The 60,948-nt window shown below is 53.1% G+C and overlaps 5 protein-coding genes and 1 non-coding gene across 11 annotated transcripts; 3 read left to right on the top strand and 3 right to left on the bottom strand.

Annotated features, from left to right (window-relative positions):
- Positions 1 to 7,301: 7,301 nt before the first annotated feature.
- On the top strand, positions 7,302 to 9,041 carry LOC133078350 (optic atrophy 3 protein homolog). The gene is made up of 2 exons (XM_061173365.1): positions 7,302 to 7,356; positions 7,729 to 9,041. Exon 2 carries the CDS (start codon positions 7,746 to 7,748, stop codon positions 8,127 to 8,129), a length of 384 nt encoding a protein of 127 aa, XP_061029348.1. The 5' UTR covers positions 7,302 to 7,356; positions 7,729 to 7,745; the 3' UTR covers positions 8,130 to 9,041.
- Positions 9,042 to 9,561: 520 nt separating this feature from the next.
- On the bottom strand, positions 9,562 to 22,675 carry VASP (vasodilator stimulated phosphoprotein). 4 transcript variants are annotated; one of them, XM_061173311.1, is made up of 13 exons: positions 22,317 to 22,675; positions 15,309 to 15,480; positions 15,071 to 15,236; positions 13,944 to 14,043; positions 13,397 to 13,446; positions 13,036 to 13,277; positions 12,790 to 12,887; positions 12,212 to 12,263; positions 11,625 to 11,658; positions 11,362 to 11,407; positions 11,118 to 11,208; positions 10,528 to 10,585; positions 9,562 to 10,403 (listed from the first exon to the last, which is right to left on the bottom strand). In XM_061173311.1, exons 1-13 carry the CDS (start codon positions 22,319 to 22,321, stop codon positions 10,366 to 10,368), a joined length of 1,152 nt encoding a protein of 383 aa, XP_061029294.1. In that variant the 5' UTR covers positions 22,322 to 22,675; the 3' UTR covers positions 9,562 to 10,365. The 4 variants fall into 4 exon arrangements, with proteins under 4 accessions (XP_061029294.1, XP_061029293.1, XP_061029292.1 ...); XM_061173310.1 differs by having other exon boundaries at positions 12,790 to 12,890; positions 22,317 to 22,674; XM_061173309.1 differs by having other exon boundaries at positions 11,625 to 11,661; positions 22,317 to 22,674.
- Positions 22,676 to 25,647: 2,972 nt separating this feature from the next.
- PPM1N (protein phosphatase, Mg2+/Mn2+ dependent 1N (putative)) lies at positions 25,648 to 28,981 on the bottom strand. Of its 2 annotated transcripts, XM_061172912.1 has the most exons (5): positions 28,028 to 28,981; positions 27,309 to 27,426; positions 27,125 to 27,230; positions 26,980 to 27,040; positions 25,648 to 25,802 (listed from the first exon to the last, which is right to left on the bottom strand). In XM_061172912.1, exons 1-5 carry the CDS (start codon positions 28,940 to 28,942, stop codon positions 25,734 to 25,736), a joined length of 1,269 nt encoding a protein of 422 aa, XP_061028895.1. In that variant the 5' UTR covers positions 28,943 to 28,981; the 3' UTR covers positions 25,648 to 25,733. The 2 variants fall into 2 exon arrangements, with proteins under 2 accessions (XP_061028895.1, XP_061028896.1); XM_061172913.1 differs by lacking the exon at positions 25,648 to 25,802 and having other exon boundaries at positions 27,125 to 27,210.
- Positions 28,982 to 30,199: 1,218 nt separating this feature from the next.
- On the top strand, positions 30,200 to 38,326 carry RTN2 (reticulon 2). The gene is made up of 10 exons (XM_061172806.1): positions 30,200 to 30,396; positions 32,012 to 32,056; positions 32,180 to 32,650; positions 32,756 to 33,016; positions 35,249 to 35,456; positions 35,834 to 35,972; positions 36,119 to 36,188; positions 36,297 to 36,343; positions 37,509 to 37,567; positions 37,839 to 38,326. The coding sequence occupies exons 1-10, from the start codon at positions 30,363 to 30,365 to the stop codon at positions 37,918 to 37,920; spliced, it is 1,416 nt and encodes a 471-aa protein (XP_061028789.1). The 5' UTR covers positions 30,200 to 30,362; the 3' UTR covers positions 37,921 to 38,326.
- Positions 38,327 to 41,314: 2,988 nt separating this feature from the next.
- On the top strand, positions 41,315 to 41,401 carry TRNASTOP-UCA (transfer RNA opal suppressor (anticodon UCA)). The gene has a single exon. It is a non-coding gene; the product is annotated as a tRNA-Sec (tRNA).
- A 3,104-nt stretch (positions 41,402 to 44,505) lies between these two features.
- FOSB (FosB proto-oncogene, AP-1 transcription factor subunit) lies at positions 44,506 to 51,493 on the bottom strand. Of its 2 annotated transcripts, XM_061172595.1 has the most exons (5): positions 50,803 to 51,493; positions 48,544 to 48,873; positions 48,173 to 48,280; positions 46,988 to 47,143; positions 46,758 to 46,847 (listed from the first exon to the last, which is right to left on the bottom strand). In XM_061172595.1, the coding sequence occupies exons 1-5, from the start codon at positions 50,926 to 50,928 to the stop codon at positions 46,845 to 46,847; spliced, it is 723 nt and encodes a 240-aa protein (XP_061028578.1). In that variant the 5' UTR covers positions 50,929 to 51,493; the 3' UTR covers positions 46,758 to 46,844. The 2 variants fall into 2 exon arrangements, with proteins under 2 accessions (XP_061028577.1, XP_061028578.1); XM_061172594.1 differs by having other exon boundaries at positions 44,506 to 47,143.
- Positions 51,494 to 60,948: the final 9,455 nt, after the last annotated feature.

Raw genomic sequence — 60,948 nt, 5'->3', positions numbered from 1 at the left:
GTGAGGGGGCAAGGATCCAAGATAACAGTGCTCAGGTCCCACGAGTATTGTGTCTGTGCGTGTGCACGTGTGTAATTACACTAAATGTTTATTTTTCTTCTCAGTTTAAAGAACAAAACATTCTCTAAGGCTTATCATCAAAAGCAGCAATTCCCAGCCCCATGCTACCCACTCTGTACCCTTTCTCCTGCCACAAACTCTTTCAGTCCTTTTTCTCTGTTTCTAAGTAGGTGCTTATCCTGCCTTATCTCGGATTTTTTTGTCAAAGCAGCTTTAAGTGAGGTATAAGCTTTAAGTGAGAGGTATAAGTGACACACAATACAATGCACGTATATAAAGTGTATAATTTGATGGTTTAAATTTTTTTTTTAAAGAATTTCACATTTATTTATTTATTTATTATTTATTTATTTATTTTTGGCTGTGTTGGGTCTTCGGTTCTGTGCGAGGGCTTTCTCTAGTTGCGGCAAGCGGGGCCCACTCTTCATCGCGGTGCGCGGGCCTCTCACTATCGCGGCCTCTCTTGTTGCGGAGCACAGGCTCCAGACACGCAGGCTCAGTAGCTGTGGCACACGGGCTTAGTTGCTCCGCGGCATGTGGGATCTTCCCGGACCAGGGCTCGAACCCGTGTCCCCTGCATTAGCAGGCAGATTCTCAACCACTGCGCCACCAGGGAAGCCCCTAAATTTTTAAAAAATTTTATTCAAGTGCAGTTGATTTACAATATTTAAATATCTATTTTTTCTATATATAAAATACCTCTTCTATGTACAGTAGTGTGTATTATTTGATGTTTTGACATACGTATGCACCCGTGAAACCACCACCACATTGAACATAGTAGACACATCTCATCGCTCCTCCAAGCCCCTCCCCCTGCCCCCCTCCCCTCTCCCCTCCACCAAGCAACCACTGAGCAGCCTCCTCTGGCTGCAGATCACAAACGTCAGGTTGCACTCATAGAAAACAAACTATGGTTACCAAAGGGGAAAGGGGGGGAGGGATAAATTTGGAGTTTGGGATTAACAGATACACACTACTGTATATAAAATAGATAAACAGCAAAGGTCCTACTGTATAGCACAGGGAACTGTATTCAGTATCCTGTAATAACCTATAATGGAAAAGAATCTGAAAAAGATACATATGTATAACTGAATCACTTTGCTGTACACCTGAAACTATCACAACATTGTAAATCAACTATACTTCAATTAAAAAAATTAAAAATGTCAAGTTACAGGGCCCATGGAGGAAGCAGGATCCTTCCTCCACAGTTGTTTTTCTTTGGCTTCTTGCAGTGAGGGTAGCTCAGGGAGTGGCAGGAGACGAGGCTGTGGCTGAGGGTGCCCCTGTGTGGAGTTCCGCAGTTTTGTTTTTTGTTTTTGTTTTTTAATTGGTGTAAAATTCACATAACATAGAATTAACCATTTTATAGTGAAAAATTAAGTGGCATTTGTACATTCACCACATTGTACAACCATCACCTCTATCTAATTCCAAAACATTTTCATGACCCCCAAAATAAGAGTTGGTACCCATTAAGTGGCTACTCCCCATCCCCTCCCCCTCCAACTCCTGGCCACCAGCAATCTGATTTCTCTCTCTATGGATTTGCCTGTTCTGGACATTTCTTATCAATGGAATCATACAATAGGTGAACTTTTGTGTCTGGCTTCCTTCAACTTAGCATCATGTTTTCGAGGTTCATCCATGTTGCAGCAGGTATTAGTACTCCATTTCTTTTTATGGCTGGATAATATCCATTGTACGGATAGACCACAGTTTGTTTATCTGTACATCTGTCAATGAACATTTGGGTTGTTTCTCCTTTTGGCTGTTGTGAATAGTGCTGTGTGAAAATGGATGTAACTGGCAGTCATTTCTAGGCTTAGAGAATCTGTCTGGAGGGCAGTGGAGCATCGTGGAGGAGGGTGTGGGTTCTGACACTGAAATTCCTGGACTCAAGCCCTAGATTCACCTCATACTATTTGGATGAGCTGGAGTTCACCGTATGTCTTTGTGCTTGACAACAGAACTTCCTTTGTGGGATTATTACGACATCGAAACAGTTAATACATGTAAAACACTTAGGGAGGTGCCTAGCGCAGAGGAAATACTAGCAAAGCATTGAATTTTGTCATCATCAGTGAACACTCTGCAATGCCAGCAACAGAAACCATCCTGGGCCAACGGAAGCAGAAAAAGAATATATTGGAAGGATATATTGGAGACCAAGGCTAGGAAAATCAGCAGGAATCTTGGAGGTCTATAGTTCAGGACACCAATGTTGTCACCAAGAGACCCAAAATGTGTAATGGCACCTAGAACAGGGGTTTATTTCTTGCTTGTATAGCAGTTCTTGCAGGGGAGTCATGTGGCAGGACAGCCCTCTTCCTCTGCTCAGTCATTCAAGGACCCAGGCTGATGCAGTCCCACCATCTTCAGCGTGTGCCTTTCAAGGTCACCCTGGGGGTCATGTCCACTCCAGCCAGAGGTCAGTAAAGAGCATGAAGGAGGAGAGCACAGGTTTTATGGACCAGGACTGGAAGTGGCACTCTATTCAGTTCACCTCAGTTCCCCTTGCCGGGACTTAATGCCCTGGCCACACCTAACCCCAAGGGGCACTGGGAAATGTAGTCCCTGGCTGGGCCAACACTTGGCAGCAAGGCGTCTACCCCAGGTTGCCATGAGCACGAGACACTGGTGGACTCCTGAGGTCAGAGGACTGCTAGCACCGTGGGTACCACCCCACATCCGCCCTTCACCTGCCATCCTCCCTCCTGCATGACTCCTAGGCACTCCTGGCATCCTTGATACCTTGCTCAAGATTTCAGGTCCAGGGACTTCCGTGGTGGCACAGTGGTTAAAAAGCCACCTGCCAATGCAGGGGACACGGGTTTGAGCCCTGGTCCGGGAAGACCCCGCAGGCCATGGAGCAACTAAGCCCTTGCGCCACAGCTACTGAGCCTGCGCTCTAGAGCCCATGTGCCACAACTACTGAAGCCCACGCGCCTAGAGCCTGTGCTCCGCAACAAGAGAAGCCACCACAATGAGAAGCCCGCGCATTTGCACAGCAGCATTTGCCAGTTTCAGCGGGAGAGACTCTACTTTTTGCTTGTTTGTTTGTTTAAACAGCTTTAATGAGGTATAATCTACATGCCATAAAATTCACCTGTCTTGAGTGGACAATTTATTTTAAGTAAATTTACGTAGTCGTGCAATTGTTACCACGGTCATTTTAGAACATTTCCATCACTGAAAAGATGCCTCAGGTCCATTAGCAGTCACTCCCCATTCTTCCCTCCCCCAGCCCCTGGCAAACACTAATCTGCTTTCTGTCTCTATGAATTTACCTATTCTGGACATTTCATATAAAAGAATCATACACTACGTGGCCTTCTGTGTCTGGCTTCCTTCACTGCGCATAATGTTTTCAAGATTCATCCCTGTCGTAACATGTATCAGTACTTTATTCCTTTTTATGTATTAATAATACTCCACTGTATAAATATACCAGATTTTGTTATCCATTCACAAATTGATGGACTTTGGGGTTGTTTCCACTTTTTGGCTGTTGTGAATAACACTGATGTGGACATGTGTGCAACTGGCCGTTGTTTTGAATACAGTTATTCTAGTGGGTGTGAAATGGAATCTCATTGTGGTTTTGATTGGTATTTCTCTGCTGACTTTTTTTTTTTTTGGCTGCGCCATGTGGCTTGTGGGGATCTTAGTTCCCCGACCAAGGATTGAACCGGGGCCCCCTGCAGTGGAAGCACCGAGTCCTAACTACTGGACCGCCAGGGAATTCCCAGCTATTGTTGAGTTTTAAGAGCTCTTTATATGTTCTGGAACAAGTCCTTTATCAGATATACGATTTGCAAATATTTTCTCCTAGTCTGTGGCTTGCCTTCTCACTTTCTTAATCTTATAAAATTCCTTTTTATTTAACAACTTTTTTTGAGGTATGACTTACATGCAATAAACTGTACTTATTTTAAGGGTTCACTTTGATGGGTTTTATCACAGGTATTTGCCATGAAACCACCACCATAGTTAAAAATATTTCCTTCACCCCCCAAATTTCCTTGTGTTCCTTTGCAGTCCATCTCTCCCACCATACCTGACCTCAGGGAAGCACGGACCTGATTTCTATCACTGTGCATTCATCAAAATCCTTTTTTTTCCAAATGGCCAAAAAATATAATTGTTATTCTTTTTGAACTAATTTTTTACTTTTAACTGTGAAATATTGCAGACATAGAGAAAATACTATAACAAACACCCACATACCTACCACTTAGAATTAATAGATATTAACATTTTGCCCTATTTGCTTTGAGTTTTTTTCCCTTTTTTAGGGAGTAAAGCTAAAAAGCCTCACCCCGTTCTCACTCGTTGCTCCTTCATCTGTCCTGAAGTTGCGGAGTATTATTCCATGTGAGACTTTATACTTTTCCTGAATATATATGTGTGTCCATAGTGCACGTTCTTGTTTTTATCACGCTGTTTGTATCTTTTGGACCTTGTATTTCTTCTTGTTATGTTTGGGAGATTTTTCTGTGTTGAAATATATAAAGCTTATTCGTTCTTTTAATTTTTTTCCTTTGCAAATCATGAGATTTATTAGTAGTGAAATATTTCAGAAGTGTTGGTAAGTTGGCAAAAGCATGCCTGGGGATATAAGACACTGCTAGGGAAGCAAACATGAGTAATTTCACCATTTTTGCTTTGTTTTGTTTTAACTACTGTGCTTGGCAAGCATAGCTTCATTTATAGATTGTGACATAAAATCCTCCTCAATTTCAGGCTGAGATTCCCTTTTGAGCCTTTACCTTTAAGAAACTGTCTAGATTTATGAAGGTAATTGACATATGGAATTTGAATATTTTTTTAAATTGTGGTTAAAATCATATAATAAAATTATATTATAAAAGACTCTCTTAACTGCTCATCAAATTTTGTTTTTTAAACAAAAAGGAATGTGGGGAATTCCCTGGCCGTCCATTGGTTTAGACTCTGCGCTTCCACTGCAGGGGGCATGGGTTCGATCCCTGGTTGGGGAACTAAGGTCCCGCAGGCCCTGCATTGCAGCCAAAATATATATATAAATTTTAAAATATTTAAAAATTAAAAAAAAAGAAAGGAATGTTCTGTCTTCATGTCTTTGAGTCCCTTTAACACAGGCCATAGTCGTGCCCGTCCCCCTCCCATTTTGAGTGGGGGCCTGGACTTTCTCAGTCCTGGATTCTGAATCCATTTTGCCTTCTAACAGACCCGCAGGGAGAACAGGGAGTTCAAGGTTCCATCACGACCCTGCTTCCTGCACTCAGGCAGGAGCCTGGGGGACATCATAAGACTGGGGTTCCTTTTGGGAGGGGCCAGTGTAATTTCCCAACAGGAAGAGGGTTAAATAGGCAGTCAAGACACCTTGAAGTTAGATGTCTCAGGCTCATCTGACAGGTGGCCAAGGCCAAGTCTGGCTGCCCATGGGCAACAGGGAGGAAACAGACTGACCAAGGGCATGGCACCGGACAGTGGCATTTCTCTGGGCCTCACCAGATGCTGCAAGTGAAACTCACTTGGAAGAGATCAGGAAGGTGGCTGGACAACTCTCGTTCATTTGGGTCAGGAAAACTTTTTTTTTTTTTTTTGGCTGCGTTGGGTCTTTGTTGCTGCGCGCGGGCTTTCTCTAGTTGCGGCGAGCAGGGGGTATTCTTTGTTGCAGTGCGCGGGCTTCTCGTGGTGGCTTCTTTTGTTGCAGAGCATGGGCTCTAGGGTGCAGGCTCAGTAGTTGTGGCGCTCGGGCTTAGTTCCTGCACGGCATGTGGGATCTTCCTGGACCAGGGCTCGAACCCATGTCCCCTGCGTTGGCAGGCGGATGCTTAACCACTGCGCCACCAGGAAAGCCCTGGGTTATGAAAACTTTTAACTGGATTACAATATACCTAAAGCAAAGTGTACACATCCTAAGTGTATAGTTTGATAAACTCACAGAAAGAACAGGAAACAGAATATAACCAGCCCCCCAGAAACCCTACCATGCCCCCCTTCCAGTCACTGTCCCCCAAGGGTAACCACCATCCTGACTTGTAACCCCGTGGATTGAGTTTGCCTCTTTGGGGACTTTATATAAATGGAATCACACAGCATGTATGCTTGTGTGGCCTCTTTCACTCAACATTGTCTGTGAGATTTATTCAGCTTTTTGTATGTCGTTGTGGTTCATTTGTTCTCATTGCTGTTGAGTGTTTCACTGTGTGCATTCTTTTTTACCAATCCTTCTATGGGTGGGCATTTGGGTGGTCTAGAGTCTTTTATTCATAGCACTGAGGTGAACATGCAGGGACATGTCTTTCAGAGAACATGTGACAGGTTTCTGTGGGTGTCCACCCAGGAGCGGAATTGCTGGCTCATAGAGCATTGAATGCTAAATTTAGGAGTCGCTGCCAACCAGCTGCCAGAGTGGGTGTCCTCAATTACCTCCTCCGAGTCTGAGTGTGATACATCTTTGGCAGCACTTAGGATGTGTGGGTTTTTCATTTCAGCCATTCTGGTGTGTGTGTAGTGCTTTCTCTTTGTGATTTTAATTAATATTTTCCTGACATGTAATGGAGGTCAGCATCTTTTCACATGTCTAGTGGCCATTTAGATTTTATCCTCTTAGGTGATTCAAGTCCTTCTCTATTGGCTGGTCTGCCAATAGAAGTGGTTAACCTCTTAGTGGTTAGGATTCCAGGCTTTTGATGCTGTGGCTGGGGTTCAATCCCTGGTGTGGGAATTGAGATCCCACAAGCCGCGCTGTGCAGCCCCCCAAAAAAATAGTCCTCCTATTCCTTTGAGGAATAGGAGAACTAAAGCTGGAAGTGGAAAGATGGACTTCTGTCTTGCAATTTACCCCCTTCTATGTAGTCTAAATGATCCCCCCCATGTGCATGTTATTCTTCTAACTTAAAGGAAGAAAACCTAATTAGGTCAGCCTGGTTGTTGTGGAGGATGGTTGGAAGGGGTCAAGTATAAATGTTTTCAGAAATTCATCCCTTAATGAGCCCAAGGAACCTTATTTTTCCCATCAATTCTTGTATCAGTGGATGAATATTAATTATTACTGCAGTGAATCAGGTTTCAACATCAACTCTAGGCTTATGTTGCATTTACAAGTGATCACAATGCTGATAATCCTTGTTCACATGAGTAAGTGATTAGATAAGAAAGGAGTTGGCGTTAGAGCAGGCGCTCCAGCCCTGAGCTCCGTCCAAAGCCCCAAACCCCCAAACCCCACAGTGAACACACGTCGGGACAGAGCGCAGCACCGTCGGCTCCACCTTCGCGGGGAGGGAAGGAGCCTGGCAGGTGGGTTGTGGGAGGGGCGGAAGGAGCAAGCTTTACACCCGCCCTGGACTTTTGACTGCTCCCACCCCTTCCTAGAGATTGCGGCCCCCACTCTGTACCTCCCCTCCAGGGCAGCAATTCTCATCCCCAGCCGATCACCAGAATCTTCTGGACGTTTTCAAAAGATGCCCTCAGGGCCACCCCTGGCCAGATAACTAACTGGGCATTCCGCGTGCGAGGCCCGGCGCGGGTCTTGGTTAAGGGGCCCATTCCCCGCTGGCGCCCGCGATTCTGGCTGCCGTGTCGCCATTGCTCCGACCCGGACACCGAGGCGTCGAGGGGCGGGGCTTGCATTCCCCAGCAAAGATCCCTGACCCCTGTCTTCCCCCGCAGTGTACCACTGGGCCGAGATGCGAGCCAAGATGCGCCTCATGGGCTTCAGTGCTGAAGCCGTCAAGCCGCTGAACGAGGAGGCGGCCGCCGAGCTGGGCGCCGAGCTGCTGGGCGAGGCCACCGTCTTCGTCGTGACCTGCAGCTGCCTGGTGCTGGAGTACTGGCGCCACCAGGCGTATCAACGTCGCAAGGAGGGGGAGCAGCGCGCCGCCTGGGTCACGATGCGGGACGAGGTGGACCGCCTGGCGCTGGCGCTGGAGGCCCTGCAGGCGCAGGTGCAGGCGGCGCCGCCGCGGCGCGCCCTGGAGGAGCTGCAGGCGCAGATGCAAGAGGTGCGCGCCCAGCTCTGCGCCCCGGACCCGCCGCCCGCGCCCCAGGCAGAGCCCACGCCCGAGGAGTAGGAGGCCGCAGGGCCCTGGTCTCAGACGTGACTGATGCCTGGGCTGCCATGTCTGTCCCCACTGTCCCTTCCTGAACCGGCCCAGCTAATACCACCAGGTCCCTTTAGGGGCAGAAGGGATCCTGGACTGGGGCTGATCCAACCAGGCTTCTGGTCACCTCCCTACTCACCTGCCCAGTGAGGGGTACCTTCCACTGGGACACCCCCATCCACCGATGGAACGTTCCAGCCCGACCCCCACCCCCACCGCATCCACTGGTTTAGTACTTTGGAATGGAAAAGCAGTGTCTTCCACTGGACCCCGCCCACCCACCAATAGGAGGGCCAGCAGGGCACATGGACCATCTAATTTTGTCACTCACACCTCCAACTTACCTGAGGAGTGGTCCTTTCCCTGGGACCCTCATCCATTACACCAGGACGCCTCTTCCCACTTCTTCACTGGTACCGACCATTGTAGTGAAAATATAGAAACCTCTGATGGACTTCCCCACCCCTTGACCTTCCATCTACCTCACTCTTTCGGGGGGGCAGGGAGTAGGATGGATCTTGGTGTGCATTAGCTCCAGTGTGTCACCCTGTGGCTCCTCTCGTCCACCACTGGTGCCTTGACTGGGGTCCTCCCCTCTTTCAAAGTGGATCATTCCAACAGATCCTCCCTCCACCCTTTCCTCCATCCAGATCTCCTCTTCAGAGTAGTCAGGGATTCCCCCTTCTTGCCTTTGAACTGGACACCCAGTGTCCACCCCAGTCCTTCACGCAAAGCCTTCCTCCAGTGGGACCACCTGCCCCCTCAGCCCTGAAGTTCACCACCTCCAACCAAAGGGAATAATTCCACCAGGTAGTGTTAAGTGTTACCTACCTCACCTACCCCCTGCCAACCCATTGAACCATTAAAGGGGATGTGTTATGAGCTCTGTTATTTCTGAATTCTATTTTTTTTTAGACTGTAAATGTATAATTTAAGGAGCTCTGGGGGAACGTCATCTTGAGAATGTGTCTGAGAACCAGGATGTACATCTGCAAAATGGGTGGCAGGCTCACTAAAATTAGAAGCTGGGAGGGTTCTGGTGGGAAGGGGCCAGTGTCATCCTTTGAGCCCTTTCCCAGATGGGGAAACTGAGGCCCAGGGGAAGCAAAGGGTCTTGTCCAAGGGCACACGGTCAATGAGGGACTGCCCCTGGCTTTCTCTAGGGTGGTGAAGTGGTTGGGGCAGGGTGGGAAGGAGTGAGGAAGCTGCCTGGTGAGGGGCACAGAGAGGAAGGGAGGCAGGAAGGCCGAAAGGGGCCAGAGGCCACCCTAGCTGCAGGAGTCTGAGGGCAGGTTTGGGTGGGAAGAAGGAAGGTGAGGGGAAGGCAGATTACTGGCGGAGGGAGGGACACGCCCCCATCCTCGTGAGAGCAGCCCTTCAAATCACTCCAGAAATCTTAGCATTTCTAAAAACTGGCAGATTTATTCCACAGGGGCCCATTTTCAAGAAGCTAAAGGTGAAGGTGGGAGAGGGGAGGTTTCCTCCCCTTTTCCTTTCCCCCTCATCTTTTTTTCCCCAGGGGGTAAAAATGGCCTGGACCCCAAAACCTACCGAAATAAAAAACCAAAAAACTGAGGTTCCAAAAAGTTACAGCATCTTAATTCCTCATAGAAAAGGGGAAGGAGCCAGAGGGAAGGGAGGTCCCTGCGGTGGGGGGAGGTGCCCCCAGCCTGATGGGACAACCCCCTTAAATAGCTGTCCCAAGTGGGACAAGCCAGGGGCACAGCATTTAAAAACTCCCCACATCCCATTTTATCAAAACCAAAGAGAAAAAACATTTCCTCCCCCCCAAACCTAAATATATATATATACTTTTTTTCTTAAAAAACAAAACTTCAAAGGCATTAAGCGTTAAAGTGAATCTAGAACAAGGGAATGTGAAATTCCCTCCTTCCTTCCCCCTTACTGTGGGGTTAATTGGTACATCCCCAGCAGAGGAACCAGCCCCAAGGGGATGGCGGAGGGGAAGGACCAAAGGGAGCAAAGGGTGGGGGCCTCCCCAGCCAATCAGCAGCCAGTATGGGTGTGGGCATGGTGCCAGGGAAGCCACACCCCCTTGGAATTTTCCAAGTGAGAGAGGGAGTGGGGAAGACGCATTCCTGTGTAGTCTTCAGCCAATTCCAAGTCAAGTCGAGGCAGGGAAAGCAGGGTGACAGGCGGAGGGCATGTGCGGAAAGGAGAAACTGGATCTTCTGGGGCCCTGTGGTCAGGGGGAACCCCGCTTCCTCAGCTCCTGGACAAAGGCTGGAAGGAAACTGGGCAGAGGTCAGGGGCAGAGCTTCTTCCCCTTTCCCTTCCAAAACAGGGCTTTCCAAGGGACATGATGCCTCCAAAATAAATGTATGTTTAAAATAAAAAACAACCTCACCTTCAATTATTTCCTCTTTCACTTTCTGCAGTTCCTTCCTCACCTCTTCCAGAAGCTCCTGAAAATAATGGGGTACCAATCAGGAAGGGTACTTGGACTTGCAAAAGTGAATCCCCCCTTTTTAATGACTGAGGGGCCAGAGGAAGGAGGTTCAAGACCCTTATTACACACACATCATGACATCACTGGCAAGGCCACAAAGTGAGAATTCTAGGGGAGAATTCTGGATCCTTGGAGCCAGAAGGAAAGTACTGGAGAACACGCAGTACCAAGGCTGGCAAATACATTCCAGTCTCTTGCCACCTCCAATTGGTGATAAATGTCTGGGGCCAGTGTACTGAAAAGGATTCTGGGTACTCAACAGGAGTGAGTCCAGTGATAAGATTAGTAAGGTCTGTCATGGGCATTGGATAAGGTGGTTATGGTGTCTGTGTCATCCCTGACATGATCCAATCTCTCCATTTCTCAGACTGGAAAACTGAGGTTCCCAAGGCCTTTTCTAGAATCACATGGCAGGTCAGTGGCAGAGTCTGGACCCAGATCTCCTTTCTATCCCCCGGACCTCACTCCCAGTCCTTTCCCCAAGCTACCTGTTTCACCCTCTCCAGGTCTGACTCATCACTGGAGCTGGGCGCAGAGGGTTGGGCCTCAGAAGTGGTCACTGAAGAAGATGACTTCATCCTGGGAGAGTTGGTGTGGTTTGGGGCGGAAATGAGGTTAGAGAGAGGGTCTGCCTCCCCTGCCTCCCATTCCAGGGGTCACACTGTGTTCCTCCCTACGAATTTGGCAAATTCAACTATTTTGGGGGGTGGGGCCCCAGTAATGATGGCCCACCTTGGCAAGGTTGTGCTGTTCTTCTCCCAGGGTCTCCGCACAGATTCTGGGGGACAGGCAATAAATCAAAAAGATCAGGGACAAGGAATGCCCTGCCTCAATCTTTCTCCCCGAGCCTCATCAGCCCCTGTTCAAAGAACCATCTCAGGAGACTACAATCCCCAGCATTGTTTGTACAGACTCTCCCATCAAGGTGTGTTATATGTGAGAAGCGGGCATCCTGGGACTTGTAGTTCCTGTGACTAGACTGGGCTCTCACTCACCACTGTGGGCTGGGACTCTGGCCTCTGGCTCCTCCTGCTGGTGGGAAATAAAACTGTCATGAGCCAGGGGCTTCCCTGGTGGCACAGTGGTTAAGAATCCACCTGCCAATGCAGGGGTCACGGGGTTTGAGCCCTGGTCTGGGAAGATCCCACGTGCCACGGAGCAACTAAGCCCGTGTGCCACAACTACTGAGCCTGCGCTCTAGAGCCCGCGAGCCACAGCTACTGAGCCCATGAGCCACAACTACTGAAGCCCGTGCGCCTAGAGCCCATGCTCCGCAACAAGAGAAGCCACGGCAATGAGAAGCCCACGCACCGCAACCAAGAGTAGCCCCCGCTCGGCACAACTAGAGAAAGCCCGCGCGCATCAACGAAAACCCAACGCAGCCACAAATAAATAAATTAAAAAAAAAAAAGAAACTGTCATGAGCCAGCCCCACCCCCACCCCACCCCCGACGCCGCACCTCTGCTCATTTTCCTCCTCCACCTTCAAACCTAGCCCATCCCTATCACAGCCCCCTCCCCAATATTCCTACCCAAACGGTACATCCTAAGGGGTATATGGCAGGAAGAGCCCCTGACTCACATTGGCAGATTCATCCTTGGCGGTTTTCTCCCCAACTTGTGTGGCTTTCCTTCTGTAAGAGAGAAAGGCAAAAAAACAGATGGCTTCAGCCCTCCCTCAGCCACTCAACAATTCCCTTCCCCAGAGCTCTCGAAAGGTGGATTCTAGCGTGCAGACTTCTGGAATTTGTCAAGGCTAAGAAAATTTTAGTTTTATAAGTTAAAGAGAGTGCCGCTCCCGAACTGGGGTGGGGCTTTCCGATACCCACGTTTGGGAGTCACAAAATTCCAAGGGCGGAGTTCCCAGGTTCTGAGGCAGGATCTCCTAAGGTCCTAGAATTCTGGGGTTTAGAACATTCCAGAGGCTACCTGGGTGGTTGCAAACCTCAGCCATCTCGGGAGAATGCAATCCCCATCATTATATCCCAAACCTGGCTATCCAAGGGCGAACTTTCACCCAAAGAAATCAACCAACTGGGAATCTGAGCCCTCCCCCCACCCGGCCCTACTGAACAGGAATCTCCAGGTGATAACTGCTGGTCTGAGGGGTGTGCTCCAAGGGCTCTCTGCGGCTGTTGAGGGCTCCAGGCTCAGGCTCACCTCCGGGCCAGCATGGCATTCATCTCTTCCATGAGCCCCCCGCCCGTGCTTCGACTGCTCTCAACTTTGGGGGCCAAGGGCCCCCCAGAGGCCTCCTCCTGCTGGAGAAATTACAAAGAGGTGGGGGCTTTATGGGCGGGCCTCCTGGCCTTCCAGCCCTCCTGTGAGGCTCCCGGGCAACTCTGGCCTCATCCCATTATAATATCAGGCCCCGTCACCCCACACCCGCCATGCCTGCCCCCTCACCTTGCTGACTTTCCTGAGTTTGGCTCCGGCAATGGCTGCGGCCAGGCCGGGGGCCCCGGTGCCTCCACCACTGGGGCCTTGTGCTGTGGGGAGAGGGGGCGCAGGGGGTGGGCCTCCCCCTGCTCCATGCCCTGCAGCCGAGATCCCCGAGGAGGAGAGACCAGGGGGTGGGGGGGGACCCGGAGGAGGGGGAGGTCCTGGAGGCGGGGGTGGTCCCCCAGCTGCGGGAGCAGGTGGGCCTCCTGTAAGAAACACGAAAAAGGAGGGGTGCTGAGAGAGAAGCCTTATTCTCTGTTGTCCGGCTGGCCCACTCCCTCCTCTGGGGTGGTCACCCGACCCCCGAGGCCATTCGAGCAATCACCTGCGTTGGAGACCCTGCGCTCCCGCTCCGTGAGCTCCGACTGCTGCTGCCTGGGGAGGGAAGGCGAGCTGCCATCACTCAGAGCCCCAGGATGGCCAGCAACTTCCCGGATCGCCCCTCAGAGGTCTCCGGCAAGGCTGGCTCCTAAGTCCCACTCATGTCCTCCATTCCCCAGGGGCCAGGAAAGGGTTGCAGGGGGAGGACAGGGACAGAGCGAGAGCGAGAGGCGAGCAATCTAGTCATCAGACTGTCAAGAACACCAGAATTACAAAACACCCAAGATCCTTTAGACAAGCAAATTCTGGACTCTGGGAATCTGGGGGAGCAGGATTTGAAGGGTCAGAAGGTTCTGCAGCTCTGGGTGTCAGGAGTTTTTCAAACTCCAGGAGGTGGGGGGTTTCTGAAAGATGTCAATTTCTAGTCCCCTGGGAGTTGGAACATGCTGAAAGCTGCAAGTTGGAGAGGTCTGAACTCTAGGAGTCAGGGGTTCTGGAACAACCTAGAACTCCGGCAGCAGTAAGGTTCCCCACGCAGGGACTGGCCCCACCTTTTCTGTTGCTCCATCTCCTCTGGGGAGGGGCCGTTCTGGACAGACCAAGTGGGAGGTGCTGTAGGCGGCGGCGGCGGCGGGGGCGGAGGCCCGCCTCCTGGAAGGTGAGAGTAAAGGCTGCTGAGTCACCCCGGAAGCCAGCGCCACCCCTCAGCGCGTTGCCTGGGCTCTCCCGGGCCTCCCAGGGACTCTGCTGCGATGAGGGTCGGCACGAGCTTCCCCTGACTAAGCTGATGTGAGGTGGGTGCTGGGAGGATGCCCAGGTCACAGGCGGGACAGCAAAGGCCCAGAGAGGGGAGCCGCTTGCCCCAAGTCCCGCAGACCCGAATTTGCAGGAACAAGACTTGAATTCAGGCCCACTCCAGCATCCAGGCTCTTAACGCACCTGTCACAGCCGCTCAGACTACCGCATCTGAAGACCCAGGAAAGGCTGAGCGCCGCCTCCTCACCCCCCTCAGGCCTCTGGCTCCCATGTATTTTTCTGTGCCTCGGACAAGCAAGCCCCTCCCCAGTGGCACTGAAGCCGCTCCAGGAAGCAAACACCTCCGCCATTTGGTGATTTGTGACCCCGGATGCATAGCCGTCACCTAAAGCCTTGCTCCTCAAAGTGTACTGTTTATGGACCGGTAGCCTTGGCGTCACCAAGGAGCTTGTTAGAAGTACAGAGGCTCGGGCCCCGGCCAACCCAACTGAATCAGAATCTGCGTTTTTCCTAGATGATTCGTGGGCACATTCCAGTTTAAAAAATACCAACTGAAGGTTTTTTCTTAATATTGTTGCCTGAAAACTAACCGATGATGACATAAGTCAGTATAATGGTTACCTGGGGAAAGGGCACAAGGAACTTTCTGGAGGCTGGAAATATCTATATCTTGATCTGGGAGGTCACACAGGAGTGTGCATGTGTAAAAATTCCTGGAGCAAAATGTACTCTTAGGAACCATGCGTTTTATAAGTGGGTGCACTCGGGGCACACAGGAACCCACAAAATCCTCATAATAATTCTCCACAGTAGTAGTGAATTGGCCCCATTTTCAGATGAGTAAACTGAGGCCAAGTGGTAAAGTGGCGGCCCCAGGCCACAAGGCAGGGCTCAGTGGTCCCCTCTACCCACTCTCTCTAACCTTCCAATGCCTCTAGGGCGCTGGCCATGCCGGCGGCAAACTGTGTTGCATCCTCCTTGCTGCCGAAGTTGAGGCCCCAGACCTGGCGGGCGTCACGCCACTGGTGGAAGTTGGGGGTGGCCTGGTTATACTTGACACCCCGGACGATGGCACAGTTGATGACCACCTGGCGGGGGGGAAAAGTGGGTGAGGAGTGGTGGGGTGCAGCGGGCAGAGGGGGCAGGGAGGGAAGCCTCACCTGCTGGTCGGGCTGCATCTTCCGGCCGACCACCCGGAAGGAGTTGGCAGTGGGGTTGTGATAGATCTGGACGCGGCTGAAGGCCTGGGGGCCCGTGCCAGCAGGCAGCCATCGCTTGTTGCTGTCATCATAGAGCATCACAGTGGCCCGGCTGGAGCAGACAACGGTCTCACTGCCCGGAGGGAGGAAAGGGGAGAGAGGCCAGTTAGCTGAGGGGAGCCTGGCACCCCTTCTCCAGGGGCCAGTCACCTTCTCCATCTGGGCCCCCCTGGGAGATTTGAAGACACAAAGACAGTGTGAGAGGAAGAGGGACCCATGGAGAGGCAGAGGAAGACAGGCAGACGGGGAGAGAGGGCTGGGGACAGACCCTCAAAGAGACCCAGACAGGGAGACTGGGAGAGAAAAGACAGATGGGACAGAGAGACAGACAGACTGGGAGAGTCAGACAAAGAGACAAACAGGGGATGTGAGACAGACAAGGAAAGAGACAGTCAGTCAGATGGGGAGAAAGAAGACAGGAAGAGGAAGAGTCAGACAGACTGGAAGAGACAAACATACAGACTGATGCAGAGAGAGAGCTGAGAAAGGAATCAGACTGACATAGCGGAGACAGAGTGGAAGACAGACAGACAGAGGAGTAGTGGGGGGAAACAGATGGAAAGGCAGGGAGCAGAGAAAGATACAGAAATGGAGATACAGGCAGATGGAGAAAGACAAAGAGATGGACAGAGAGACTGAGACAGTCAGAGAGACGCAGAGTGAGAGCTGGAGGAGGGGGCCCGGGAGAAGCGGATGGAAGGGGCGGGGCAGGAGCTCTGGGCAGTGCTGGGAACCAGCCCCTGCCTGGTGCCCTTGGAGCCTCAGTTTCCCCATCTCTGCTGGGGTGCTTGGAGCCCCCGCTTCCCCCAACCACCTCTCCCCACTCAGAAGGAGGAAGCTGAGGCTCAGGGAGGGGAAGGGTGAGGCTTGCAGCAAGTTGGGGACCAATGCTAGATCCCAGGCTCTTCCACTTCCTGCTGCCCACCCCATCCATCCGGCCCCCCTGGTGCCAACGGCCATCAGTGGACACTCCCTGCTCCATGTCAGGCAGGGACCCAGACAGCCCCGGCCCCACCCTCCAGGGCAGGAGAGCATCACAGTGGTCTGTCCTGTCCGCAGATAGTGATAATCCAAAACCAGGCCTGGGGTGCCCAGAAGGAGTGCCTGCCCCAGCCTGGGGATCAGAGACTTCCTGGAGGAGGTGACATCTGACTTAGCCTTGGGGGGAGGGGGTCAGTAAACTGGTTCAGGGTTCAGGATCTGATATCCACAGACGCAGGTTCAAATCCCCGTTGGGCCACCTACTCCATATGACTCAGGCAAGCAGCCTTCCCACATGAGAGAAGGCATCTTCCTTGCCTGCAGACTGGGGAAATGACAGACCCCACCTCCCCCAGGGCAGTGGGAGAAGTAGATGAGTCTGGACATGTAAAGTGCTTGGAATGGTGCCTGGCATGGTGCCTGGCATGTACTGAGTGCTGAGTAACTGTCAGCATCCTTTCCACGGGCACCCTGAACAGGTACCACTGGGTCCCTGAGCCACATCCCTCCCACCCCCTACCAGTCCTTCTGGGGAGGTTCAATGCCCTCCTCCCCCAGTGGGGAAACTCAGGCTCGCAGACAGGAAGTGACTTGCCCAAGGTCACACACAAACCAGGAGGAAGCACTGGTCCCCACCCCCACCGGACTTTTTCCTGAAAAGAGGAAGTTGGTGGTCAGAGGTTTCCGGGGAGAGAAATTATACCCCACAATGGCTCTGTCTCTACCAGGGCTGGGGGCTGGCGCATGACACTGACGCTGTAAAAGACAAGGCAGGGAAAGCCCCTCAGCAGACCCAGATCCGGGTTCCGAGGCCAGGAAGCTGAGCCCCCAGACCCTCCCCCCAGGTTTACATAATTGGGGCACCTCCCTCTTATCAGGCACTTCAGCTGCTCAGATGCCCTAAGCCCTTTCCTCAGAGTCTCTCATCTTATTCTCACTGCAGCCCTTCTAGATGGGCTATTTCATCCTTATTCTGCAAGGGCTGCAAACAGAGGCCCAGAAAGGTTGCGTGACTCGCTTGTGGTCACACAGCTGGTAAGTAGCACAGTGAGGGTTTGAACCCAAGCCACCTGAACCCAAGCCACCTGAACCCAAGTCCACAATCTTAACCACCGGGGACTGTGTGGGCCCTACCCAAACACCAGGTGCTGTTTCCAGACAAGTGCAGCCTCAGGGGCTCTTTCTGGCTTCCACTGCCCCTGGCAGGGCAGGGTTAAGGCCTCGCCCACACCTGCCACCCACACCCAGGGCAGACTCTGCCCAGGTGCCTGGGGCCTTCGTTGCTACCCAACCCTGGCTGCACTTTGCTCTCCCAAGCGACCCTGCCCTGCTGAGTCTCTGGACTGGCCAGAGAGCTGGATGTCTGCAGAATGACCCCAGACTGGTCTTGTCCCTCTCCAGGCTGTGGTGTCCCCATGACAGCAAAAGGATCCTGTTAAAACACAAGTCAGATCGTGCCCCTCCTCTTCTTGGAAGCTCCCGTGGCAGCTCCCACAGAATTTTTATTCTGGCCAAGTTCTCTCCAGGGCCTTCGTGATCTGTGTGATCTCTGATCTCATCCCTTCCTTCCCCCCAGCTTGCTGTTCCAGCCCCACTGGCCTCCGTGCTGCTCCTTCAACGTGCCAGACACATTCCCACCGCAGGCTGGTGCTCTTGTTCTCCCTCATCCTGGATTTTCACCTCCTTCAGGTCACCACTTAGTCGACACCTCTTCCAAGAAGCCCTCCCTGACTACACTATCTGGAAAAGCTCCTCTCACTCTCATTGCATGTCCCACGTTTCATAGCACCTGATCCCTGCCTGACAGATCCCTGTCTCCCCTACCAAAAGGTCAGGACCATGAGGGCAGGGATTTTTGTCCTTTCTGTTTTGTCCTTTCTGCTGTGTCCTCAGAACCTAGAATCATGCCTAGGACATAGTAGGTATCCAAGAGTTGTTAAATTAGCCATCTGTAAAAAAGGAAAAGTTTTTAACAATGGCAGCTGACATTTATTGGTTAGCCTGTGTACCAGACACTGTTCTAGGTACTGAGCTGCAATTTCCACAGTGAACCTTGCAATGACCTCATGAGATGGACTCTGGTGCTCACCCTTTTTACAGATGAGGAACTGTGGCCACAGAGAGGTGAAGACAGTTATCCCAGGTCACACAGCAAACAAGCAGAGGGGCTCATATTTGAACCCAAGTTCCCCCCCACCCCACCCCCAATGTTCTTAACCTCATTTAAAGATGAGAAAACAGCTAAGCTGATTTTTCTTTTTTTAAGGCAAGGTATAAAGTGGTGTGTATCAGAAGTTTTTTTTTTAAAAAAAGGTGGGGAGGATGTAAATACCTCTGCACACAGAGTGGTGATATATGCAGAGGCTGCTTCTCAGGCAACTAACCATGGCTGCCTCTGAGGCACTGGGGACCTGGGGGCTTGAGGAGGCAGGCAGGAAGTGGACATTTTGTACCGTTTACCTTCTTGAATTGCTTGATTATGACTTTTCGTTTTGTTTTAACATGGGCTGGTATTACCTATAAACAACTAATTCATTACTTAAGTTCAAAAAATAAAACTATAAACCAGGCAAAAACCTAGAACGGAAAAATCCCACAGCCAGGAAGCAGGGAGTGAGATGGAAATGGGGTCTGCCTAATTCCAGTGGTCTCTGGGGTCTCATACCCTCGATTTGACATGAGAGCCTTAATCCCCAACCAGCCCAGAACTCTCCCACAAGTCCTCCCATTCTGGAAAACTCTAGCATGTGGTAGATAAAAGAAGGTTCAAGTCACCCCCTCGCTGTGTGGCTTCCCGTCTCTGAACCTCAGTTTCCAGCCCTGGAAACCATAACTCACTGGGGTTTGGTAAGGATTGAAAGAGATAAGAAAAGCCCTAAGCGCAGGACTTGGATTTGGCAGAGGATCCATATGAGGGAGCTGAGAGGCAATATAGGAGGGAGGGAGCTTCTCATCATGGGAGGCAATCAAACATAGTCACTCTGGTTTACTCAAACCTTCCATATTAGAGGCTTGCCCTTCCTTTCACCCCTTCATCCTATAGCCCCTTAAACCGCAAAACTTGTGATCCACCCCACAAAGCCCCAGGCACACACAACCTTTCCAAACTACAAATCTTCTTTGAAGAAACCCTGCATAGAAACTCAGATGTAGGGTGTGCAGGGCTTGTATGGGTTCACTCTAGTCCTTCCTCCCTGACAGGCGTCAGTTCCCCATAAGTGATTAGGAAGGTAACTGGATTCCTTTTTGTTTATCAGCATTATCTTAAGTGTTTGTACAGTGAAAGCACGTTACTTGTATTATTTTTTTTTTTTTAAAGACCACTAGAGGTTTGATTTTCCTTTTTCTCTAATAGTATAATAGTCTGGAAAGAGGCCTGGGTTCAAATTCAGGCTTGCCCACTTCCAATCTGACTTTAATAGGCAATTTGCTTAATTTCTCTGTGCCTCAGTTTTCCCATCTGGGGAAGGAGGACGGTCCTAATAGTATCAATCTCTTAGAATTGCTGTGAGGATTAAATTGAATCAGGCACCTAGTACAGTGCCTGGCACAAAGTAGATGCTTGATCAAATGGTATCTCATTATTAAAAAAATAATAAAAACAACAATAATAATTACAATTATTGGAAGAGGAAAGAAATGAACCAAATACTTCTTGAGTCCCTTCTGCCCTGAGATTCTCAGACCTCTGCCCCACTTCCCAGAATTCCAGCTCAGAGTCCCGGACACAGCAGACACTCAACAAATATTTGTCAAACTGGGAGAAAAGGAACTGTATCTTGTAATTTTCCATCTTAACATCCTCTCTTCCAACTGCCCCCAAGACTGTCCCCAGCCAAATCAGCCAGAAATCAGAGGATCCCAGCCCCCTCCCCTCCCTCAATACTGCTTAGGAATTTCTGAGGGATCTTGGGCCAGGCCTTTCTCTCTTTGAGCCTCAGTTTCCCCAGCCGCCCCCAGACAAGGCCATGGGTCTTTCTGAATCCTTCCTAGCTGTCCTGGGAGAAGGGGCACAGCCCAGTAAGTCGGGTGTGGCCATCAGAAGGAAAGACCCCTCGGGAGGTGGGAGTAACCCTCTGGTGGGACAGGCATCAGCTCGACTTCTGCCCACCTCCCAGGAGGTGGGAGGTTTGGTCGTGGGCAGCAGTAGGGGGGCCTTGTGGGAGGGCCAGGGCCTCGGGGACTCGGGGCGGGGAGGCTGGCCCAGACATTGCTCCTGCCCTTTTACGGTCTCAGTGAGTGAGGCAGCACTAACTCGGACATCCGCCATCCGCCTTCCACCGTGCCTGGGACCGGAAACGCGGCGAGTGGGGGGCGGGGGGAGGCAAGGGGCGGGGCTGGGGGGCAGTGGGAGAGGAGAGCCCCCCCAGGAAGAAGGTGAAGGAAGAGAGCCTGACTCCCGAAAGCCGCCCCCTCTCCCGGGCAGACCCTGAAGGGATGTTGCTATAATGGGGGAAAGGATAGGCAGGAAGTCTTGTGGGTGTCTGTGGGTGCCCCCTTGCTCCAAATTTTCCAGCAATCCCTTTACAGCAGAAGGAACAAATGTGCGAGGGGGATTCTCTACTGACCGTAAAAAGGAATGCCACCCTATGTCAGAGGGCAGGGGCATGGGGAATGTGGGAGGATGTGGGCGCCAGGGGGTTAATCCCCAGCCGCCCCCAGGGGCCTCTCCCTCGAGCTGGGGGCTTTGGGGCAGGAAGTCCCTGAGAGAGTAGAGGAAGGGAGATAGTATTGTCAGGCTCAGGCCTCAAGGGAGAGATTATGGGGAGCCAGGGGAAAGGGAGAATAAGGGGGGGGCTAGTCGGGTCCCCCAGCCGCACGGGCCCCGCCCTCAGGTGAGCCCAGGAGTTTTGAGGGAGGCCCGGGAAAGACAAAATCCCTGGGTCCCTTCGGCCCCCACCCCCCAGGATTAAATTCCTGGGAAGATAGCTGGAACTCTCTGGGAAGCCTGGGTCCCTGGGGGAGAGGGCTATGACCTTGAAGCTTTGCAACGCCCCCTCCTCCAACCGCACAACTCGGGACTGCTGGGGAAGGGGGGGTGGTGTTGAGAGAAGGGGGAGGCGCCGTGGTGGGGAAAGCAGCCGGCCCACGGCGCTCTTTGCCGGCCCCTCCCCACACCAGCTGTCTCGACAGGTGAGTCAGGAAGACAAAGGCCCCCCTTCCCCCAGCTGCCGCGCCCCCTCCCTCCCCAGGGCCGCGCAGGTTGGGGAGAGGGGCCGCCCTTCTGGCCCGGGGCCGGGGAGCCGCCCTCGGCCCAGAGCGCTCGCTCGGTCCTAGGCACAGCCTGTTTTAAGCAAATTGTGGGTGTGGAGCGGCGGGGGAGGGGAGTCCCAGCCAGACCCTGGAGGCTGCGTCTGGGTCCGTGGATCCGTCCACACCAACCTCCTCCACAGGAGGATGAGCCCCCCAAATTTAGGGGGTTAAGTACCCCCGAAGTTAAGGAGCAAGGTCGCTCTTGGGAAGACTTTTTCCAGCGCCACGTAAAAGGGGACCCCGAAAACCAAAGTCTACGTCTCAATCTCTCTTCCAGGTCCCAGGGACCCCCAAACCGGCCCCCCACAATCCCTCTAGGGGCCGGGTTGAGATCTGGGGGGAGTCTGAGCCCTGCCTAAATCCTGGCCTCCCTGCGGGGAGTATTTGCCAACTTGAAGGTCCTCTGAAAAAGTCTTTTAAAAATTCGGGAGTCCTTGGAGCGCCCCCAAATCTAAGGGCTCCCGGGAGAACCTCACCAGCACTACACGGAGCCTTGAGAGTCAAGGGGAAGTGGTCAATATTTGGAGCTCGTCCAAGGGGGCTCGGCCTCAAATCCAAGGCTCCCAGTGCCCGGTCCCCAAATACCAGCCCGGAGTAAGCTGGGGGGAGGGGGACAAAGGCGGGGCGGGAGCTCGCGCCGGGCGGGGAAGGGTCTGAAGGCAGTTCGAGGCTCACCTCATGGCTGCTCGGCGGGCGGGCGGAGCGCCCACGGGGTAGGTGCTCCCGGGGCGCCCCTGGCTTGAGGTTCAGGGGTTCAGGGCTGGCTCCAGGTTCTGCTCAGTCTCCCCCAGGGTCCCGCCCCATAGAGTCCGGCTTCCTGGGGGGAACGTGGACAGGGCCGGGGCGGGTCCTCGGGCGCCTCGTCTCTCGGGGGTTCTGATCGGGGGTCCCGGCAGCAGAAAGGGAGTGCGGCGTCCCCTCCCCGGCGCGCCCCCTCGGCCGGCGGCGGCTACAATGTTACTCTTACTACTGTACTTCTCTTCGCTACATTTCGTTCCAAAATTCCACTCCCCGCACCCATAATGCCCTGCGCCTTAAAGGGGCCGCGGACACCTCAAGGCGGTGAGTGGGGGGGATGGAGGGCGCTTAAAAGGGCAACGCGGAACCTTAGACTTCCGCTATTTCCCTCTTTCCCAACGTTGCTGCATAGCGATGCACTCTGGGGGTCACCCCCCCAAATTAGAGGGGAAACTTGATGGGGGGAAGGGATCCTTCCTTGATCCTTCGTTCTCTCCCACGATGGAAATTCTTAGGGGAATATAAATGGGGGCACAATTTCTTCTCACCCTCCCCATCGACTTCTCCATTTCTTTACATTCTACTCAGTTTGGGGGGCGAAGAGGACCTTCTGGTCAAGCATAGATTCTCTCAAATTTTGTCCCTTAAATCCTGCCTTCGGAGCCCTCAACGTCTCTCTCCACCAATTTATGAGGGATTCCTAAGGGGCGAACCCCCCCTCCCCCGCCGAAGAGCGGAATGGGTGGGGAGGGGGCCCACCCCTTTCACTGCCCCCCCTCTCCGCCCGCCCTGGGAAGGTGAGGAGGAAGTGGGCCGAGGGGGCGCGGCTGGCCGCTGACTCACAGCCGCAGGGTGTGTGTGGGGCGAGGCGGGGGGGGCTATGGGGGGGGTGCGGCGCTGGACCTCGGTGGGAATGGGACTCCCGGTCCCTGTGTGAATAAGGCCCCTGGTCCCCTCTCCACGCACGCCCCGCCGTGACTCAGTTTCGTCTGCGGAGGATGGTGGGATCATCCAGATATCCGAGGGAACGGAGGTGGGGGACCCTCCCTATGCCGGCTCCCGGGAGCCTCCTCCCCCCACGCGCCAGATTCGGGCTGAGTCCCTACACCCTCCCAGACTTCCGCCACTGGTCCTGCGGACTCCGCCCTACGTGACGTAACCAATATGATCACGCCCCTCTCGTAGAGCGCCACCTGGCCTGGGTAAGGTGCCTTAGGCTGGGGCAGGAATCTGGGAAATCAGTTCGACATTGAGAAATGGATAAATTGAGGCCTGGAGGCAGGAAGTAAATCTGGGCTATAGACCTCTTGCCTGAGCCACCAGGACTCCAGTGGTGCAAGGTATGAGAGTAAAACAACTCTTGGGGCCCAGCTGACTAGGTGAGGGAATCAAGCTTCCCAGCCTTTTTTTCTCCAAGAGGAATCCGCTGCCGGGTGCCGTCCTCATCTCCTTCACCTCATTCTTCTAAGCCATGCTCTGACATTAATTCTTCTCTGAAGAATGGAGTAATCCTCTCCCCTTCTCCACCCCACTCTGGGAGACCTTGAACCCTGATCTATGGTAGGTTATAATTGTTTCTCTGTGTGTCTCCTCAGACTGAGTTCTTTGGGGACAGAGGTAGACTTGATCAATTTCTGGGCCTTACTAACCCAGCCAGGCCCAGAACAGCAGCTCAACACACATTTACATTTATCCAACTGCATGAAAACCCCAGTTCTGTGTGACCATGGGCAAGTCCTTTCTCCTCTCTGGGTTTCAGCTTTCTCATCTGTGAAATGGGAGGGGTGGTGCTTCTGTGTGCCACCTGCACTATAGTCAGCAAACTTTTTCTATAAATGTTCAAATAGTAAATATTTTAGGCATATTAAACATAGGGCCTCTTTTGCATATTTTTTTACAACCCTTTAAAAATGTAAAAACCCTTCTTAGCTCAAGTGCTGTACAAAACAGGTAGCAAGACCCCTGCACTAGGGAAACTCTTGCATATGTACACAGGAGCCTGATCAAGGATCTTTACGGCAGCAGTGACGTAAGGGCAAGAAATCGGAAACAACCTAAATACCCATCAAGAGGATGACGGATGGTGAAACCATTGCACATCTCTTGTCTGAAGTGCTGAGTAGCAGCTAGAAAGAGTGAGGTGTGTAAGTGGCATGAAAGAAGTTTCCAACACATTATTGAGTGAAAGGAAACAAATTGCCAGATGATACATAGGGTATGAAAAAAATCAAGGAGACACCTAAGGTACCATATACATGTGTGTACATGCCCAATAAAAGGTCTTGAAAAATCCACTCCAAACTCACTGCAGGGGTTACCAGTAGGACACAGAATGGGATCGTGGAGAGTCTGATGGTCATAATCTCAAGCCTCATCTTGAAAATGCCGAGTTCAATCCTGCCTCTAGCCTTTCACACTGGCTGTTCCTTCTGCCTTGGGACCCTCTTCCCTGGGGTTTTTACATGGCTGGCGAGTTCTCTGTTGGGTTCCTGCTCAGTTGTCCCCTCCTCAGAGGTCTTCACTGACCCCCATCTAAAGCAACCATCCCCAGGTGGAAAATGGAGTGGCAGTGGGTGAGGGATGGAGAGAGACTTCATTGTATACCATTTTGTGCCCTTTGAATTTCAAACCAAGTGAACTTATCACCCATTCAAAAAATAACTATGTAAAAAAACCAGCATAGCTCCCCTAAGACATTTTCTTATCACATCCCCCAGTTTCATTTTTCTTGAGACACTTGTCAGTGTCTGAGATGACCTTATTTATGGGTTCCCTTGTTTGCTGTCCCCCCCAACTCCACCCCACACACTAGGAGGTTCCGGGGGCAGGAACCTCAATGGGTCTGCCAGGTTGATGGCCTGAGCAGGGCCTTGCACATAGCAGGTGCCCCATACGTATTTGCCAAATGACTGGGCAAATAACGCGTGTGGGTTTTTTTCCACAAGAAAAATGTATTTTGAATTATGTAATTAAAATTTAATTATAAAAACTTTCCCCTACCTCCCCGCCAAACAGATGAAAAATAGAAAGGGAAGAGAAGGTTATTGAACTGGGTGATTTTCAGGGTCCACTCAGCTCTAAATATTTCAAAGACATCTGGTTTTGGGGTTTTGAGGTTTGGGGTTTTTTTCGTTTTTTTTTTTTTTGGGTCTAGCTGGTGAGTGGAATTTCCCCTCTCTCATAAGACTTTCTGTCTTATGAGAGGGAAGTAGGAGAAAGGGAAATAAACATTCTGGGGTTCCTCCATTGGTTTCTCTTCCTTCCACTAGTCTGCATAGCTGGGGACGGGGAGTTTTCTTCCTTAATTCCATTGAGGCCCCAGCTGGGCAGAGGGTCCCTAAAGGATGACAGCTGTCAGGCCTCCAAGTCCAAGGCAGAGCTTGAATGGGTGCCAGTGGGCTTCTCAGCCCCATTCTGCCCCATCTGTAACACAAAACGTGGAAGATGGTGAATAGGAACCCCTTCTTGCCCCTCAGCATTTACTCCCCTGTATTCTGGAAGCACCGCTCCTATTTTTCCTTTGAGGAACCAGCATTCCCTCTCTCATTTCCTCAGTTTTGGGTGGAGTGGCCCCCAAGGCCAAGCGCTAGGGGATGGACCTGTGACCCCAGCCTGGCCAATCAGAGACACAGAGACTGGTCAGGCACATGACCCAGTGTGGCCAAGGAGAACCAGCTCTGGAAGCACGGCTGCAACTACTGGGAAACTGGCATGCTCTCCCCACTGGGGATGTTAGGCTTCTGGGATGTGAGCATGGAGCAGCAACTCTCTGCTACCTCATGTGGAGACCCTGCCTGGGAATGAGGCCAACTCAGAGCAAAGAAAACTAAGACAGTTCCTAATGACATCATCTGACAACTGGATGCAGTCATGCCTTAAGTCCCTGTACTCTTCAATTACACGGCCCAGTAAACTCCCTGGTTCGTCTTCCCAGGTTGAATGGGGTTTCTGTCACTCACAACTCAAAAGAATCCTGATAAAGACCTCCTTTCTGCTGCTGAGAAACCATCAACAACCCCCCCCCACCCCGAATGGTAATAACCCAACTCCCTTCTCTGCCCTGCAAAGGCCTTCTGGTTTCCTCCTTCACATTTCCTCCCAGTCCCCCACCCCATACCTTAGTTTATGTGGCTCCACTCACCACCTCCTTGGACATCTCTAAATAGGCCATCTGGGCCCAATTCACAACCTCTCTCCTCTAAGACCTGGACCACCCTCAGAGATGTCCTGGTGGTCTCTGCAGTGCAGTCAGCCCTTGGTATTGGTCATCAACATTCCTTGAATTTTTCTGCCTTATTTCTGGATGGAAGGGATGGTGCTTGGGATGGTGGGGCTTCACAGAGGAATGTAGGGGGCACATTTCTTGGAGGAGAAGCACAATCTCTTCTCCTCTGCTTCTGCATCACCGCCCACCCCACCCCACCAACCATCATGCCTAGCACAATTCTTCAGGACCAGGTGTGAGAGCTTATTACTATATCAGGTAAGTCCCTGTCCCCTCTGGCCTCAATTTCCCCATCACTTAAAGAGGTGGCATGGGGGGGGGGTGTGCTGAATTACATGCTTCTAAGAGAAACATTCAAGAACACAGGGTCCTTACCACCCAGCGCTCTCCTGAGGCCTGGCAGAGCTGAGAGTAAGCGTCAGCGATGACTGTGGCCCTGGAGAGCAAAGGAAGGCCCTCAGGAGGGGACCCTCCTCCTACCACCCATCCTCCCATTCCACCCCACCCCACCCCAACTCACTTGCAGTCGAGCCCTCCCCCAGGAGGTAAATCCGGGATGTCCTCAGAGGCCAGAGTCCTGAAAACTGTGTTCAAGCTGGGGGGCTCCTGGCCAAAGGCACAGAGCTCTGAGAAGGAGGCAAGGATTGTGGGAGTTACCCTGCTTGCTGACCACCCCTTCCGCCGGGCTCCTGGCGCCTGCTCACCTGCAACCCTGCGTCCCAGGGCTGCGTCCAGCACTAGCTCCTTCCTGATGGCCTCCTCACAAGGCCTGGGGGCCCCCGGGAAGCAGACCAGGATGCAGGTCATGTTGTCCAGGCTGCCCTGGAGAAGGCAGAGAAAAGAGAGCCTGGTGGAACACGGTTGAATGCCCCAGCACAGGGCTCCATGCCCTAGGAAACAGAGTTTCCCAACACTCCCCTTGCTCTAGTGCCCTCTTCCCAATCTGGTTATGCCCATATCTCTAAAGTCCCACCCTTCTGCCAGTCTAAACCAGGCCTCTCACAAGGACCAATTCCTTAGACCACGCCCTCTCACTGTCCTAGCACACCCTATTAAACAGAGCCACTTCCCTTTTCCAAAGCTCCTCCCACTCTGCTGTTTAACTATTCTTCCTTCTGCCACTAGTCACACCTCAGGACCCATCTCTGGGTCTGAGGGCTGTCCCATTCCAAAAGACCACGCCCTTTCTCGTAAATCCCTCCCACTTATCTATCTAGAAGTACAACTCTTCCGTCTTGTCTCAAGGTTTCCCTCAGTCTCCGCTCCCTGCACATTTTGGCCCTGCCCCGTTCCAGCAGGCCCCGTCCCCTATTGGGGTCCCACCTCTCCTTTCCTAGTTTTACTCTCGCCTCTGCATCAAAGGTCCTCCCCCCTAAATCCCTTAGGTTCTTCCCTCAAAGATCTCAAGCCCCGCCCCCAGGACCTTGCAAAGACACGCGTCCAACAGCTGCGCGCAGAGAAGCTCTGGGGCCAAGCCCAAGCAGAGGCGAGATGCCACCAGTCCCGCCACGGCAGAGCCAGACATCGCGTCCCACACGCCATCAGAGGCCAGGAGCATGAATTCGTCCTCTGCTTGGCGTGCCAGGGCGGTCACTTCAGGCTCCGCGGAAACGAGCTGCAGTTCAGGGGGCCTTCCCGGAGCCTCTTTGTAGGCAAAGTCTCCCAGTGCTCGGGACACTGCCAGAGAGCCCTCGAGGCGCCGGCGGCTGATGGTGCCGCCCGCGTCATGGATGCGCTCGCGTTCCCGGGGACGGAGGGGCCGATGGTCTTCGGTGGTGAAGGCCACGGCGCCGGCGCGACTCAGCACCGCGCGGGAGTCACCGCAGTGCGCCAGGTACAGAAAGTGCGGGGAAACCAGCAACGCCAAGGCGGTGGAGCCTCCCGGCTCGCCGCGGGGCCAGAGAGCGCGCAGGCGTGCGTCTGCGCTCAGAAAGGCGCGGCGCAGTGCTTCGCACACGCCCTGGGGCTCGCCGGGCGCTGGGCCCAGCGCCTCGAGCACATAGCCCGGCAGGTGGCGCGCACCGAAGAGGGCGGCTCTCGTCCCACCGTGGCCGTCGAGGACCGCGAAGAAAGCCCAGCCCGGGCCCAGCCCGGGTAGCTCAAGCCAAGCGCAATGCGCGTCCTCCATGTGTGCGCGCCACCCTTGCACTGCGCTCGCCCCGAAGCGCAAGCCCCAAGACGCCGCCGCACCCCCGTGCGGCCGCTGGGCGCATCGCGGCGCGTCCAGGAGGGACTGAGGCCCGTCGGGAGAGCTGCGCCTCTCCTCTGCCTCCTCCACCCACTCTTGCTTGCGAGCTGGCCAGAGAAGACATTCCAGCAGGCGGGCAAGAGCCGCCATCCTTCAGCCTGGGGATCAGGAAAGCTCCACCCTCTGCACCTGCTAACAGCCCCGCCACCCCGCCCCCGTCACCTCCACTAATCCTCTGCACTGTGAAATTTTAAACCACCTAAATCTCCTTCCTATGCCCTTGACTTGCACTCAAGTCGAGTCACTAGAAGGGAATGAACTCTTCGTTCTCCTCTCTTCCGCACCTTCAAAGTGAGGTTTGTGGTTTTGGTCAGGGAAAAAAGATAATAGTACCAAACTAGCATTTACCATGAGCTACACACTGTTTTACATCACCATCTCCAATTTACCGAAGAGGAAACTGAGTCACAGAAGTAAACAGTGTTACACAATCTCTAGAATCCGTATTCTCAACACAACACTCGGCTTCGGCTCCCCAGCCCGACTCTGTTCAATCTCTGCCCACATCAGTGGTCCCATCCGGGTTTCAAAAGCTTTAAATGCTTAATTTTTTTACTTCGACCCCTCCCCTCTCCGTCTCGCCCCCGGGTTTCAGTCGCTTCTCTTCCAGGTCCCTCCCATCCATTCACACACACAGCCTCAGAGGCTTCTAATATTCGCAGTCCCGACCGGCCTCTAGCTCCGCGCCCAGCCCCCTCACTCCAGGTTCAGCTCACCTTCCGGGCAGCACCACCACCCTTGATTGTTCTGCCCTATTCCCTCTAGGCCACGCCTCTAGCTCCTCAGTCTCGGACTGACCCCACCCAACTCTGAACAATTCTAAATTGGCTTAAACCTCCCCAAGTCTGAGCTCCTCCCCTTGTCTCAAAACTTTCCGAGTAGTTTCTTCCCGCCCCCTTTCCCACTCCCATTGAGAATCTAGGCTTATACCTCTACCTCTCAGCGATAGAATCTTTACACCCTCCCCTCAATGCCACCTGTAGCTCCACCCCAACCCACTCTGAGATCCACGCCCCCATCCTCTCCGCCTAGGCTCCTTCATCATCATTTCCCGGAGCCCCTCACCCTACCCTCGGTCCCGCTTCTCTCCCCCTAAAGGCCCCGCCCTCTTCTGTCTAGACCCCGCCCTTCAGACCGCCTTCCAGGCCTTCTCGGCAGGTAGCCTAGGGTCCTAGCTCTGCCCCTCTATTAGGAAGGCCACGCCCCACCACCATCCTCCCGGGTGTTTCCCCTCCCCCTCGCCCTCCCTCAGGTTCCGCCCCCCGTTCTCTGGCCCCGCCCCCGGCCCCCGCGCTGCAGTCGCCCCACAGCGGCCCCGCCCGCCCCCGCTGAGCCGAACCGAGGGCGGCGGCGGCGGCGGCGGCGGCTGCTGGAGCGGCCCGGGAGGAGGAGGCAGCGAGGATGGCGGCGGCGGCGTCCTGGGCGCGGCGGAGATGAGCGCTCGCGGCCCCAGGCCCAGGGCGGCGTGGCCGGAGTGGGCGGGGGTCCCGATGCAGGCCCGAGGGGGGCCATGGGGCAGGTCCTGCCGGTCTTCGCCCACTGCAGTGAGTAGGGGGGAGGCTCAGGCCTGGTGTGGGACCCAGAGGCCCGGGTGGGCTCCTCCCCGGTTTCCCCTCCGACCTGGGCCGCGGGAGAGCCAAGACGGGGAGGAAGCGAAGGAGACAAAGGAAGCTCTCCCTTCCCCCCGTGTTCTAGCGGCGATGAGGGCGACTTGACCCGGACAACCTGAGTGAGACTGGGCAGAGGCTGGGGGCACTGAGATAGCCGACGGGGGGCGCTCTGGGCCCTTGAATATGCCGCGGGGCTCCGCCCGGGGATGAGGAAGCTCTCCGGGAGCTGTCCCCTCGCCCTGGTGCTGGCCACAGCCAGCGGTGAGGGGATTTGAATGGAGGGGTAGAGCCACGATGGAGAAGAGGGGTCTGACTCCCCCCTTCCCCCGCATCACCCATCTTCGCATCCCACCTCCGTTTTCTCCCCAGACTCAGAGGCAGCCCCGACCTCGCCCGAATTGTACAATCCCCTGTCTGGGTTGGGGCTAGGACTCCTGGGTCCTTAGGTTTTACCACTCCGGGTCTCTGATTCCTGGCCTCCTATGCCCTAGCTGAAGAAACGAGGTGGGGGCGGAGGGGCATCTGATTTCAATCTCCAAACGGTATTGATCATCTCCTGTAGGCAAAGCCCCAAGCTAACTCTGAGAGGCTGAATTCCATAATTGAAAATGCCTTGTCTGAGCCTTATGATTTCTGAGGCCAGGGCTCTAACAGTCCTTGTCTAACATTCTCTGTCTCACACCCCTATGGTTCTGACAGCTGGGGATTGCAACGCCGACCTAGCCACTTGCATGTCTTGAGAGTCAACATGCCAAAATTCTAAGAATTTGTTATTTCAACATTTTAGAGTATCATCCCAACATTCTAAGATCTTGTCCTTACCTGGGCTTACAAAGGAAGGCCCTACGTGATCTCCCCACCCCCACCCCACCCCGCCTTTCCTCTCTGCCCTCATCTCCTTTCCATCTCCCCATCAGTCACCCTGTTCCAGTCACATCTGCACATTTCTCAGTTCCTCAGATATGCAAAGCTTACTGCTTGCCTCAGGGCCTTTGCACTGGCTTTTCCCTCTGCCTGGAAGACTCTTCCCTAGATATCCACATGGTTTCCTCACATCATTCAGGTTTCTGTTCAAATGTCATCTGGGAAGTCTTCCTCACCAACCTGTCTGAAATAGCATCCCCTTACTTTCTCTTCCCTTACCTTAATTTTTCTCCACACACTTAGCACCCAACATCATAAGTTTAATTGTTACTGTCTATCTCCCCTATAGAGTGTAAGCTCTATGAGACTAGGGATTTTGTCTGTTTTGTTCACATTTGTATAAACACTCAATTAATGGTTGTTGAAAGAATTAATGAATTGAAGCCTCCTAAAATCCCTAATTTAAAGGCACTAAGATCGAGATTCCTGGATTTGAACTTCTAAGACTGAGCTTCAGACAGCAGGGATACTAAGGTTTTACAGTCTGTATACAGAATATTCTAGAGGTCCTGTAATTAAAACTCTAAGATTCCTTAATTCAGACAGGTTTCCAGGACTAGCACACTACTTCTGTAACTCGGGCAATCTAAGCTTCTAAGAGTCTTTGATTCTTTCCCTCTTGCAGAAGAAGCTCCGTCTACAGCTTCCTCTACCCCTGACTCCACAGAAGGTAAGCAGAGAGGGAGGATGTGAGAGTGGGACTTGAAGGGGGCTCACAGCTGGGTAAAGGGGTTAAGGGGAGTGGGCTAGGGTCTTGGTCAGAGGAGTTCATGCCCTCCTTTGCTCATGGCAGGAGGGAACGACGACTCGGATTTTCGGGAGCTGCATACAGCCCGGGAATTCTCAGAGGAAGACGAGGAGGAGACCACATCGCAGGACTGGGGCACTCCCCGGGAGCTGACCTTCTCCTACATCGCCTTCGATGGCGTGCTGGGCTCTGGGTCCCGCAGGGATTCAGCTGCTCGCCGCCCACGGCCCCAGGGCCGCTCAGTCTCGGAGCCGCGAGAGCCACCCCCGCAACCTGGCCTGGGCGACAGCTTGGAGAGCATCCCCAGCCTGAGCCAATCCCCGGAGCCCGGGCGCCGTGGTCACCCCGATTCTGCCCCTCCAGCTGAGCGCCCCCTGGAGGACCTGGGGCTCCAACTGGACCAACTGGGCTGGGCGGCCCGGGGAGCAGGGTCCGGGGAGGACTCTGCCACCAGTAGCTCCACCCCGCTGGATGACGAAGAGCCCGACGGATCAGAGGTTGGAGAGGCTGGGAAAGGTGAGATGTCCGAGGTGCTGGGACCAAAGCCACCAGGGGTGGGTGGTCTCTCCTTAGGGCACCTCCATGGTGAAAGCTCACAGCCTTCTCTCTCTAACGCACCAGACCTGGACCTACAACTCGGACTCGCTCAGTCCTCGCCGCCCGAAGTCTTGACTCCACAGCCCAGCCCTGGCTCTGGGATCCCTCAGGCCCGTACCCCATCTCCACTTCGATCTCGGGATTCGAACTCTTGGCCAGATGAGCCCTCGCTGGACGAGAAGGAGGAGGAAGAGCCGTGGGGGCGGCTGGAGCGGGAGCCAATCACGGGGCAGTGCCTCGATAGCACGGACCAATCAGAATTCACATTGGAACCACACTTTCTAGGTAAAGTGCATGAGGGAACGTGCTCCTTTGGACTACAGCGAGGGTGGAGGATTGATTTTTAAAGGGACCATCCTCGGGAAGGAACAGAGGAGAATGTAGAAGGGAGGAGGTATTGCTACTGGCAAGACGTTGTAAACTCCACCCTTTAAAAAAATTTTCCCGTTACCTGAGATTGCTATTGGCTCTTTTTAAATGGTTCCCCCTCCCACTTGAGAAGTTAGCCCTCCCACCTGAGAAGTTGGAAGAAGCATTAGGATTGGCTAATTGCTAAAAAATAATCCCTCTTTTGGAGTGCTCCCCCTAGAGGCTGATTTTGGACAGGCCAAATCCCTGAAAAAATAATGCTCTTTTCTGAATGTGGCCACTGGGCAAGTAAAAGTAAACTCTGCGCGTTTTAAAAACTCTCCTCTTCCCTGACCACATGAATTGGCCAATTGTAAATAGACCCCACCTTACTTTAAAGTATGCTCAGCCTCCACGAACGGTTCCTATAGGTAGGTTATAGACATCACTGCTTTTGGCTGTTTACAAAGAGAGCCACCCCGTTTTGGAATTGTTCCCACCGCAATGGAGAGTCATTGGCTGGGTACAAAGGGGCCCCACCCCCTTACTCCCTCCCTCCGGGTTCCACTGAAGTGGGCAAAATCCCTGAGAAGCAGCAGTGTCTGTAGCCTCTCCCTCGGAGCCGAGATGGGGAGTAAAGGTGGGCTTTCGGGGCGGGCTGGGACGCGGGCGCTGGGGGACTGTGGAAAGGGACCCAGATTCACTTTTATCGCCCTCAAATCTGGGGGATGTTTCCTCTTGGTCCCAGATTCCCCAGAGCGGCAGGCTGGGGCTGAGGGGCTGCGGGGGTGTCTAGGGAGGGCGTGGAGGGAGTATGGGGTCCCCTCTCTCTCGAGCCGGAGCTTTGGGGCCCAAGAGCAGCGAGGCCCCCTCCCCCAGCCTCAGGCCCAGGCGGTGCTGTCACTCAGTAGCTGGACAGGCCAGCACAGCTGCCTGAGAGGCACCCTCCCCCCAGCGTGCCTAAACTTAGCCCCGCCTCAGGTGACCCGGCCCCTCCCCCACCACTGGCTCAGGCTTTGGGGAGCCTGCAGGGGAGGGGGTTGAAGGGAGGTCTACCCTAGTTAGAGGTAGATGGGAGGATGTGCATAGGGAAGATACAGAAGTGAGGAGAGTCAGACTCTGAGGGGGACTGGTTGGGATGGGTCAGTTTGATTGGAGTAAGGGTGGGAGGATGGAGACTGTCTGGAAATAGATGGCAGGGTACTGGGCTCTCAGTTCAGGGTTCAAAGCAGAGCCGATTATAGGGACGGCTGTTAAAAGTTAAGATGAGTGAGATGAAACGTTGGGGTCCAAAGGTCACTGATCAGGACATAGGCTGGGCTTGGGAGGTGAGTTTAGGATCTCTGAAAGGGGTCAGAAGTTTGAGTTAGGGCCTAGGAAGGAGGATGATGTTATTAATACATTTAGGACTTAGATGTATGTGTTGGTAGGGGTATCAAAGAGATATGACTTTACACCTGTCAGGGTGCAAAAAATAAAAAGAACAATGACACCCATTGCTGGGCAGGATGCTGGGAAAAGATCACTTGCATGTTGCTCATAGAAATAAGGATTGTTACAGTCTTGCTAGTAAGCAATCTGATAATATTTATGACATTCGAAAATACATAATTAGTCCACCCAGCGATTCGACCCCTGGGATTCTATCTCAGAAATAGAACCTCCCGGAGGTAAGAATATCTGCAGGAGGCTGGTGCTTGTAGTACTGTCAGGGAAGAGGATGGGGGGAGGAAACAAAGTAAACGACCCAGCAATAGCTGCATGGTTGAATAAAATGAATGATGGTGTAGCCACACCATGGAATATCATGTAGCCCTTAAAAAGAATGAATTAATAAGAGCTATTCCCGTTGACTAGGAGGGAATTCTAGGAGGAAAAGTAGAGTGAGATATGCATGATGCAGAAGATTGATTTTTCACCCAAAATTGTGTTCACACATTATCTATGGGCAGGAGTAAGCTTGAGGGGACTTGCTAGACAGTTAACTTGGGTTTTCCAGGAGGCAAGTATGGAATAAAAGAAGATAAATAAAAATCTGGAAATTGGGTTAAGGCTCTGACAGGTGTGTCAAGAGGTCATGTTTCAGCCCCGAGACAGGAAATAGGAGGTGAAGAAGTCAGCCAGGCCAGCTCCAAACCCCAGCCTGATTGCCGCCCCCTCCCTCCACAGTGGCAGACCTGCTGTACTGGAAAAACACGAGGACGTCAGGAGTGGTCTTCACAGGCCTCATGGTCTCCCTGCTCAGCCTCCTGCGTTTCAGCATCGTGTCCGTGGCCGCCCATGTGGCCCTGTTGCTGCTCTGCGGCACCATCTCTCTCAGGGTTTACCGAAAAGTGCTGCAGGCCATGCACCGGGGGGACGGCGCCAACCCCTTCCAGTGAGAGCCCGCAGCCTGGCCCCCAACCCTGACCTCTGTCCAGACCTCAGCGCTGACCCTAAGTCATGACCCATGACCTCAGATCAGGCACTGACTTCTCACCCTGGCCCTGACCCATCCTGTTCCTGTTCCTGTTCCTGACTCCAACCTGACCCTGACATTAAACCAGACTCTGACCCTTGACTTCCAGCCGTAACCTCAGACCCTAACCTCTTACCCTTAATCCTTGATCCCGTCTCCTGACCCTGACCTCCACCCTAGCACGCTACACCTGGCCTTACTCCCCAACCCTCACTTCTTGCCCTTGTCTCAGCCACGCCCCTCAGCCTGGGTCCCATCCACCCACTGAGTGGCCTCACACACCTCTGTTCTCTCAGGGCCTACCTGGATGTGGACCTGACCCTGACTCGGGAGCAGACAGAACGTATGTCCCAACAGATTGCCTCCTGCGTGGTCTCTGCGGCCACGCAGCTGCGGCATTTCTTTCTGGTAGAAGACTTCGTGGATTCCCTCAAGGTGCCCTGAAGCCCCCCACTCCCTCCTGGGTCCCAACATTCAACTCCCTGCCCCTGGGGGGAGGAGGGGAGGAGGGCCATTGCTGGGGAAGTTCCCAGCCCAGGGTGCACCCCGTAGACTCTGCTGACCCCGACCCTCACCCTCAGCTGGCCCTTCTCTTCTACATCTTGACCTTCGTGGGTGCCATCTTCAATGGTTTGACTCTTCTCATTCTGGGTGAGCTGGGAAGGCTGTGAGGGGCGGGGCGGGGAGGTGGGTTCCTGGGCTCTGAATGGAGCTGGTAATCTCCCTGGAGAGCCCTGACCCCCATCTCTGTGCCCGCAGGAGTGATCGGTTTATTCACAGTCCCTCTGCTGTACCGGCAGCACCAGGTAAGTGCGACAGGCCCTCAGTTGGCAGTACCCCGGCCAAACAACCCCCCACACACACAGCCAGGGTCCATGACAGATGTCCCAGCCAGAGACAGGAGGACAAGCTGGTGTTCCCACCCCTGACAGAATCAGGCTCTCACTGACACATGTTAGGCACAGGTGGTCTGCCTGCTGCCCCTCCTCCGTGCAGCTAGAGTCTACCTAATATGTTTCAACAGCCAGAGACAGGCATTTCGATAGGTGGCCCGTGACAGAGCCAGGATCTGACTGACACATTCCAACCCAAGGCAGGTAGACTAACTGAGGCTCCTCCCCAACAATGATCCAAGGTCTGCCTTGACACGTCCTACCTCCAGAGAGGCAGCCTGACTGGTGTCTTCTCTCCCTGACATAGCACGAGGCTGAACAACACTCTTTCTAGCCAGAAACAGGCAGACAGATGAATGCCTTCTCCTGGTACCCCAATACCCCGTCTCCCCTGATACCACCAGGGACTGACAAACACATATTCCATTTGCAGACAGACAGACAGACAGACTGACGCCATCTATCCCTACACATAGTCTGGGTCTGATTGACACCCATCCCAGCCCAGGACACTGACAGAACCAGGGCCAACTGACATATATCCTATCCAGAGACAGGCAGATGGACCAACATTCCATTTTTGACATTTTCCGGCACAGCTGAGAGCCAAACGATACATGTTCCTGCCAGGGAGATAGTCCTAACTCCCTCACATGCCGGAATCACCGAGGCTCACAAAGTCAATTAACACTGAATTAATCTAGTATTTAAATCAATCCACTCAGGGACTCGACAACCAACACTAACGCCCTCTATTCTTACGCTGCCCCTAAACACACACACACACACAAAACTCACTCAAAGATTAACAGTAGTTCCCAGGACGCAAAGCCACTGGCAAATTCTTGTGTGTCTACCTGACATCACTTCCCACACAGAGTGTGGTCCTATTGACTTGACACTTCACCTTGGACTTCTGACTTCCAAGGGTATTTTATTAGGTTTAGAGTTGATGGTGGAGTGGTGGGCCACTCCTCCCAACTCCTGATCTGGGGGTGGGGGAGGAAGCAGCTTTCTTAATGAATTAGGGAGAAGAACCCCCTCCAATCTCTCCTTTCACCCCTTCTTGTCTCCCCAGGCCCAGATTGACCAGTATGTGGGATTGGTGACCAATCAGTTGAGCCACATCAAAGCTAAGTAAGGGCATGTGGTAGAGACGGATGGGATGGAGAATGAGAAAACTTGGGAATGCTTCTCCTCCCCCCACCCCCAATATTCCCTGTCCCTAAATCTCCTGGGGCTGAGTGCCTGCTTTTCTTAAGAGGTGAGAGACAGTTCCATCGCAGGCCAGTAGGTGGAGGGTAGGGGCTGGCTTGGGCACTCGGTTCCTCCATCCAGTTTTTAGTTCTCAGATACTACTTATCCTGTCGCTTGCCCCAACCCTTGACTCCACCTGTTTCTCCCTCAGGATCCGAGCTAAGATCCCAGGGACCGGAGCCCTTGCCTCGGCAGCAGCCGCAGTCTCCGGATCCAAAGCCAAAGCCGAATGAAAGGGGTGTCTCTGCCTGCGGGACGCCTGTCCCCACCCCCTGTAGCCCTCTGCCCTCTTCCATTTCCCTTCCATCCCCACCCTCTCCCTGCCTCATCCCAAGCCATTTCCCAGTGGGTGTCAGGATCGCTCACACCAGGGAGTTTGCGCAAATTGCCTGAGTGGCCAGGACTACATTTCCCAAGAGGCTCTGCTCTAGGAGTCTTGGAAAGGCGAGGCACCTTGGCCGCGGGGCCTGCTGGGACTTGTAGTTGCCTAGATAGGGCACACGCCCTGCACTTCCGGGACCCCACCGCTGGAGGCGCCGTGAGGGGGTGGTGTCTCCTGGATGCCACTGGCCTCAACGCTGGGGCTTTGCATGGGGCCCAGGGGAGGCCTGAGCTTGGATTTACACTGTAATAAAGACTTCTGTGGAAAACCCAAGGTCTCCTGTGCTTCCAGCCCACTCCAGTTTTCATCTTCCTGTACTGAAAAGCAGGTAAGTGATACTCAGGGAGGAACCTTCCTCATCTCTGCGGAGGAAGAAACTTCCCCTCTGCCATCTGAGAGTTGGCTGATCCCAGAGCTAGCCAAGCCTTGACAGCCACTTTCCATGCCTGTGCTCAAGGCAGACATCACGAGTCGATCCCCACACTCTCCCTGCTGTGCAACCATTTCACCTGAGTCCCAGACCCATGTATCCAACTGCCTAATGGAAGACTCCCCGCTCGAACATGTCTAAACCTCTTCCTTGTCCTACCTGATTTCCCACTCAGGGACATCCCCTCCTGCCCACATTGTCGCCCAGCCAGAGACCCAAGTATGGCCCTGGACTCCTATTCCCTCACCCCCCACATCTAGTCAGTCAGCAAGCCATGTCTTCTCTCTCTCCAACCTCTCCACCCGCTTCTCTCCATTCCAACTGCCTTGGGAATGAGCACAGGGCCTCGTGACCTCTTTGGGCCTCAGTTTCCAAAACTAAACTGGGGGAGGAGGAGGCAGGAGACTGGAGTCTAAAGACCCACAGACCTGGATTTGAATCATCTTCACTTTTTGGCTGCGTAACCCTGAACAAGTGACCTCACCTCTTGAAGGCTCATTTCCTCAAATAGAAAATTGTCGCCATAAGCTACCTACATGTCAAGCCCTTGTTACAGGGCCTGGCATAGAATAAATGTCCAGTAAACAGAAGCTGCATTGTTAGCTATGACATTGTTTCCCAAACCTCAGTCAGCCCTCAGGACCTTGATGATCTTTATATCACCTGTTCTGCTATTTGCCTAATTTTTTCTTTAAATTGGTTTATTAAAAAAATAAAACAAATGTCTTTTAAAAGGAAATGTTACTCCACCACCAAGGAAGTCAGTATCGCTTGCCAGAAGTAGAAGATAACAGTTAAACATGAAACTATTACCATTTAAAATGTTTGTGCATCACCTAAAATCTTGCCTCTTGTGATGCATGTCACATTTTAGGAGATAGATAATGATGTTACAGGAGTAGTAGTTACAGCGTCAGGTTTTGTATACAGGGGTTGCCTAGCAGCAGCTAGCTAACTGAAAGAAAGAGGACTTAGGGGGGCTTCTCTTGAATCTGAATTTGCCAAGCAGGGGCAGTGTTTTAAACTTCCAAATAAAAGAGCAACATTTCCTAAAGATACTTTTATTCATACTTTCCATAAGACAAAGTGTCCATTTGTCCATCTCAAAGAAAGGAGGAAGATGGACCGGTTGCGATTATGGGTTCAGGAATGGCTAAAGCCCCCAAGCCCATCCTTGGTACCCCCACTGGAGGCAGGAAACAGGTTGGAGATGGAAACAGCCTTTATTGAGTGACTCCCAGTTGCCTGGTGCCATGTCAGGCTTCTATATCCAGCTGCTCGTTATGATTCCCCCTAGTTGCACTAGTCTTGTTTTCCAGATGAGGAAACTGAGGCTCAGAGAAGGATAGTGATAATATTCTTGCATTCATCCTACAAACATTTAGTGAGCATCTGGCAAGTGCTCAAGCACTCTTTGGATACCAGGGACATAGAAATGAACCAAAGTGGTTAGGACTCCGTGCTCTCACTGCCTAGGGCCTGGGTTCAGTTCCTGGCCAGGGAACTAGGATCACATCAGCTTCGCGGCGCGGTCAAATAAACAAACAAACAAACAAAATCCACCAAAACAAAGTCCACGGTTTCATGGAGCTGATATTCTAGTGGGAGCAGCCAGACAATAAGCAAATAGAAGTAGAATATGGCAGGTGGTGATCAGGGTGATGGAGAAAAGTACAGCAGGGGAAGGGGATAGAGTGACAGGGCTTGCTATTTTAGACTGGGTGCTCAGGGAAGGCTTCATTAAGTGGTGATATTTAAGCAGAGGCCAGAATGAAAAGAGGCAGTGAGTCATGGGAACATGCGGAGGAAAGGAGATTCAGGCAGGGGGATCAACAAACGCAAGGGCCCTGAGAAGGGAGCATGCCTGATGTGTGCAGCGAGATCTGTGAGCCAGAAACCAAGTATATGAGGAGAGAGGAGTAGGAGATCGGGTCCGAGGAGTGCAAAGGTCTAATCATCGGGATTGTAAGGCTATGATGAGAGCTTTGACTTTTACTCTGAGACGGAAGCCATTGGGAAGGTTTCATGTCGGGGAATGATATTGTCAAAGGATCACTGACTTGGATTTTAAAAGGATCACTTTTTTTGTAATAATATAACTACAATGGCACAAGTTCTGTTCTCCCAAGTGGATGGGCTGTGTGGATAGGGTAGGGTACTATCCGTTTCTACGCCTCACTTTCCTCGGCCATAAAATGCAGATGCAAAAACTGATGATCACTAGTGCGTAAGCTCAATGGGGACAGAAATTCTGTCATCCCCAGAACCTAGGACTGCGTCTGGGACTCTGTAGGTGCCCACTGAACATGTGAAAGAACGTAGGGCTCTGTAGATCGCTGAAGTTCCACAAAAGAACAGCAGGTGTCGCCCCAGCCCTATAGCCGCCAGCTCGGAGCCTCCGGGGCTGGGCTAAATCAGACTCTAGCAGGAACCCACCCACTCGAATTCGGATTTTTCAGGAAAGGGGCCTCTGAATGCCGAATTATGGATCTTTTCTCTTAAAAAATGGACTTCTTACTTGGAAAAAAGGGGCTTCTGGCCCTTTAACAGCCAGAAGGGAGGGCGCCAGGTCCCCTGGCGCCGTTTCCCAGAATGCGCGGCGCTATGCAAATGAGACAGTTTCTAAAGCGACAATGATTCAACTCATATGAGGCAAACTCAACATTTTGGAAGGCTATGCACCGTAATAAATAGCTTGGAAGAATTTATAGATATTGAAGTCAACAGTCTCACACTCTCCCAAACTACATCACCATAGGTTAAAAAAATAGAAATTTATGGGTTTTATATAGCTATGTGGGAAGACAGGTTACTTGCCCGGATGATCCTCAGTGGTCTGGGGTGCAGGCTTCAAACCTGTAGCTGTCTAGCGACAGAGTGGTTCAATTCCACCTTTCGGGCGTGATACTTCTTTCTCTTCTCCAAACTCGAGTATATAGTGCATAGAGTGCGAATTGGTCCAGAGAACATCGTTGCACTTCTGTGCTTGGCAATTTCTCCTTTCCCACCTGTGTCTCTCCCTGTGGATACGTTTCTTTTTCCGCGAATAACAAAGAACTCCAAAAGATTAAGAAAAATTCGTCTACACTCTCTGTTCTAGGATATTTACAGTTTGAGAGTGATCCTGGATTCCTCCCCTACACTTGCTTACTCACTTATTCATTTACTCACTCATGTATTTAATCACGCATGCACTTACTAAGCAAATATTTATTCATTTGATCATGCATTCATTCATTCACTCATTCAACAAGTATCTGCTGGGTGGTTGCTCTATGCCCGGCCCTGCACTGAGCGGTCCTGGGGACACACTGGTGACGACAAAACCCTGACCCTGACTTCATGGTGCTCCCAGTCCAGTGGAGGAGACAAACTTTAAACACTAATCAATTACCCATTTAATTAACAACTACAAAAGTGACAACTACTGGGAAGGCAGGCACAGAACCTATGAGGACATCTTACAAGGAGACCTGAGTTCAGGTAGGGTGTCAGGGTAATATCTGAATATACACCTGAAGGATGAGAGTGGATTAGCCAGCAGAGAGGGGGAATATTCCAGGCGGGGGAATATTCCAGGCGGGAAAACAGGGTGGCCCCAATAACAGCGATGAAGATGGTGATAACTGCATTTTACTCTGCTCTCAGCGCTGGCGTGTACTAGCTCACTGATTCCCCTCAGCCCCATTCTGCAGCTGAGGAAACTGAGGTTCAGAAAGATGAAGCCTCTTGTCCAAGGTCACCCAGCTTTGGGAAGCCTCCAGACCCAGGGCTCTCAGACATCTGGCCCATGCTATTTACCACTGCCCTGTGCTGTCTTTCCCAAATCAGCTACTCACCAAGTCCTGTCTGTTCTGCCTCCTAAAAGTCTTTTGAATCCTCCCCCTCCTCTCTTTCCCACAGCCCTAGTACTATTCCAGGCTCCCCCTCACACCTCAGTGTGCTCACTCTAGCCTCGTCTCTGATCTTCTGCCTTATCCTTGCCCCCTTCCTCTCCCAGCTACCCTCAACCTGGCAGCTAGAGGAGTCTTCCTAAAGCACAAACCTGTCCCTGACCTTCTTATGCTCAAAACCTGCCAGAGCTCCCCAGTACCCTCAAGAGAAGATCTAAACTCTTAGTCTGGAATTTCAGCCTGCAGAATCTGCTCCCTGGTAACCTCTCTCTTCACACCTTTTGTTCTAGCACCTGTGAACCTCTAGCTCCCTCAATGTATCAAGCCCTCTCCCCACTCACAGCTGTTTGCACTCACTATTTCATTAGACTCAGCCTTTTTCTTTTCCCTTCTATGCTGTCTATTTATCCTCTAAGACTCAGCTTAGCTACCCTCTCCTCCAGGAAGTCTTTCCTGACTTCCAGGTCAGGTTAGGTGCCTCCACTGGGCCCCTCAAGTCCCATGGACTCCCCCAACCCTGTCCAATTTAGATCATCCCTGACTATGAATAGGTCTGTGTCCCCCACTGGACTGTGAACCTTAGGAGGGGGGAGCCTGGGGCTGTCTCAGTCTCTGCAGTATCCCCAACCCTGCCCAGCACAGGGCTGGGCACACGATAAATGCTTAGCAAATTTTGTGAATTAACTAAGAAATTAAGTAATTCCATCCTGACAAATTCTCCTGCTTAGTCATTTACTAAGACGTCTGACCTCTGGACCAGTACTTCCATTCCCAGAGTGCTTGCTGCTATGCAAATGACAGTGGGCTTGGATCTTGCAATGGGGATGGCTCAGGTGTATCTTTGGACAAAGTGGCAATGGTTTTGGTTTAGTCAATCTTGGTTTGTCCCCAATATGTTCCAAACCCAGAAGAAGTGATCATGTGAAAAAGCAAAAGGCAACTGATCTTCACTGTAAAAGTGATCCAAGTTTTGTGACCCATATAACCCTGAGTGGTCTTCAGCAGCGTGAACCTTTTCTATCTCTAACTTTTGCTCAAACGATTCCCAGAACATTACAGGGTCAAGTACAATAAGTTCCCTACATATGAACCTTCAAGTTGTGAGTTTTCAAAGATGTGAACATTCATTTGCATGTCTAATCTAACTAATGTACTAATGTACTAACTAATGTAAGTTAACTAACTAACTAACTAACTAACTAATGTAAGTTAGTTCATGTGCAATGATACATGAAGGTTGCAGCAGCCGTTCAGAATGCAATCCAGTGCTACCATGTCATCTATGACGAGAAAAAAAGAGCTACTACCTAGACATCACTGGATGACTAGCAAAAAAGAGCTACTACCCAGACGTCACTGGATCGTTTTTTCAAGAGGGTAGATAGAATTGAAGCCAGCAAGAAACCAGAACCTGTGCCATCAACGTCAGGTGTGAGTGAAATTGCAGCTTGCCCTCCGTCTCTTATTGTTGACGATCTTTCAGCTCTACCATCTCCCACCTCCTCTCCCTCCTCCAGTCAGTAACTCTTCTTGCCTGTGAACATTCGGTGCCAGCCCCTGTATGCCAGCTGTTGTACTGTACTACTGTACTTTTCAAGGTACTGTACTGTAAAATTAAAAATGTTTTCTTTATTTTTTGTTTGTTTTTTATGTATTATTTGTGTGAAAATTATTATAAACCTATTACAGTGCAGTACTATGTAGCCGATTATGTTAGCTGGGTACCTAGGCTAACTTTGTTTGGCTTATGAACAAATTGGACTTAACGAATGCCCCCTCGGAACAGAACTTGTTTGTATGTAGGGGGCTCACTGTATAAATTCTTCCCTCACCAGGAAACCTCCCTGACCTTTAGCATTTTGGTATCAGACACCTCATGGCTTATATTCTGCCTCATTACTTCTTCAAGGAGGAGGTACAGCCTCTGTGTGTGGGAAGTCCTCCTGACTGTCTAGCCTCCCTCCATCCTGCTGTTGGCTGATTCACTAGTTAAGAGTTCCAGCGTGTGTGTGTGTGCGTGTGTAGTCCCATAGCAATCTAACCTCACTCCTTCATGCTGAAAGGAAGGCAGGTGATGGGTGTCAGGAGCAAACAGACCCTGAAGCTTGGTGGATGCACTTTTAAGAGCTTTTTATTGGCGACAGTGCAGAACCACGAAGGGGAGGGTAGCGGCCCAGTGCCAGCCAGCCCCAGCCCCCCAGGGGTCAGGTGCAAAATACAAAAAGAGAATCACAAATACAGCATGGGGTGGGGGTAGTTGGATATTCAATAAATTGTGGTCTGCAGGGGCAGGCCCTGCTCACAGCTTCACACTCACACCCAGAATCCTCAAAGATACAGATTACAAAAATCTATAATCCCCCAGACTTACTCACAAAAATAAAATCTCAGGTCCCCAACGAACCCGGAGTCGGAAGACCGCTGGAGGATCAGGGACAGTCAGATGGAAACGGTCAGGTAAAATCAGGCAGAGAAAAGACAGCGGGGAAGGGACACTCGGGAAAGAGACAGCCAGAGACGGCCAGAAAACAACCAGAGGGGCCGAGACAATCAGAAAAGAGACAGCTAGAGACAGAGGCAGCCCAAGACAGGCTGCCTCGAAGTTTCCAGAAGCAGTGTTTCCAATTCAACGGCATGGCTTTGAGGGCCAACATGACCTAGAACAAGGTTGCGGAAGCGCTCACACACTCACGCGCACACACACACCCATATATAATATATTTATTTATACATAATAGATATAAGTGCCTTTCGGAAATCAGGAAAGGGATAAATAGCCACGGGAGGTGGGGGGGGTCTGGGTTCAGGGCGGGAGCTGCGGGACGGGGCAGTGGAATGTTCTCCATGCAGCACGGAGGGCGGCGTGACCCACCCGATATTAAAAAATATCAATTGGCCTCATGATAAAATTCTCATGAGGTGAAACACAGGGAAAGGCGGGGGGCGGGGGGCGGGGGGAGCCGAAACAAGAATTGGGGCTGGGGCTGGGGGAGGGGAAGCTGGGACGGCGGGAGCCCAGCCCCTTCGGGTTCAAAGCCTCAGCCTTTAAATCTTCTCCGGAAAAACGTCGGGCCCCCTGGCAATCTCCCCTTGCTCCCTTTCTAGAAAGGATGTGGGGTGCCGAGGGGAGGGAGAAATTGGCGTCCTAGGCTGGGATAGGGTGACAGGCCTTAAAGGAAAAGGCCAGGGCTTGGTCTGGGGGTGGGAGGGGGGTCCTGAGGAGAGAGGCCACGCGAATGGGTAAGTGTCAGCCCCTCTCGATTCTGTCACCCCCTTGAGTCAAACTCATTTTGAGGGGAGGAAGGAGGCAGGTGGGGGAGGGGAGACCACGGAAGGGCTTTGGGGAGTGGGCGGCACAGTCCCTCCGGAGGGGTTCTGTCCTACCGGGCTACTCTCCCCACCCAATCCGGCCAACTCATTTCACAGTATAAAACACTCCCGCGGGACAGGCATCATAGCGCCCCCTGCTGCCTGAATCAGAGAGGCCCAACAAGGAAGGCCCGGAGGGGAGGCTGACGGGCGGTGGGGGAGGGTAGACTAACACTGTAATCCGAAAAGAGGGCTGGGGGCTGAATGTGCGGGGGATCCTTAGGGTTCAGGAATTTCAAATCAGAGCCAGTCTCGCTGGGAGGGAGCAGCTGGACGGTCAGGGAGGGAGGTTCACATTTCAGACTAAGTCTGGGTGGGGGGGAAGGGGATTATCACAGGGGGGCATCAACTTCCCTTTAAAGGGGGGCTCAATTCAGAGGAGGATCTACCCACATGGAAATGTTGGATAAATAAGCTAAGGTCGTGGTGGGGGGCGAGCAGGGAGAACCAGCCTGGTCACCCCTTGAAGGGTGGGCGTGGGAGACTCTTGGGGGGTCCTGTGGCATTTCCTTGTTGGGCCTCTCTGCAGAGGACTACAGCTCACCCCAAAGCCCACCGCCAGCACCCCTTTCCCTCCAGCCCAAAGGTGGGCATCACCCCCGCCCCCACTCCCCCATCCCCAGAGGTTGGGTTGAAGCGAGACGGCCGACAGGCAGCCGGGGGGCGGTGTCCATCCCCTCCCCACCCCCTGTCCCCAAAGTCACCAGCTCTCTGGTCTCGCCGGGCCACAGAAACAAGAGGCGGCACAAAACACAAGGAAGTCCTCCTGTCCGATGGCAGTGGCAGCGGAGGGTCAGACAGGAGAGGCAGGGAGGCCACACGCCCGCTTTGTCTCTTCCCCTCTCCTCCTCCTCCTCCTCCTCCTCCTCATCCAAATCTCTCTCTCCCTTGTGTGTTTGTTTGTTTTGTGTCTAAAGAGTTCACAGAGCGAGAAGGGAGGGCGAGTTCAGGGGGTCGGAAGGCTGGTCACTACCGCTGGTGCGTTGGGCGCCGGCGAACGCGGAGACCTCCGGGCAGGTGAGGACAAACGAGGAAGTGTACGAAGGGTTAACAACGGGGAAGGGGTCGCCGAGGACTTGAACTTCACTGTGTGTAAAGAGAGAAGCTGTCAGGTTGGGGGGTGCGTCTTGGCTGGTCTGGAAGGGCAGGGGCGGTGGTGGCGGGGGCGGAAGCAGCCAGCTGAAACCATCTTCCTTAGTGGATGCTGACCCCGGCAAATCTCTCACCTCCGCCAGCGGGCCCGGCCCGGGCCCCTCTTCGTAGGGGATCTTGCAGCCCGGTTTGTGGGCCACCAGCACAAACTCCAGACGTTCCTTCTCCTTTTGGAGCTCGGCGATCTCCGACTCCAGCTCCGCCTTTTCTTCCTCCAGCTGGTCTGTCTCCTGAGGCCCGGGCGGCCAGGTCGCGGAGAAGAGCGAGGAAGGAGAAAAAGGCCGTGGTGAGCGACTAGAGAAGGTGAGTCATGGCTGAAGCCATCTCTCCTAGACTGACTGCTGAGGCCCAGGGTTGGAAGGCAGCTCTGGACTGAAAGACCCCCTGAGATGGAGGCCTGGTGTGCTATGGGACTTGGGGCAAGGGTCTTACTTTCTATGAGCCTCAGTTTCCCCAACTGTCCAGTGGATGGTTAGGAAACGGCCAGGTACACATAGGAAGTCTCTGGTTGCAAGAGGCACTCAGAGGTTTGTTGAGTGAATGAACGATCGTTATATGTTTCTAAGGCCACCTATTCCCCTCTGTTACCTTTCCCCCTCTGCTACGCTTCCCCCTCTGCCTCCCAGGGAAGAGACCAGGTAGCTCAGGGAAGTAAAGGATTTCCCTGATTTCCTCTAGGGTTAGCAGGTCACCCCCTGCAAGCATAAAGTAGAAAACTCTCAGACTGAGGTAGGGCATGAAAATAGAGGGGCATCATGGCAGAGGCCACCAGTCCAAGCTCTGAGAACTACGGGTGGCTGGGGCAGGTGGGGGGGGAATTGACATAGAATCAAAGAATTTCGTTTCACAGACTCTCCAGAATGTTAAATGCAGCAGGAACCTGGGAGATTCACTGAGGGGTTGAAGAGATGGAGAAACCGAGGCAAAAATGGGTTATCGCTTGCTCAAGACCAAAAAGGGGAAATGACTGGAGCGCCCCTCTATTAAAGTTCGCTCATATGTCCCCTCAGGATGAAGGGAAGGCCAGGCAAGTGGTGTGGGGTGGGGGGGAGCCGGGGTCATAAACCAGGACAGGGAGCAGCCAGGAGTATGTGAGGGCCTGCGTGTATGAGCTGGGTGACCCCGTCTGTATCTAGTTCCACATGTGGAACCTCTGGTTCTCAGTCCAGGATAAGGGCACAGGTGGTGGTGGGTAACAGAAGATGGGGAGAGAGCCCCCCTTCAGCATACCCTCACCCCACCCCAGGGACCATCCTCACCGCCTGGAGTCGGTCAGTCAGCTCCCTTCGCCGGTTCCTACACTTTGCCGCTGCCAGTTTGTTTCGTTCTCGGCGAACCCTTCTCTTCTCCTCCTCCTCTGGAGTGAGCTGAGTAGGGGAGACAGAGATAGTGAGATTTGGGGATACGTGTTCCTCCCCATCCACCCCGAACCTCCTCTTCTTCAAGAACCCCCAGGAGTCAGAAAAGAATCTTCTAGACCTCACTGACTGTGGGGAGGATGATAGAGTTTCTGCAGCATTGAGGCTGCAGATGGTCCCTCACCCCAACAGTGGGAAAGTTCCTGCCTCTCTTGCTTCCTCACCTGCCCCCGCCCCCGCGCCCAGAACAAGCTCTGATGCCCTTTACTCACCGTCTCCTCTCGGGGTCTCCTAGGCCGGGCTCGGGCTGCGCGGTGCCCAGGTCCAGTCCCAGGTCCACTGGTGGTTCCGCTGGTGGAAGGCCCACCACTGCCACTAGCTCCGCCACTGCTGTAGCCACTCATGCCCGGCGTAGAGTAACTGGTTCCTGGCATGTCATAGGGGTCAATGGCTGTGGGCTGGGAGGCCAGTGGCTGCCCCTGGGACTGGGCCATGGAAGAGATGAGGGTAGGTTGCACGAGCCACTGGAGGTCCTGGCTGGTTGTGATCGCGGTGACCGTGGGCACGAAGGAACCGGGCATTTCCCCAAGACCGGCGCACTCCTACGGGGTGACACATACACACACAGGCGTAGACACACAAACAGAGACACCGACACACACACACCCAACACACATACACACACCGACCCTGTGAGTGAGCACAGGGCCAGCGGGTGTGGATGTGTGTGTCACAGGCAAAAAGCCACAACACCCACCCTTCCACTACACCGTGACGCAGTGGTTAATGAGAGGATTTCTGTGCAACTGGCTTCTACCTCCTCCTTCTTCCTCGGGGAAAGGTTGCACGGTTCCAGCGGGTGGTGAATCACACCCCGGGTTGGTGACTCTTAGGTGTGGGGGGTGGGGAGGAGGCTGGACACAGCCGGGTGACAGAACCCCCGGGATGGAGTCACAGCCACACACACAGCCACAACACCCCACCCCCACCCCAGAGGCAAGGGGAGGGAGAGGGAGAGGCCTTAGGCTAAGCCTCCCTCTACACTCACACACATATACACACCCCTCTGAGCGAGGGGATGAGAGACTGGAGGGTCCATGAGACCCCCGTGCAGGGGCGGGGGTCCCAGTTAAAAGGGTGTTGGGGGACGGGCCTAGGAGTTTAGAACAACGTTTCAAGTAATTGTCTCTCCCCAGAGTGAGACTGACAAGCGACAGGTTACGGTGGGCAGACAAGGAGAGAAAGTGAGCAGCCAGGCTCCCTCAGACTGTCGCGGAGGTGAAGTGGTGTAGGTCCTGAGACCCCAAGCCCAAGCACCGTTCATCTCCCCCACCCCCCCACCCCCAAAATGTAATCCTAGACCTGCTCGGAAGGCTTAACTACTCTCCCAGGGGGCGTGGTGAGGGACGGGCTGGCTCGCTGGCCAATCAGCGTCCTGGAAACTCAGAGGGGGCGGGGCTCCTGGAGACCACCTGGCTGGTTCCCCTAGGGCTAGCGGTTCTAGTCCTGTCTTCGGACAAACCGGAGACACCCGGCGTCGGGAGCAGAGGGAGTGGGAATGTGTCTGTGTGTGCCTGGAGAAGTGGGTGACGGTCACTATGTCTCCCAAAGAAATTCCGGCACACAGACACCCTCGGACCCTGAGAGCGGAGGGACAGGATCCCGGCAAGGTCCTTGCGGACTCATTGGGTCGCAGAAGATCGCTCCTGTGGCGACAGGAATCCCCTCGCTCTGCCTCTAGAGGCCCGTAAAAGAGACCCTAGCGCCGAAGAACCACGGGTTCCGGGGACGAACTGGGGGAAGGAAACTGCACCCTACAAATAGGAAGGGAAAGTTGATTGGCCAAAGCTTGCGCCGCGGCGGCCAATCGGAACGCCGGGCTGCCCCCTCCCTTAGCAACGTGGCCCCGTCGTTCCAAAATAGAACGCTCCCGGGACGTCAGGGGCGGGGCGGACGAAGGGGGCGCCACGCGCCGTGCGTGCCCCGCGTCAGACGGAGGATTCCAGCGCGTCAGCCGTTACGCACGGGTTCCCCGTTACGTCTCCGCGCAGGAGGCGGAGGCAGCGCCACCAAGGGTTCGAGGCCCGCCTTCCCACTGGTTCGAGGATGACCCGGCGCCGGAGTAGGCGCTCGGATGGAGGAGGAAAAAGGGAGGAGGCTACTGGAAGCTTCCCCGGGATTTCCCCCACCTGCCTAACCGCGCTAGCTTCAGGTTGGTGACCTGAGTGGGGGGCAGTTCCCGAGCCGGCTAAAAGTTCTCAGCCCTGCTACCTCATACACGTTGCACTGAACGGCGCACTCACGCCACCCCCAAAGCTCACCCCTCTGTGCTCCCTCCCTGCGCTCCACGCACACAACCAATTGCAAGCACGTCCGGACTCTGCAGTTTGCAGAGTGCGCCGTGAGCCTATCCCCTCTCAGATCCTGGATTTTGACGCGTCTTTATTTGGGGTGGGGGGATTGCTCGCTCCACCCTTGACTTTAAAAAAATTATAAACCACAAAGCATCACCCCAACCCTCTAGAACTTACCTGGGAGGCGGCGGCGGTGGGTGGACTGCCGAAGGAGTCCACCGAAGACAGATATTGAGACTCGGCGGAGGGTGAGGAGCTGCACCGGGAGCCGGAGTCGTAGTCTCCGGGGAAAGCTTGAAACATTTCCCTGGGCACAGGGGGGCCCCTGTGACCACGCTGAGGTCGCCGGGAAGCCAAGGCTATGGCCGGGTGGGGGAAAGAAAGGTGAGAGTCCGGGGAAACTCGGGATGGGGGCAGCGTCCCGCTCCAACAAAGGCAAAGTTTCTCTGTAATTCTTTTGCGGTGCCCAGGCCCCCACAAGATGCCGCTGTGCCTCCTGAAAGTCCAGGCTCCGTAGGACCCGGGGGCGAGGGGGGATCGCTCCCCCAGAGGCGGAAAGCTCTGTCCTGCTGTACAGAATCTGTTTCGGGTGCGGTCCCCTCCACGCGTCCGGCGGGTCCCACGGCGGGAGGGGAGTAATAAGGAAGACGAAAAAAAGTAAGTCGATCCTCCAAAATAAAATGTAGAATTATCTAGAAGAATCCTTCCAAAAACTTCCCGGAAAAAAAATAAACTGAATTTCACAGCCCCCAAGACGAAGAACCACAACAATCAAGTCCCAGCTCCGCGTGTCCCAGCCTTGGCCGTAGCTCTCAGTCTTATGAATGAAGCCCAGAGCCGCTGTATTTATATGCCCGGGGCCCGGCCCCCTGCTTACGTCACCCTTCCCGCGCTCCGCGAACTTCTCAATATCTCCGGCCCTGGTGAACCCAGCCCCGCACCGTCCGGCAAGAGGCCTGCCCTAGCCTCGATCTTATCACCTGCATCACCCTCGCGGCCCTGAGGGTCTTGGGGGCTGCGTTCTGAAGCACTCGGCGGGAGGGGATCCCGGCCTGGTCTCCCCGGAGTTCCTGTGACGCAATTAGCCATATAAGGAGCTTGGCCGGCGCCGCTGAGTGTTTGTTTGGTATCCTAGCAATTACGTCAGAGGGAATCCCTCGCTCGCTCGTGCGCTCACCCCGCACTCCTGCGGAACCCGCCCGCGCCTGCGCAGTGCAGCGCCGCCCCGGGGGCTGATATTAATAGGCTATTAGACTGACCCAGCGGAGGATCCCCGCAGGGAAGACCCCAGATGGGGGTCCCCCTCACCTCTGGCCGCCCCTCCCATTTCCCCTGGTGGTGCAGCGCCCTCTCTCAAGAATAAGGTCAATCTCCAAAAGCAGACTCTGGCTCTGTGGTGTAGTCACATAGGCGGGGAAACTGAGTCCCGAGCCGGGTGGGAGGGGCAGTGATGCTCCAGGTGAAAGTGGAAGTGGGGGTGGAGTCCCGAGGCTCATACCAGCTTCTGCCCTGACTGGCTGTGCGACCTTGAAAAATGTCTTTTCTCTCTGAGCTTCAGCTTCACTTTTCCCGGATGGACAAAGGATGTGTGTCTTGGACCCTGCTGCCCCCAGAGATCCGGCGGCGTTTGGGAGGTACGCGGGTTTGGAGGGGATGGGGAATAAAACAGGGTGAAGTGTCCCTCCTGCTGATGGTGTTGTTAACCTCTCCTTTCTGCTTTATAATTCTATCCGTAGTCAGAAATAATGTATGTGTGTGGGGGCATAATAAATAATAATAGTAATAATAATGATGAAATAATAATAATAATAATAATAGATGCCATGTATTTAGCACTTACCAAATACCGGCTCTTGTACTAAGCCTTTCAATACAAGATTTACAATCCTTAAAACAGCTTTGGAAGGTTAAGGGAGGAAAAATCTTCATTTTATAAAAGAGGGAAATGATAGTTTGTGACTTGCCCAAGATCCCATCTCATCCCATCCCATCAAGAAATTCAAACCCAGGATTCCTATTCTCTTCCTGACTTCTGAGAGCTGCCTGGTTCAGTGAAACTCCCTGAAAAACCTGGGTGTTGGGATTGTTTAAATGACAGTTCCATTGGTGGGGAGTTATAAGCCTTGCAGACCTATCCTGTCTGCTCACAGCGTACACTATTGTAACCCAGGCTCAGAGGGGCACCTAGCCACCCAGTTAGGAAATGTAGTTCAAGAGTCTAATTAGGGTATTTCGGACACCACAGCCTCCAACTCTTAGGCATCCACTGGTAAGGATCTCACTAGCTGCTTCGGAAACCTGACTTCCTGGCACTTCCCTCCCAGTGCAGAGCCTGGCCCAGCCAGGGCACAGAGGGCGAAGCACTTTAAAATTGTTGAATCCCACAGGCCCAGAGAGGGGGAGGGCCTGGCTCATGGTCACACAGCAGGTATGAAGCCAAGCTGGAGGGGTTCCTAATTCCCAGGAGAGTCTTGATTCTCTGTCCCAATAGTGGGGAAGTGGTAGGGAGACGTGGAAGGCTGAGGGGACAGGGGGACAATACAGGGAGATTGAGGTTTCCAGATAAAAGCCCAGCCTCAAACACCTCTTCCCCCACGCCCCCTCTGTCTGCAACCAGTCTGGGAGGAGGGACAGGGACTAGGAGATGACACGGCAACCACCAGCAGGCAGTGACTCGGCCCCAGCATCAGACAGGGAGTGACCCCTCATTCCTGTCCTGTCCAAGCCCCTCATCTCCTCTCCCACAGAATAAAGGAGACACACAAATACCTACCCTAGCTGCCCAAAGACCTTCACACCCCGCCCCAGGTGGCCCATACATCCACACATATACTCACAGGGGCACACAGGCATTCAGACATCCACCCACAAGCAGCAACACACACCGCCACACGGAGAAACAGCTTCACGCACAGACACACCTGCAGATAGAAACACACACCTTCACGTGGTTACCAACACACATGACACACACATCCTCACTATAGATGCACGTGGTGCTCCTCACACATAATAACAAGAATAATTCTTCTGAGCACTCATATTAACTTATTTAATTCTCACAACACTCCTATGAGGTAGGAACTATCATTTTACAGGCAAGGAAATGGAGGCCCAGAGAGGTGAAGTCACTTGCCTAGAGTCACACAGCAAATTAGTGGCAGAGCTGGGATAAGAATGTAGCCTGCGGGGCTTCAGAGCCTTTGCTTTTAATTATTATTAAATGAGTTATGTATGTCGATATATTCACACGCAGATGGTCACACTCATGCAGACATTGGACATTCAACCCCCGACAGGCAGACCCAGAATCTAGGTGGCCTGGGCTTACATTCTGGCCCCACCACTTAGTAGCTGGGTGAACTTGAGCTAGTGATGTCTGGAGCCTCGGTTTCCTTGCTGGGGAAAGGAGGGCAGGAATAGTGCCCAGCTCATGGGGCTGGTGAGGGGATTATGTGAAGTGAATATCAGTAAAGCTTCTGGAACATGCCTGGCACATTGTAGGCGCTTGTTTTGTTTTGTTTTTTTAATTTTTAAAAAAAAATTATTTATTTTGTTTTTGGCTGCATTGGATCTTCGTTGCTGCACGCGGGCTTTCTCTAGTTACAGAGAGCGGGTCTACTCTTCCTTGCGGTGTACGGGCTTCTCATTGTGGTGGCTTCTCTTGTTGCGGAGCATGGGCTCTAGGCGCGCCGGCTTCAGTAGTTGTGGCTTAAGGGCTTTGTTGCTCTGCCGCATGTGGGATCTTCTGGGACCAGGGCTCAAACCTGTGTCCCCTGCATTGGCAGGCGGATTCTTAACCACTGTGCCACCAGGAAAGGCCTTGTTTTTGAAACAAAGCTATGCAGACTTTTGCAGACCCTCATAGAGCCATGATCTTTGCAGACCCTCATAGAGACGTGACCAGAAGCAGAGACACACAAGATCACATTATAGCTTTCACGGGTCCAGGCACTTTTGCCTTTGTGGGCCTCTTTCTCCATAAAGACATCTTTAAAATTATTTATCATGACTACGTTGGTATAAAGACAAATATTAAATATTAAAACATTTCATTTGACTTAGAAGTTCAGTTCTTCCTTGATTTTAAAAGAAATTAAACACTTTCATGGGCCTCTAAAATTATCATGGGCCCTAGGGCCTAAGGTAAAAATTGGCCCTGGAGACACACACACACACACACACTCACACTCTCACACACACACAGAGTCTTACTCAAACATACACATGGACGTGAACACCTTGCCCCCAGAGCATGGCATGGGCAAGGCAAGTCTTTTGCCATGAGGCTGAATCCCAGGGAACTTCCAGGAGGAGGAGGACTTGAGTGTAGGGGAGAGGGCAGGACCCCTACTCTGGCTCCCGAGGGCTTGGATCTGTGTGGGGAGGAGCAGGCAGAGCCCTCAGCCTTCTGCCCCTGTTGGGGGTGGGGTGGCAGTGCCAGCTCTGCTTGCTCAGAGCATCCTGTAAATAGCCCCGGGGACCCAACTCTGCCAAAGGGAGCCCTCAGCACATTCTTCCATTCTTCTTTTGGCAAAACCCTTGCTACTCTGTTCCTCAGTTTCCCCATCCATAGAGCAAGAAGGTTGGATGACCATGGGCTCTGAAAGTCCTTTCCAGTTCTGAAATTTAATAATAAAAATGAGGAGGAAGATACGGAAAGTAAACACTTAGCTCTGCTCACATGCATTATCTCAGTTAATCCTCACACCACGTCAGCCCCATAAGTAAATTATTGTCCCCATTGTACAGAGAAGGAAACCGAGGCACAGGGAGGTTAAACCTGAGAACAGTGCTTCTCAGCTGTTATGTGAAATCAAGTAAGCTGGGGAATCTGGTTACAACTCACATCTGGTATAGTCTTTTGTGTTTCCATGCAGCCCCTGGGTGATGCCAAGGCTCTGGCTCCAAAAGAAACGTCTGTGAGAGTTTCTGAAGCACGAGAGGAGGGGGGTGGGCCTGTGTGGGTGTGTGTCCTGCTGTGACCTCCGTGAGGGTAGAACTCAGGTGGTTAGTAACTGCTGGCTTCTCCATGTCCAGCATTGAGTAGTGAGTGTTACTGGCTGGCTGGGCCCGCTCCCCACTGAGCAATCCTGGATGCCTCCTGGAGGGGGTGTCTGTGGTGTTTCAGGGAAGCAGAGTGGTCCAGATTGGAAACTCTTAGCTTGACCCTCCCAATACCCCTGCATCCTGCATTCAAACTCCTCCCTCACCACAGCCCACAAGGTCCGGCATGACCTGGCCTAGGCCGACCACTGCAGTGTCACCTCCCCCCTCCTCTTCGCCATGTTCTAGACGCCGTGGTCTCTCTCCCTAGTCTTCAGGGACTTTGTATGTGCTCTTCCCTCTGCCTGGAGCATGCCCCTTTTTCCTCCCTCTAGCTCATACTCTCTTCCTCCAGGTCTCAGCTCCTGTATCCCCTCCTCCAGGAAGCCCTCCCTGGGTCAGTACCCCTCCCCCCGAGAGCCTCCCTCCCCTCTCTGCCTGTCTGGGTTCATCACTGTCTGGGGACAGTCTGGTCTTCTTCACTGGTCTGTATTATTATTCAGGCCCGGGCCAAGGCTGTCCAGGTCACGGCCAAGTCCCCAGCACAGTGCCAGGCACTCAGCAGGTGCTCAATAAATATTTTTTGATTAAATGAATCTTCACCATCCACTCATTTATTCATTCATAAACTCTGACAGACTGCCTTGGAGAGAAACATATCTGTCTTGCTCAGAGCTGCATAAATGCCTACAGAACAAGGCACACAGATACACAGCATCACACACTCAGATCCCATTATTGTGTACACTCTTTCCCATGTATGCTCACAATTATACACACGCACAGTTTCACATGTGCGGGCATGCAGACACAGCTAAGTAGAGGCCACCCTCAGATGCTGGCTTGTCTCAGGCCCTGGTCCAGGTGCGCTGTGGACCCCCTCACTGTAGGGGCCAACCTCTCACACACCCCAACCCAGACCCTCACAGTGTGGTGGTGTATCACTGGCTATAACCACTCCAGGCATTGGGTGGCAGGAGTGCTCAGGGAGGCCTGAGCAAATCAGGAGGACTTCCTGGTGGAGGTGAGTTTGGACAACTACTGTCAAGTCCTGAAAAGATTCAGATAAGGAGGGAGTCCTGGAAAGCACTCTCTCCCTACTGTAGACATGTAAGACCAAAGAAGAGGAAGCAGGAGGCTCTGGGAAGCTAAAAGGAAGGACTGGACCAAGGTGGTGCGGATAACGGTTTTGGAGACCTTTCCAGCTGCACTTTGAATGAAAATAATATGAGTAGAATTAATAATATAGCTGACAGTCACTTAAGAAAACTAACCAGGTGCCAGGTGCTACATACAGATCCACTGTATTTTCTTGTTTAACTCTTCCAATACCATTATAAGGAGGGCACTAGCTGTGTGACACCAGGCAAGTAACTTAAGTTCTCTGGACCTCAATTTCCTCATCTGTAAAGCGGGGTTAATAACAGCACCTCCCTCCCAGCATTTTGAGGAGTAAATGAGTTTGTATGTAAAAATGCCTAGAACAGTGCCTGGCAGAAAGTATGTTCCCTGTAAGTATAAGCTACAATGGCAATTATTATTATCCCCACTCAACAGATGAGTAAACTGAGGCCAGGAGCCTCAGGAACTTGCCTGACCTGCGGGTTTCTGTGGAGTGAGGGCCGGTTACAACCAGGTGGTGAGGCTCCACAGTTGTGGGTGGACGGCTCCCCGCTCTGAGGTGTTTGCATGTGTAAGCGCACGTATGGTGATTCCACTGTTCTCTGCGCAAACACCCAGACCCCATCCCACCCCCAGCAGGTCAACCAGCTGCTGGCCACAACCCACAGCCTCCCAGTCATACCCGAGCGGGCTTCCTTTTCACTGCCCAGGGGCCTCCCCACCGGCTCTCCCCCACCTCCCCTTCCTGCACCTTGAGGACGCCTGCGGCTGGACTGGGTGGTCTCAGGCTGGAGCTGCCCCGTCCCTGACTCAGGCCCTGCGCCCCCTCACTGACCCGAATGCGGCCTGCCCGGCCCCCGCAGCCAGACGGACACGGGGTGGGGGGTGGTGTCATGGGGGGGGGTCACAGCAGGCCACGTGCCCGCGTCTGGGGTGGCTGAATTCCACCTGTGATTCAGTCGGCATGTCTGGGCCACTGGGGGGTGCCCTGGCCGGTGATGTCAGCGGCCAGGTATGCGGCCGGGGTTTCTCCGAGGTGACTCAGGCGCCTGAGCTACCCTCTCCCTCCTGCAGACACTCTGGGCAGCTCTCCAGGGCCGGCAGCCAGCAGCCTGACCCTCCCTTCCCGGCCTCCTCCACGCCCTCCACACCCTCCACACCCCTGAGCTGTGGGAACAGCGGGCTTGGGGGACAGGCACGAGGCAGATCTCAGAAGCTAGGGCCCCAGGCCAGTCCTGGCAGCCCACCAGGACCTCCTCACCTCCCCTGGAGACCAGAACTCACAGGTTATTGTAGGATGAAATTCATTCATTCATTTATTCATTCAATCAGCCATTCAAACACATGTTCTCAGCACCTCCCCTGTGTCAGGCTCTCTAGGCACCGGAGACAGAGCTGAGAACAAGACAGAAATTCCTCACAAAGCCCCATCAGAGCCTGAACACTGTACAACATTATTATTGCTATTGTTACCCCCTCCCGAAATTCCACCAGCCTGCAAGACTCAGGCTGGTTTCTGTTCCTCCAGGCAGCTCTCCAAACAGTTCCAGTTACTTTTAATCCTTAGCCCCCAAACCGTCTCTTGAGGGAAGTCCTTTCAGGACTCTGACCTTCAGCCAGCCTGCTGCAGCCTTTTCTTCCCTCTTGGACTTTACTCATTCCCAGTCCCATTGAATGATTTGAACCTCTACTTTCCCCACCCCCAAACTCCGCCCCTCCACTGCCTTCCCCAGAACCTGAGCTTCACAGTGATGATCATGATTGGCCTTGCAGACACTGAGCGCTCCCTAGGTCCTTACACCAGGGTCAAGACTTAGAGACACAGCTTCATTTGGTCACAGCCACCCCTGGAGGAGGCCTGTTATCATGCCCATTTTGTAGGAAGGAAACTGACACACAGAAGTATTTTGGTACCCACTAGCTCAGAACCACGCCTGAGTCTGTAGCTCAGATTCTGGACACATGCATACAGGGGCACACAGAGAGGAAGTAGTAATACTGCTGACAATCAAGTGTGGTATTTTGTAAACATTTATTCTGTGCCGAGCACTTTCCAAATGTTCTCTACATGAACTCATTTACTCCCCACAACAGTCCCATGAGTGAGTACAATTATTCCCATTTTACAGATGAGAAACCTGAGGTACATAGAGGTCCTAATGCTAATACAGTTCAAGTACACAAATATTGACTGAAGCTCTGCTATATTTCACACAGTGTGGTGGGTGCTGAAAAATAGAGCTACACAGCTAGATGCAGCTACCAAGACCCACAAAGCTGGAAGGCACACACAGGAGACTGCCACCCAGAAGCACAGAACCATTCACACAGTTACACAAACGTGTGCACTTGACATGGACACACATGAATCACTGATTCATTTACTCAACAAATAATTACTGAGCACCTACTGTGTGCAGGGCAGTGCTGGGGACCCAGCGGTGACCACAACAGCCCTGGGCCCTGCCCCCATGGGGCACGCAGCCCAGTTGGGGAGACAGTAAACAAACAAATATATAATGAAAAATTGTGATAAACACTGTGGAAAGAACTGTGAGAGACAACTAGCTGACAAACAGTTACCTGCATAGTTACACACAGATGACCATACACTGAGATCCAGAACTACACACATACACACACAGCCAGAAATGCAAGCTAGAGGCAAAACCGTACACATCCATAGGTACCTACACACACATTGTTTCACGTATGACCACACAAAAAGACTCACAAGTACACACACGCGAACACATACATGAACACAAGTCAGCAGGGTTCAAATACCCATACATCCAGATACACAAATGCAAACTGGGGAAACCACTCACTCAGTCCAGCAGTTGTTCTCACACACGAAGGAAGCCTTCCTGAGCATGCTCTCACACAGGAAATCCCAGGTAGACACATTGTCACCGACAGAATCACTCACCAACAGTCACAGCCATTCGGTCACACACCCAATTTCTTCTCTCTCCTTGGACATTCGCCCCAGCCCTGGTCACATGAAGCTACTGGATAGGGGGTGTCGGGGGTGTGTGTTGGGGATGAGCTATTAAAACCTTCCAGCTGTGGACAGCTTCCCGGACACAGGATGGAAGGACCTCGGGCTGCTTGTCTGATGAAAGAGCCTCCAGAAAGACAGGCAAGAAAAGAAAACCCGAGGGGAGCGGGGAAAGGAACGGGAGGGAGCTCTCGCGCTGTGGCTCCGAGTGTGTATGGGCGCGCACAGGTTGTTCACTGTGCCTGTCTCCACTGGTTGGGACCCCCAAACGGAACAGTGCACCCAGAAACCCGGGAGTCGGAGGCAAAAGCAGCAGGCCAGAGAAGAGTGCTTGGATCTATTTCAGTTGTTATTGTTTGGGGGAATATGAGACAGCCACAGCGCGGGAGATGCTGGACAGACAGACATGCCTGGGACGAGGGGGCGCAGACGGACAGATACCCAGCGGAGGCGGTCCCAGGTCAGACAGGAGGAGCGGGTGACAAGCAGACGGCGACTGTCTAAAGGGAAACCGGCAATTTGGGGACCTGGTTCTCCCCCGCTCCCATCACCGCAGCGCCCCCCCCCCCCCCCACCAAGCTCCCGGCCGGCCAGTCTGTCCGCCCTGGCTGGTCCTGGTTGCGCCCTGTGCGGCCGCGCGGCCAGGCCCGGGACAAACAGCCTTCACGTTGCTAAGCGACGGCGTTCCACAGCCCGTCGCGTCACCACGTCTGCGCGGGCGGGGGGAGGGGGGTGTGCGGAGACGGCGGCCCTGTCGTTTGTTGACGTTGCCTGGCAACCGCCGTGGCGCTGCCGGGCAACGCCGGCCGACTGTTCGTTCTCTTAAAGGGCCAGGAACACTTTACTGGATCCAGCTCGGACCGCGCCGCGGGACTGAGGCGCTGCTGGGAGAGGAGAGGGTTGCTCCCCAGGCGTCGGGGAGGTTTAGGGGATTGGAGACTGGGTTATGCCCTCTTGGAGTAGAGGAAGAATACGAGGCAGGAGCTGTTGATATTTGAACTAAAGTTTTTGAGATGTTAGTGTAAGATGTTAGGTAGATTGCACATGTGCATAGGCTCACTTGTGGGCACGCACGTCCACGGGGGAGTGGGTGGCAGAGATAAACCGATAGAGAGACCTGGGTTCAAATACCCACTCTGTGACCTTGACCT

Source organism: Eubalaena glacialis, chromosome 18 (genome assembly GCF_028564815.1).
Source record: "Eubalaena glacialis isolate mEubGla1 chromosome 18, mEubGla1.1.hap2.+ XY, whole genome shotgun sequence".
In the NCBI taxonomy this organism is placed as follows: domain Eukaryota; kingdom Metazoa; phylum Chordata; class Mammalia; order Artiodactyla; family Balaenidae; genus Eubalaena; species Eubalaena glacialis.
The sequence above is the reverse complement of the archived record's forward strand: the minus strand, read 5'-3'. Positions and strand labels throughout refer to the sequence as shown.

Coding starts and splice junctions, on each gene's coding strand:
- VASP (XM_061173308.1), bottom strand. Junction 11,408..11,624: donor CAGAGTCCCAGCCCACAGTG/GTGAGTGAGAGC, acceptor CCTGTCCCCCAG/AATCTGTGCGGAGACCCTGG. Junction 10,586..11,117: donor ACCTGGAGAGGGTGAAACAG/GTAGCTTGGGGA, acceptor CATTATTTTCAG/GAGCTTCTGGAAGAGGTGAG.
- RTN2 (XM_061172806.1), top strand. CDS start 30,363: ATGGGGCAGGTCCTGCCGGTCTTCGCCCACTGCA. Junction 32,651..32,755: donor GGTTGGAGAGGCTGGGAAAG/GTGAGATGTCCG, acceptor CTAACGCACCAG/ACCTGGACCTACAACTCGGA. Junction 35,973..36,118: donor ACTTCGTGGATTCCCTCAAG/GTGCCCTGAAGC, acceptor CCTCACCCTCAG/CTGGCCCTTCTCTTCTACAT.
- LOC133078350 (XM_061173365.1), top strand. CDS start 7,746: ATGCGAGCCAAGATGCGCCTCATGGGCTTCAGTGCTGAAGCCGTCAAG.
- FOSB (XM_061172594.1), bottom strand. CDS start 50,928: ATGTTTCAAGCTTTCCCCGGAGACTACGACTCCGGCTCCCGGTGCAGC. Junction 48,281..48,543: donor GGAGACCCCGAGAGGAGACG/GTGAGTAAAGGG, acceptor TCCCCTACTCAG/CTCACTCCAGAGGAGGAGGA. Junction 47,144..48,172: donor TGACTGACCGACTCCAGGCG/GTGAGGATGGTC, acceptor CCCGGGCCTCAG/GAGACAGACCAGCTGGAGGA.
- PPM1N (XM_061172912.1), bottom strand. CDS start 28,942: ATGGCGGCTCTTGCCCGCCTGCTGGAATGTCTTCTCTGGCCAGCTCGC. Junction 27,427..28,027: donor TGGACGCGTGTCTTTGCAAG/GTCCTGGGGGCG, acceptor TGCCTTCTCCAG/GGCAGCCTGGACAACATGAC. Junction 25,803..26,979: donor CCTCAGGAGAGCGCTGGGTG/GTAAGGACCCTG, acceptor TTTGTGTTACAG/ATGGGGCAGAATGGGGCTGA.